The sequence below is a fragment of the Henckelia pumila genome, chromosome 4 (genome assembly GCF_033568475.1).
Source record: "Henckelia pumila isolate YLH828 chromosome 4, ASM3356847v2, whole genome shotgun sequence".
NCBI classification, from domain to species: domain Eukaryota; kingdom Viridiplantae; phylum Streptophyta; class Magnoliopsida; order Lamiales; family Gesneriaceae; genus Henckelia; species Henckelia pumila.
Window position 1 is genome coordinate 140,285,439 of NC_133123.1, and position 72,089 is coordinate 140,357,527.

Consider the following 72,089-nt stretch of genomic DNA (forward strand, 5'->3'; position numbering starts at 1 on the left):
GTTATTGATTTATGTTATAAAAAGCCCAAACCTGAATCCAAACAAACCAAAGAAAAGAATTTTACCCAAGAAATTTTCGCACACCAAGTGCTCACCAAATTGTCCATCAAAATCTTATCTACCACAACTTGTTTCCAATCCCGCTCCAAAGGAAACCCACCCAATAAACAAAAATCAGAACACAAGAACAAATATCCCATCACCTTAATTCCAGTAAACGGTTGACGGATCTCCTCTTCGGGGATAACGACCGGCCACTTCTCATTGGCTTCGCGAAACATCTGCTCAGTCTCGAGAAACTGGCCCTTCTCGAGAATCAAGTTGCGGATTTGTTGCGCTGGAGTGGAGGTAGCTTCGAAGGTCTCCTCGACGCCATTGACGAAAGTTACAGTAATCTTGGGCGGGAAATCGTCGGTGCGGCGCTTGACCTGTACCTGGCAACTGGGGTTGGATTCTTTGGCCTTGCGAGCGTTACATTGAGCCAAGAACTCCATGCACGAGGCTATGCGTGGGTCTAGCGCGTTAAACTCGATCCTCACCTTGGACAAAAATTTCAACATTTTCTTCTCTTTCTCTCCGAATGGTTCAGCGAGCCCAGAAGAAGCTGTAAGCATTTGAAACCTCGGTTTCTTATATTTATTATTATATCTTTTTTAATATTTTGATCGATAAACATAATTATTTCTTATGATTTAATTAATTTTTAAAAAAAATATTGATAAAAACGACGATGATAAATTATATAAAATAAATTAAAAATCAGTAGTGGTAAAGTGTTAAAAATTTCAAAATTAACCATAACAGTATATTTCTAACTGAAAGATTTTAAAAAAAAATTCAGAAAATTTGAAAATATTATAATTTTATTTTAAATATAAATATGTCAAAATTTTGTTTAGAAACCCAATTTATTCCTTATTCTATGGAATATATATTTTTATAAAAACAATCCAAATCATACGGAATAAATTGATTGACTTTTATATATATATATATAGATATATATATAATATCATACGGAATAAATTGATTGACTTATATGTTTTAAAAAAAAAAGAAAAAAATTTACTATTTTTGAATTAATCAAACCTATTTTTCTATAAGTAGAAACTTAAATATATAACTGAAATTATTAAAATCATTTACGAACGTTGTCTTATGGATTGTTTGTAATTATTAAAAAAAGTGATTGTTAAATTTTGACTTAAAAAAATAACTTGTGTATTTCTTATACCAAAATTATACGTTTAATTAAAATCCAAAAACTAATTACATAGTGATTATGATTTCCAAAAGTGATTCTAATAAAAAGATCAATGTTAAAATCAATCTAATCACTTATTTATCAAACACTACCCAACTTCAATTTTAAAATTTTACATTTATTTACAAACACTACCGACTTTTAATTTTCTTTACTTTCTTATAATTTATAAATTTAATCAATTCTATAAAAATATAATCTTTTGCAAACATTCCTTTAGACAAGGACTGAGATTTTAGAAAATTCCACGTCCAATCAAACCACAGTAAAAACGAATACAATGACAAAAAAAATATACAAAACCAATAAATTTTAGTACTTCACAAAGATAAAGAAGCCCAAAACAAAATGAGTCCGTAACCCCCAGCTTAAAATTATACAGAGGTGGTAGCTCAATGTTTCCGACTTGAACTAAACAAAAATAAATAAATTCATCCACATGAATTTTGATTCTATTGCAAAGATGAAAAAATGAGCAAGAAATTAAACATCACTCGATAGACTCATGAAGATGAATGCATGTTCACTGCTCAAGTACCAGTAATCTCTCTGTCAATTTTAACCCTCTTGGCACTTTGAACTTCCGGAACACCACCCATCCTTTGTTGGGACGACACATCGTGCTGATATTGGCAATTAGCTCCATTCCTGCAACCCCTTGCGCTGTTAAAAAAGATGCAAGGCTTCATTATCTTCTGTTTCGAGTCTTTCAATTTTGCCACATGCGTTGGCTCTTGACTTGTCCCCAGAGGCTGGTTGCTTTGATTTGCAAATTGAGGCACACTTTCCCGTCTTTCTTCTCCATGCTGCTGAATGAGGTTCTTGTAATAATTAGCGTCCTTCACCAAGGGAACACCCGGCGAAGGTGCTGGCATTATTACATCCGGTACAGAAGGCCGTAGATTCCTGATTGGTGGGTAAAAAGGTACACTTGCTGTCGCCGTTGAAGGGGGGATGATTTCTGGTCTTGAAAGGTGAGCAGAGAGTGGTTCTCTTCTATCAATGGCAAAGTTGACAGAATCAAATGAATTCTTGGGTGGAGACCTTAAATTGGGCGTGTACTGTGTACTGGTAGATGGTGCATTATGCACTCCAATGGATGGCAGATTCTGCAAGCTGTATGACGGCAGGTTAGATGTATGAGATGATGGCATAAGTTGTGTACTGGATGTTGTACCAGGTTGTCCTCCGATGACTGGCTGACACTGAAACTTGGAGGAGGGCATGTTAGGCATTCCAGATGATGGTGTATTCTGCGAACTGGAATATGTAGCATGGTTTGTCAAGAGTTGCTCGACGGTTTTTGGATTGCTGAGAATTTTCAGAAGCAACTCCCGGTCGATCAGATTATTTTGATCTCCATTTGACAAGATAGTTGTCAAGGCAGCCTGTGCAGCAGAGACGACATCGGGCTCAACATCGGTAGATAAAATTCCATTTGTGACACTGCCATGAGATGAAATTAACGAATGGGATGACTGCTGGGGATGTGAACTTGTGAGGTTGTTGTTGGTTGCCACAGAGGTAAATGTTGTGTTATCCAATGCAGCGTCCTCATCTTCAATTGGTATGAGAGGAATCACAGGAGTATTTTGATTATTGGCAATTGAGTCTTCAGCACACACTAATGAGGAAGGGCTGATGAAAGATAGAAGTTTAATGATTCATGCAAAAAACAAAGGAACATGGAAACATCAAAGATCAATCATCAACTAATTATCGTACTTTGGAGGAATAGCTGAGGGGCGTGGATACACGGCTTCTAGAACTCTCATTTCTCGTTGATTCTGGGCCTTAATTTCTGTGCTCTCTTCCCCGGCAACCACTGCCCATTCACTATTCACTTCAAACTGCGAAGAATAGAAATGTGAGATTCAGAAGAACACAATAATCCCACATCCCTGGCACAAACGAGCACTACTCACATGCAAACACTCCAGTGACCATCAACAATGCAAGAACACAACTACACGAGTGCGTGCGATCTACTTAATCTCTCCCTCCTCTATGTTACTCACTTGAGGAGAGGGTTGACGGTTCTATCGAGGAATCAAGGCTTAATAAGTCAACTGTCATAGGCTACGACAATGTAAACACAAAATATGCACTTTGAATCCAAATTCAACTCTGAGCTCACAACACATTGAAGATTTATGATTGAAATACGGATCAATAAGTACAACATATTCCACAAGCCAACACCATATCACTATACATAAGTTAGTGAAACTATACAGGAAATCACATGGAGGACTTAATAAAGATGATCCTAAGTTAGAGGATCCCAGCTTCAACCCTCCCAACTCAAATTTAAAACAGAACAAATAGTCCCGTGGAACATGAAAAAGAGTATATTCATCCTTAAAGATAATGGTTTAGCAAATATATGGAGAAAGTCAATGACAAAAATGGTAGACTTACTCTTGGAGGCAATCTCCATGGAACTAGGGGTACTTGAGACAGATTAACTCTCCAAAGATTTGCAGGCTGGACACCTTCAAAGCCTGGAGGTAAATTGTCATCAGTTCCTGTATCCCCGGACTGGTCGGGCCACTGTGTCTTGGCCTGAAGGTGATCTTGTGTTCCCAATCCCACTTGTGATGGAGATTCTTCCGACAAAAACAACCTTACCTACCAAAAGGACGGCACAAGTCTATTACATAGCAATTTAGGATGAGAATGAGTAAATCTGTAACTCAACTACTATTATAATGGACAATGTTAATAACAGGGCTTGATTGATAATTTTCACCTGTGAGTGCCTAGGGTATTTGTACATTTTTTTATTATTATTATTAGCGAATTCATTTTATTGGTGGGAAAAAAACAATGAAAAGCTCAATAATAATAAATAAACTGTATACAAAGTCTACAGGCTACTTTAACAATGAGAAGATAGAGTAGAAACTACTAGTTTCAACTTTTAACAGAGAAAATAACTGTAGACCTACAATAAGCAAGTAGCACCAGATACAAAGACCAAGGGCAGATATATATGCACGTTCCAACAAAGTGGACAAATAAACAAATCACATCACTAAAAGTCCAACAATTGAGTCCACACTCAAATCTGGTACATACTTTTCACACCTTCCCACACACATAGAGCCAACAACACAGAATTTCATACATAATTGATGAAAGACGGATGAAATATTACAAATGAATGTGTGAGAATAGCACATTCGCAAGGATATGCATGTGAAGTAAGGACTAAGGAGCCACGCAACTGTAAAGCACTTCACGTTACAGTAATATCACAAATGAAAGAAAGATTTCACACTCTCCTAGAGACGCACAATTATTGTCAATGTCATTACTCATTAGCCATGCAGGAGATGCTGGAGCCAGACATCAATTTGACTCCGATCAAATTTGAGCACGAGAAATCGATATGCTTCTTCCAGGATGAAATGATAGGATATTGCAAATCCAGCATAAATCCAGAATACAGCAACAAAAGAAACACCCAAAAGCAAAGAATTCTCAAAGGCAATCACGAATCAAGTGAATGTGAAGTACAGGAACATAGGGGGCTAACTGATTATATTTTTACTATACATCTCCCGTAGAGTAGTGTGTTACGTTGTCTCTTAAAATCTATAGTTGATTATTCCTTCTGGACCATATAGCAACAGATTTGGAAAGAAAAGGAAGTGAAAAAAATGAAGCTTCATTTACTTGGAAAACTTCCCGCAAAACTTCTGGACCATGTTTAATTCAACTTGCTTTTGTATTAACCATCAAAAGGATGGCAAAGGTCTATCACTAGTCCTGCCACATGCTGCTTAACATCCCCTCAGCTCATCTTTGTTCTTCATTAAAATTGCAGCGAAAAATGGAAGAGAAAAAAAACAAGTCACCTGGAGTGCTCCACAGAGCACCATTTTCGCGCCATTATGTCAATGACATGACTCAAATAAAATTTCATTTACTGTTTCCAAACAAAGTTCTATATTTGTCACCTATTCAACTTTATTCCCTGATGTCCTCTATTGATAGAAAGACTTGGAACTTCCCAACTACCCCAAACCAGACACTTGTCAGTCTTGTCCACAAACTAAATAGAATAATAGATTAAGACTTGCACCTGGTAAACTCTAGTCTAATCTTCATTATCCATAAAAAGTTCCACCAAAAATCATAATTATTACAATTTCCTTTCATTTGTATGCCAACACTCAAGTACAATGTTTCAACGAAAACAAGGCGCCAATTAGCCATCAATATACTAGGTGTGCCCCCAGGAACTGAACTAAATCAACATATGCACTAAGCAGCACTATTTATTAGTACATTTCTTTCATTTGTCAACCACATAAAATTCGATATAAAAAACTAAACAAGACATAACAATCTGGAGTCAGTAGATGAAACAGACAAACAGCCTTCCTAGATACTTGAAATTAGTTTGTTAATCTTGTATCCAAAACTGTCAGTAAAAAAAATGCCTCTTTTTAACACAACTACCTCAGAAGAGTTTTGTGCTGTCCCCACTATTTTCACCTCAAATTCCATATACTAAAATTTTAAGATGGAGGTTGCAATAATTAGCTACCTGAATCCTACATATAAACATCTCGTAATCATTAACAATCGCTTAAGGAAATATATTTACTTGTATCAACACTCGATAATGAATCAATGATGAACGGAACATATCCATTTCACTTTCAGGCCATTTCAGCAAGAATGTCCCTTTATTTCCAAAGTTTGGTTAAGTTCAGATGGAATTGAAATGAAATTTAATCCATTTAGTGGGCTTTAATAATGTCCCAATCAAATAATTAAGCAAATTGTTGAAATTAACATTTTATCCGATTGGCGTCTGTCGCGGATCAACAGAACATACAGATTGCATTATTCGAGAATCATTTTCGATCAACTTTTAATTATATATTTTTTAAGTTCAGAAACGTCAATACATTCCCTTTGTGGATAACTATACCATAAAATTAGTTAAAAGCAATCATTCAACAAGACGAAGTAACTGAAAAATCTTGACAAGATTTACCTGACAAAGATTAACATCTGAAGCCCAAGAGACCCTTTTCGATTTCTGCGATCCTCCCATTTTTTTCACGAATAAATTAATTGGATTCGAAAGATATATGGATATGTCTTTTAAAAATTCAATCGATATTTGCAATCAAAACCCAACTTCCGATTTAGCAATCACTTATACAACACAGATTTAGGATTAAATTAAATCGATTGCTTTTCAATTGTGTGCAACCATACATTGGAAACAGAGATACGAAGAAGAGAATCGGAGACGACGGGGGAGTACGGGGAGAGTAGAAATACAAAGAAAACCCTAGATCCTCTAAGCTACTTTTTCTCCCTTTTGCCCATTTGCTCTTTTCCCGTCAATTTATTACGCCATCGGATCCTTGCGTGCCATTTATATACTTATGACTTGTTTGTATGACATGCTCTAGTAGTGCGCGTGGTTGGTTAGCTACGGAAAAACTTCTTTTCGACTTTTTTTTTTCTTTTTATTCAACATAGCACATATATGTAAAAATAAAATAAAAATTAAAAACCCTTTCAAAAAAATATATAAAAATAAAAAAATAAAACGATGATGAAATAACTTGAAGGAAAAATTACATTTTTAGTCTTGTAAGTTGGCCTGATTTTGATTTTAGTCTTATAATTTTTCAAAGTTTGATTTTAGTCCAATAAGCTGGATTTTTGTTTGGGTTTTGGTCATTTTTCATCGAAAATCACTAAAGCAATCGAATGTTACTTGTTTGACTTCGATGTTCTCCTATAAGACTCGTGTGATTAGAATTAGGTTTATATTACACATTAAAATATACCTAATGAAAAATAAACAAAACGAGAAGTTTTTTTCTCCGATTTGTAAATATTGGGTGTCGTTTTTTTTCTTTTTTTCCCCTTTATTTTGGCGTAATAGATTTTAGTTTGTGTAACATATTGTTAATTCTTGTCAAATGAGTCATATATGAGAATATCGATGTCAAATAAGTAATATTCGATTGATTTAGTGATTTTCGATGAAAAAAGGACCAAATCCAAAAAAGATCCAAGTTACTTTACTAAAACCAAACTTTGAAAAGTTATAGGACTAAAACCAAAATCAGACCAACTTACAGGACTAAAATTATAATTTTTTCTAATTTAAATTTTGTGAGACATAATATTTTAAATTTAACTATATATCAACACTTAAAATTAGAATTGATTTTTCACCTGATTCGTCAAATTACTTCCCTTATTACTCTTAAATTCTCATTTAAATATTATTTTCATATGGCAATTACTATTTGATATTATTCCAGATGAAAAAACACTTTGTAATAATTTTTTTAAAAAAAATATCTTGACCATGTTATCTTACAACCAAACAGCATTTACGATTTAAAAATAATTGAGAGCTTTGAAGTTTGTATAAATTTTTTTTTTAAAAGTCAAATAAGGCTAACTAACATTAAACTAACATGTCCCTCAGAACATAAGTTTTCAGACATAAAAGAACAAAAGAAACAAATTCCAAATGAGTTTTAGAAGTAAAGCCCTGCTGAGCTAAAAAAATGCACGGTGTCATTGTCCTCATGATAACAATGAATAACAGAAGCACCAGGAACCTGCATTCACGTTTGACGTATATCTTCAACCAAAGGAGTTTCAACAAACGGTGCTGGATTATTTATAGCTTTAACAACCATAGAAGCATCAATTTGTACAATTGATGGGGCATCGATTGTAAAAAAAATTCTGATTAAACATCATGATAAAGTATATGATTTTTTTAATATATATATGTTATCCTGATAGGCCCGGACGGTGAGCCCGGGGTCGGCTTGCAAGACGGGAGCCCGGCGTCATCCCGATAAGTCCCGGGTGATGGGCCCGGGATCATCTCCTAAACCGGGAACCTAGGAGCTCCTTCAGGGGCTCAGGTATCAAAGATAAATATCCAGAAACCAGGGGCCCGTAATACTCGGTGGGCCCTGGGTCATTTCATATAAAAAGAAGCTCATACCTCCTTTACGTGTGGCAGACTCTTACTGCAAATCAAATCATTAGGCAGCATGGTGTAACAGTATGGGCTCGGTATGGGCTCTTCCTAGTATTACTGGGGGTCAATCCTACGTGACAACTATCCCATCACAAAAACAGTTGTCAGTTGGGCCATGCTGGGCAATCATGGAAGAGGCCGGGTCAATGCGTATAAAAGGGAGGCCCCTTACTACAAACAGGCATGAGAAAAAAATAGAAGGAAAAAACAACAACTCAAAAAAGAACCCACGCCTGGATATTCATTTTATGATGTTCGCATCATTGGCGCCGTCTGTGGGAAATTGAGATTTAAGACGTAGATATGACGATTATTGAGGATCCGGAAAGCTCCCAGCGAGCGATGGCAAATCTGCAGGAGCAAGTGAACGCCATGGTAGAGGCAGCATTACAAAGGATCCTATCTCTACAACAGGAGAAGAGGGAAGGTGATCCGGAGAAACAGCAGGAGAAGGAGCAGGAGAAAAACCAGGAGGAACCAGGGAAGGAGCAGGAGAATACAGTAGATAAGGTGCGGGAAGAAGGAAAAGAGAAGGAGAAGAGAAAAGGAGGACGAGAGGGCATACAGGCGGAATAGGAGGCAGAATCACACGCTGAGTCTGCCCATGTCACCATGGTGGGAGAATTGGAACTGCTGAAGCAGAAAAATTTTAAAGTTAGAAAACACTGACTCGCGGGAATCTTCGCGAGTCAAAAGCTCGGGATGCCCTTTCTCGCCGAAGATTATTAAAGAGCCCTTGCCAGTACAATTCAAATCAGCGAAGATCAAAGGATACGATGGTAGTGGTGATCCAGAAGAGCACATGGCCCGGTTCGAAAATGTAGCCATGTTACATTGTTATAATGATCAAATCAAATGTAAAGTTTTCTTAACCACATTAGAAGATTCTGCCCAAAGGTGGTTTGAAAACTTGGAGGACGGAAGCATTGATGTCTTTAAGAAGTTTCGGGAAATCTTTCTGCAGCATTTCAGCAGCAGTAAACGGTACCGAAAGACTACCCTCAGTCTTTTTGAGGTGAAGCAGGTCGGAGAGGAATCTCTAAGGGCATATATCAAGAAGTTCAACAAAATAACTTTAGAGATTCCAGCGTGCGCACCTGAAACCCGGATTACAGCCTTTACTCAAGGTCTCAGGGAGGGAGAATTCTTCCGGTCGCTGGTAAAGAAAACTCCTCGAAACTTTGAGGACCTTTTAGCCCGGGCTGAAAAGTACATTAACATGGAAGAAGCCCAGAAGCAAAAAAGGGATAAAGATAAGCGAGAGGGAAACAGAGAAAGAGGAAATAGGAATAACTCGGGAGGAGGGAGAAATGATTATCTGGGGAGGTTGATGGCTCATGCCCCGCCGAAAGTAACTAGAGATCGAGGGGTCCATGTGTGCGAGGAGGAAGTTCGGCAGACCTCTCAGAAAGGAGCGGGAAAATATTGCTCAATCCACGAGGTCAATACTCATGATACCAGCGAGTGCAGAAGACGCGCCCCGGAGGCAAAAAGGCCGATGTCAGGAGAGGAAAGGCGGATGGATAAAAGACAGCGAGGACCTTATCGGGCACCAGGATTTGCGGCACACAGGCCTAATAAGGCTGTCTCAGAAAAAGCCCGGGAAGTTCCACCTCAGCGACTGGATGATAGGGCACGAGACGGACCCTCCCGAGGAGTCATCAACATGATATCGGGGGGATCCACTGATGGGGATTCGAATAGGGCCCGGAAATCTTGGAGTAAGAGAGAAGTATTGGGGTTGGTGAAAGAGTGGGTGCCCGGTGAGCCAACTTGTGGCTAAGGGCTTTGATGACTCTTTGTATAAACAATCTTTTGTTTAATATAATTTACACTTTTATTAATGGCAATGACTTTATCTTTCTTCATATTGTTATATTGTGATATACTATTGTTATTTTGATAAAGACCTTGAATATACTATAGTGTATGTAAGATGTGGTAGAACATGGAGATGTCTATCATGAAACACATCTTATAATCACTGTATATTCTAAACTGTTCCTAGTCGATTGAGCCGTTCGATAATAAGGATAAGGATCGCTCGAGTTTGAGACTAGCATTTGCGATGCAGAGTACCACGTTTCATTGGTAAGGAACATAGAGATGTTCGAAGCATGCAAATGGATATTCATATGATGAATGATTGAACTACCCTATCCGGACTTTCCAAGTGGTTATCACTTATCGAGTGGATAAAGTCCGCGGTTTTGGTTGTACACCATTAGTCCTTACTACTTGAAACATCATTGAGACTCTATATGCTAGTACTGTGCTTTGACTCGTTTACCGACTCTATTGGGGTCATCAGGTGTCGGGATTGGGTACAGTTACAACACATATAGAAGTCGATGCTTTATTGTCAAGGATTCACCACATACTTGCGAGTGTGGATATCCTATGCGATCTGAGGAGATATTAGTGTGACGAATCTCTGGCCAGAGTACATGATGTGTTTTAAGAAATGGTTTCTTAGTAACACATGCGATGTCACTATTTGATCTTCAAGATGTATTGCATAGTTATCGAATCTCGAACGACTCTCGATATACCAATGGTTGTTGATTCGATCGGGATATATGGATGAAGGGACCGTACTGTACGCTAACCAAAATCTATTGGTTCTTGCAGGCACTATCAGTGATACCTAGGGAATCATGGGGCGATGTTGCTAGGCGCTCTTACCATGATTCGATGGGCAAGTCGGAAATTGTTGTTCCGAATCACAAGGAGTTGTGAGCCCACGGCTAGCTGTATCCCTGAACCATTGAGGGTCACACAGAGTAATTGATTTTTAATCCCCGTTGAGATATTTAAATTTAAAGAGTTAAATTTAATGAACAAAGAAGTTGGACTTCTTAATTATGAGTAGAGGAGTAAGATTTCCTAAAATGACATAGGGATGGACATTTTTGGAAACCACTGAATTCGGATTCAGAAAAATTTATCTTGACTTTAAAAGGTGCAGAAATGGTTTCTGTGCACATTGGTGAAATCGGTTTATCAATCGGAGTCACGATGAATTTTATATTAATTTCTGAACATGCGGGCTTTGCTTGTCGGGCTTGAACTTATGACTAATGGGCCCTAAGCTGTTAGTGGCCTACATTATAAATAAGTTATTGCAGTACAGAAATTAGACACACAGGTCACAAAATTTTCGAAAAACCCTAGTCTTTTTCTTCTGAAGTGGCCGCCCCCTTTCTCCCCTCTGCTCGGAAAATCCAGTCTGTGAATTTTGATTTACATTCTGGTTTAACGGATCAAATTCGTTAATCTCTTCGTAGAAACTTCTGATAGATTTTCTAGTGCAATCTATCAGAGGGATTAAATATCCGTTCGTGGACCTGATTGAAGAACAGTTCGTCCATCAGTTCCAGGGATATACAACAAGAGCAGAGCAATCTGTTGGTGTCCATAATCTCGCTTCGAGATTGGAGGTAAAAATTTATAATCGTTATTTAATTTTTACACACACACACAATTTAATCGTAAGGTTGATACCCATTATGGAATTGTTCCATATAAAATTTTTAAACTTCCGCTGCACCGGGTATCAATCTTGATTGATCTGATCGCCGCGTTCTCCAACAGTTGGAGGCCCGGAAAGTAACCTCTTGCCCGGTCATTTCCTTCGGGCCAGAGGATTTAAAGGACGTGATCACCCCTCATAATGATGCTTTGCTCATCCAAGCCAGGGTGGCCAACTATGACATAAGGCGGGTTTTTATTGATTCCGAAAGCTCGATAAATGTCATTTTTCAAGAAGCTTTTGAACAAATGGACCTGCTGGGATGTGAGGTCAATCTGGTGAAAACCTCTCTCTACGGGTTCGCAGGGCACACAATACAGCCTCGGGGAGAGGTATGGTTGCCCATTACCCTGGGAACCGGTGAATTGAGAAGAACTATCATGACTCTCTTTTCAATAGTAGAAGCTCCATCTTCCTATAATGTCATCTTAGGGAGACCAGCTTTGAACGCCTTAATGGCTGTGGCCTCTGCATATCATCAAAAGATTAAATTCCCGGTGGGAAACCAGATAGGAGAAGTAAAAGGAGACCAACCCTCTTCTCGAAGGTGTTATGCTGATATTGTACGAGTGGACAACAAGAAAGCCCGGGGTGAGCAAGGGAGAGGTGATCCTTGCAAAAAGGAAGTGTGCACAGTAGGAGAAGTTAAGGAGGAACATGAGGTAGTGCAGTTATTCCCAGAACAACCGGGAAAAATTGTCAAGATAGCTAGGGATTTGGAGGTCGGCCTTATGGATCAGGTGAAAGTGTGCCTGGCCAAGAATACAGATGTATTTGCCTGGTCTTCACAGGAGCTAACTGGAATCCCATCTCAAGTGGCCGAACACAAACTAAATATCCTCCCGGGAGCTCGGGTTATCAAACAAAAGAAGCGGCATTTTGGGGCGAAGAAGGACAAAGTCATCGCTGACCAGGTTCGGGAGTTAAAGGAGGCAGGACATATCCGGGAGGTACAGTTTCTGTTGGGATCGGTTCAGAGGGTAGAGGGGGGGTGAATACACTCTGAAACTTTTCTTCTTCTTCTTCAAAATGATCAAGTGAGGTTTAGTTCACTTAATCTGTTTTCTCAACTTCTAAAACGGTTTGAACAACTTAAATAGTGCGGAAATAGTTCAGAGGTTTTAGTGATGCAAAGTTTATAATGCAATGTATGAGCAGAATGTAAGATAAATAGCAGTAAAGACTAAGGCACGATTTATGGAAGTTCGAAGGCTTAATCCTTCTACGTCTCCCCTTCTTCCACTTAGGAAGGAATTCACTAGAAGACTTTGGTTATTACAACGTCTTGTAATACACCCACTTCAGACTTAGGACTTATCCAATGCCTAATCCGAAACTCCTAGATTTACACAGATAAGATTCTCAGTTCTTATCAGACTGGTGGAAGCTTTCAGAGTAGCTTCAATTCTCTTCAACAATGAGTATAGTTGAGTTGAGCTTCTCAAACTGCAGAGCGGTCGAGAGGCTTGAAAACCCTAGGATGATCCTTGACGATCAGATATGTGAACTGTAGGCGAGGGTTTATTTGAGCAGCAAATGAATGATCTTGTAAGTGTGCTCAAGTATATCAGATGAGGACTTCTGATATTATTCAAGTGATTGAGTTGATTGAGATTTTTCTGAATTGCTTGTCTCTCTTTGTTGTCTACCCTTTTTTTGTTGTTGTTCGTTGTATCACTTCTTGAGCAATCTTCCCTTTATATAGGTCAATCATCAACGTCTTTATTTTGAACGTTCTGATGCTGCATTGAATGCACATTTAATGCTCATAAATGCATTGATGATTCTGCATGAAGATCGTACACTGCAGACAACTTCCAGGGTCCAAAACTGGAATAAACGGTCGAATGCTTTATCTGTAGTCATTCTGTGTTTTTGCTATTTTGGTGCAATCTGTTGTCTCGATTGCAGGAGTCAACATATCTTCTGACACGCCGGTTCTGCTTTTAATAAAAGATCTTGCAAAGAACATCTTGTCACAGGTACTTGTCTTGAGATATCCTGAAAAGCAGTTGGCATTCTACCTGTAGAGATATTTGTCCTCTGCTGGTTTGAATAACCAGTCGATAAGCTTGTGACTTCAACCGGTCGAGAGACAAAGGCGGTTGACAAGCTTCCGGTAGATAGGTTTATCCTCTGCTGGTTTTTATAGCCAGTCGGCAGGCTTGTGACTTCAGCCGGTCGAGAGCAAAGGCGGTTGACAAGCTTCCGGTAGATAGATTTATCCTCTGCTGGTTTTGATAGCCAGTCGATAGGCTTGTGACTTCAGCCGGTCGAGAGCAAAGGCGGTTGACAAGCTTCCGGTAGATAGATTTATCCTCTGCTGGTTTTGATAGCCAGTCGATAGGCTTGTGACTTCAGCCGGTTGAGAGCAAAGGCGGTTGACAAGCTTCCGGTAGAAGTTGTAGTAGATTCCTGAAATACAATGGTTGGCAGCACATTCCTATACAATGAGTTGTTGTTTGTTATCACCAAAATATCGGATTCAACAATTTCCCCCTTTTTGGTGATGGCAAAACTTAAGTGCTCCAAGAACAATATGAAAGCATTAAAATGAACTTCATTGAGAGAATGAATTTCATTAAGTACAATAAGCATTTTTATTACACCTACAGAAAAAAATAAGATGCAGCTGCGATAAGTAAAGAAGAGATAAGTTGTTCATCTTTTGAACCAACTGGCTCCTCCTGACCTATCGCCTTCTCTTCTTCTTCTGTCGGTTTCTTCTTTTCTTCTGGACTCTTCTTCACGTCTTCTTGCCTCTGCTGCTCTACGTTGCTCTTCTTCCCCCTTTTTGGCATAACCTTGGTTGAGTCGAAGGATGACCTCAGTGAGTTGAGTGCCAAGGCAGGCTTGCATAGTGTCTATTTTTGCATCGATTTGAGCAAGTAGAGTGGCTTGCATAGTGTCCATCCGATCATTCAACTTCTTATGAAGGCGGTTTTCGGATCGGATAACTTGTTCGGAGACGGTAGAGAGCGTGTTGATTTGAGTGCGATGATGATTAGTGATCTCTGTGGACAGACGAGCAAGGTCTCGAGACACGGTCTCGAAATGCCGAATCATCGTCTGGCGTGAATTATCGACCGATAAGGATGAGTTTGTTATGTCTTGAGAGAAGGACCTAACCGTTTGCATGAGCTCATGAAGCCGATTTATCAAGGTATGATCTAGAGCTGCGGCCATGGCTTCAATTAAAGAATCATCAGTCTGAAGCATTTGCCCTTCTGGGTAATTTCTTGGTGAAACCGGGCTAGACTCACGATGATGTGGTGCGGGTGAACTGGCTGGAGAGCTACCCGATGGACCTTCCAATAATGGTACAGTTGGAGATGTAATAGTTTCGACTGCAGCCAATATGGTTGGTGGAGTACCAGGATCAGCACTTGGTTCATCCATAATGAGATCTTCCATAAACTTTTCAGTAGATGGAGACGGTTGAAGTGCTGGATCAGCATCAGTCACTTGCTGTTCTGGAGATGCAGGTGATACAATAGTGCTTGATATCTCCGTTGGGGGCACTGTTGCTTCACTACTGCAAGGAGCCTCTGTCACAGAGGTGACAGGTATCTCTTGTGCAACCACTTCTAAAACATCTTGTGAATGACCGGGAGAAGTGTGAGCGGTCGTCACTGGAGAGGAGTGAGCAATCACAACTGCTTCCGGTTGAGTAACTGCTTGGACTGCGGTTGAGGAGGGGTCGACCGATGAAGATGCTGCCACACTAGATCTTAGAGCAGATGATTGAAAGAGGTCAGCAGTGATGAGATCGGTCAGAATCCCATCTGAAGAAGGGAGAGCATAGACGTCTTCTTCACCCTGATCTTGAGTGAGAAAGGTTTTCATCATCACTTGTGCTTCCAGCACATAAGCTTGTAAACAGGCTGCTGAAGCTGGTGTTTTGACATTGTTGAGAGCTTGGAAGTGCTGAAGTAGTTTAGTGATTTGACGTAGACTATCCTGTAGTCCAGTCAAAATCACAAAGTCATCGGCAGCGGTAGGACTCTTGGATTTGAAATTCTTGACACGCTCATTAATTAGCAGAGATAGCAGGCTTCCTCGAAGCTTCAAGTCTATGAGATGTCTTCTTCCCAGAGCCTCCACGATGTCTTCAGTATCAGCAAATAGAAGCATCTTCTGCTCAATGACGTTTAGAGATTTCCATTTAGGAAATATTTGAGCGAGTGTCAAGTGAGTGCGGGAGTGATGCCATCTGTCAAAACGTTGTAGATGACGCTTGACAGTACGGAGCACGTGAGAGATGATCATATTGAGTTCTATCGTAGCTGCTGGTTGAGCCTTGGGTGTGTAGATCATCACACCTTTCCCTTTGTCTTTGGGATCAGCTAGAGTGACCTCAGGAGCTGATGAGGCACCTTCCCGGATTATCACACCCTTTGTAGGACGAGGAGCAGTAGAAGCAACAACGGTAGTAGTCTCGACCGTTGGCAGGGTAGGAGCAAGTCCAGAAAGAGACTTTAGCTTCTTGTGCTGCCTCTTCTTCTCGCCTGCAGGCGTGGATGACACAGCTGCTTTGGAGACCGAAGGGGATGATTTGCTGAAAGCTTGAATCAGTGGAACATTCTCACGTGATTCATCTTCAGAGTCAGATTCGATGATCAGTTGACGCTTGGCAGACTTTTTGGTATGGACTGGTTTGGCCACGACCGGAACCGTTGAAAGCGGTTGAGGGATAGCAATAACCTTTGCGGTTGAGGGCAAGGTGTCGACCGCAGTCTCTTTCTTGTTCAGGAATTTGAGAATCGTAGACTTGTTGAGTCATTTGGTGGGATGCAGAGGCTCAGTCTTGGAAAAGTCCACTCCAAGGACGCCCAAGATGTGGCAGATTTGCAAAGCAAATCCCTCGGATTGCCCTTTGCCCCTGATCATTTCACATAGAATATTGAACAGAATGTCTGACCAGTTTATGTTGATCTTGGAGGCAATACAAGCCATGTATTGAAATTCTCCAGCGTCACCTTGTCGTAAGATCCAGCCTTGGCCAGAAGATTCTTGGCCACGATATTAGTCAGTAGCCTGAATGGAGCTTTGAGAGATGTCTTCTGGGCCGGCAGTTTGATCGGAGCATCAGTAGTTGAGAACTCCTTCAACCAATAAGAGCAGTTACCATCTGGAAGATCCGTGCATTTTGTCAAACCCCTGGAGGGCAGATCAAATGTGCTGGCGAAGAACTTCTGATTGAAGGAGTAGACCTCTGTCTTGATCAAGCATTTGATAGTCCCATGCTCGATTTGAGCGGTTGCGAAGAACTCCTTCAAAACAGGCAAATCGCAGATGGAGCTGCATTCCAGAAATTTCTTCAGTCCAGAGGCTTCAAGCATGGTGAAGACCTCAGATATTCTTGCGTTGTTTGCCTTAACAACGGAATCAAAGTTGATTGCGAAGCAAGTCTTCTGGATCGACATGATAGCTGTAGATAAGAACTCGAGCAGAGAGTAAGCAAAATCTAGAGAGTAATTCGATGATGCGTTTAATACAATATGAAAGCTTTTAGCAAAGGTGAAAGATTGATATACGAGTGTAAAGAAGTATATATAGGAACCTATGGGCCATAGGGTGACGTCATGAAAAGTATTTTTGAAATTCAAAAAAGTTTTGAAGAGCATAATCACGGCGCCCAATTAATGTCATTTGGTTCAAAGCACCAAGCTGCTAGTACGAAGCCTGTCAGAGACTAGTTAAAGGCGGATGATATGCCAATATTTATGGCAACGTAACAGCTAATCTATTAATGTCATATTGACAATCATTCCCCCTAAACACATGCATACTAACTTAAATCTACTAAGCCAAGAATATTTCGAAAATATGAAAACTTAGCGTCTGGTAGAGGCTTGGTGAATATGTCTGCTGCTTGCTGATCGGTAGAGATGTATTCCAGCCTGATTTCCTTCTTTAAGACATGATCTCGGATAAAGTGATGCCTGACATCAATGTGCTTTGTCCTAGAGTGCATCACTGGATTGTGAGTGATGGCTATGACACTTGTATTGTCACAGTAGATTGGAGCTTCACTCGACCGAATCCCATAATCATTAAGCTGCTGTTGAATCCAGAGTATTTGAGCACAACAGCTGCCAGCAGCAAGGTATTCTGCTTCGGCGGTCGAGGTAGCAATTGATGTCTGCTTCTTACTTGACCACGAAATTAGTCTATCTCCAAGGAATTGACATGTGCCACTTGTACTTTTGCGATCAATTCTACAACCTGCATAATCTGCATCTGAATAGCCAATAAGATTGAGATTTGAATCTTTGGGATACCAAAGACCCACATTAGTAGTTCCTTTAATATATTTAAGTATTCGTTTGGTAGCAATGAAATGAGATTGCTTAGGTGCAGCTTGAAATCTAGCACATAAACAAACTGAATACATGATATCCGGTCGACTGGCAGTCAAATAGAGCAGTGAACCAATAAGGCCTCGATACATGGTTACCTCGACCGGAATTCCCCCTTCATCTTTATCAAGCTTAATTGATGTACTCATGGGGGTAGATACAGTTAAGCATTGTTCCATTCCAAACTTCTTTACCAATTCCTTGGCATACTTGGACTGATTGATGAATATTCCAGTTTCAAGTTGCTTTACTTGAAGTCCAAGAAAGAAGTTTAGCTCGCCCATCATGCTCATTTCAAACTTCTCCTGGTGGTTGTTCAACGTACACCTCTTCTTGAAGTAGACCATTGAGGAATGCAGACTTCACATCCATTTGATAAACTTTAAAATTCTTGAAGGTTGCATAAGCAAGAAAGATGCGGATTGCTTCTAGTCTTGCAACTGGCGCGAAGGATTCCTCAAAGTCTATGCCTTCTTCTTGTCTGAATCCTTGAGCAACAAGTCGAGCTTTGTTACGCACAACAGTGCCATGTTCATCGAGCTTGTTACGAAACACCCATCTAGTTCCAATCACATTTTGATTTTTCGGTCGAGGAACTAGATGCCAAACATTGTTGCGGGTGAATTGATTCAACTCTTCTTGCATAGCTTCAATCCAGCTGGCATCTGATAGAGCTTCATCTATTTTCTTGGGCTCTACCTGAGATATGAAAGCTGCATGCAAGAATTCATTAATCATTTGACCACGTGTTTTTCGAGGAGCAGAAGGGTCACCTATGACCAACCCAGGTGGATGATCTTTGTTCCACCTAAAATAATTTCCTAAAGGGTTGTCATCAATTGGTTGATGAACGTCCTCGTTTACTGGATCATCATTGGCTGGAGGATTGTTATCAACCGGTGGATCCACTTCTGGCCTTGTTTGATCACACCCGGTAGAGGGAACTGGATCATCCTTCTTTGGAGGATATAGATCACTGTCACTCTCTTCCTGTAGATTTGTGTTTTCCAGTCTATGACTCAGATCATTTATGCTCCCTTGAGTTTGTTCTGTACAAAGAGTAGATTCATCAAAAACAACATGAATGGTTTCCTCGACCGTTAGTGATCTTTGATTGAACACTCGATAAGCTCTGCTAACGGCTGAGTAACCAATAAAAGTTCCTTCGTCTGCTTTGGCATCGAAGGCTGTCAAATGGTTTTTGCCATTGTTGTGGATAAAACATTTGCACCCAAAAATTTTGAAGTATGAAATATCAGGTTTTGTGCCATTCCAGATCTCATATGGAGTTTTGTTAAATCGTTTATTAATCATAGATCTGTTTTGAGTATAGCAAGCTGTGTTAACTGCTTCTGCCCAAAGCCTTTGAGAAACATTTGAATCAGCAATCATAGTTCTGGCTGCTTCTTTTAAAGTACGGTTCCTTCTTTCAGCCACCCCATTTTGCTGTGGGGATCTAGCAGCTGACAACTCATGCTTGATTCCCTGATCATCTAGATAAGTCATAAGAGTGGTGTTTAAAAATTCAGTCCCTCTATCACTCCTGATTCTATCTATCACAGTAGATTGTTCATTTTGCAAGCGTTTAAAAAGCTTAATCAGGTGAGGTGCAGTTTGATCTTTTGAAGAGAGAAAGATGACCCAAGTAAATCGAGAAAAGTCATCTATAACAACAAGAGCATATCTCATTCCCCCTATGCTTCTTACTGGTATAGGACCAAATAGGTCCATGTGAAGTAAGTCTAAACATTTGGAAGAAGACATACACCCTTTATTTTTAAAGGTTGCTCTCACCTGCTTTCCTAGTTGACAAGCAGGACAAACTTTGTCTTTTATAAAATCTCCTTCGGGCAGACCAGAAACCAAATCATGCTTCCTCAAGTTAAAAATGGACTTAAAATTTAGATGATTTAACCGCTTATGCCACAACCAATGTTTATCATGATGAGCAGTAAGACAAGTAGGTGAAGAAATATGTGAGCAAGACCAGTTTACCTTGTAGGTGTTTAGGTCTCGTACACCGGTCATAAGAGTCTCACCTTTGTCATTTTTTATGAGGCAAGTGTGTTTGTGAAACTCGACCGAATGATCATTGTCACATAGTTGACTAATACTTATCAAATTATAGCATAGTTTGTCAACAAGTAACACATCTTTAATAATGATGTTACCATGGATAATCTTACCCTTACCCACGGTTTTACCTTTGGAGTTGTCTCCAAAGCTGATCTTTGGTCCTTTGCACAACACCACTTCTGTTAGAAGTTCTGGATTCCCTGTCATGTGTCGTGAGCAACCGCTATCTAAATACCAGGTAGTGTCCTTGATAGAAGTGGTTTTCTCGCCCGTTTGGACTTTTAGTACCTGCAAAGAGTGAAGAACTTTTGGTACCCATATCTAGTAGGGTCCAGGTCGGATTAGCCCTTTCGGGACCCACACCTGGAACACCCTTACAGGTTTGCCCGTGTGTGTGTCCAGAAATCTGTGCGGTCGATAGGCAGTAAATGTGTGTGCTTGTGAGGTTGCTGTGTGCTGCTTGCCTTTTTGATTTTCATCAGTTAGCCTGTACCTCTTTTGAACTGGCCTGCAATTAAAGTACTGGTAAGGCTTCTCCTTTGACCATCTTTTCTTAGAGTAGTTAGACTCATTCCATGGCCTTTTGAAATTAGATTGGTTTCCCTTTCTTCTTTCATTAGGTTTTGGTTTGATCCAAGTTCCTCTTTGATTAGAGGTCTGGGGATCCAGATATCCCAGCCCTCTATGCTTAGAGCTTCGTTCGTTAGATACTTTTTGATTTTTGTCAAAGCTGCACTTATCGTGTTCATATATCGTGCTGGACCTGACAAATCTTATTTTGTTAAGATTTCCTTTGTCCAGGCTTGACTGAATACAGGATTCCATAGACTGTTCATTTGTTCCAAACCCTAGACCGGTTTTATCATGTACCGGTCTTTGGATTTCTTGAATCTTGTCAATGGTTACAGAAGATTTATTCCAAGCCTTAATGGTTTCAAGTAGTTTTTTATTCTCAATCAAGGTAGCTTGGAATACTCTTTTCAAGGTGTCGTTCTCAGTAGCCAGCAGACTTAGCTTGACCTTAAGACCATCAAGCTCTTTTTGCTGCATGCAGCTTGATTTGCTTGACTTATCTTTTAGGTCAGCTCTTTCTGCCTTTACTTCCTCGAACTCCTTGGATAATGCTTTGTATTCATTAGCCATTTCGTGTAAAGCAGTAACTAAATCACTGTGAGTAAATTCAGGTGAGCCAAAGTCAAATACCTCCTCAGCTTCTTCTTCGATGTCGGCCATAAGGCATTCCACTTTTTCATCATCGCTGTCATCTGAAGAGCTTCCGGTATTGGAGTTGTCAGAGTCAGACTCAGCCCACTTGCTTTTGCTTTCGTCTGCTACTAGAACCCTTTGGTCTCTTCCTTTTCTAAACGTCCTTTTATCCTCCTTACCCCTTCTTCTTTCGGAGAATTGCTTCTGATCATTGTTCTTAGGCTTGGTGCAGTCTGCAATGAAGTGGCCTGACTTGCCACAGTTAAAACAAGTAGGACCATCCTTTGTATGGTCCGATTTATGATAATTTTTAAATTTAGAATTGTTTTTACGCATAAATCTACCAAATTTCTTGACAAAGAGTGTCATGGCTTCATTGCTGATTTGCTCAGCTGATCTCTTTGGAGCTTCCTCGACCGGTGGACATATCACGGTTGAGGTTAAGGCCTTGGTTGGTTGAGAAGTAGATGGTTCATCTTCTGTTCTCATGTTGAGCTCGAACTCGTAGGCTTTGAGATCTGCAAAGAGATCATGCAGTTCAACCTTGCTTAAGTCTTTTGACTCTCTCATGGCCACTGTCTTGATCTCCCATTCTTTGGGTAAAGCTCTCATAACCTTCACAGCAATTTCACGGTTAGTATAAGTTTTACCTAAAGCAATAAGATCACAGATGATACTACTGAACCGTTCATCAAATTCAGCCATGGTTTCCCCTGGCTTCATTTTGGCGTTGTCATATTTTTGAATGGCCAAAGTGAGCTTGTTTTCCTTTGTCTGGTCATTCCCTTCACATAGCTGAGTGAGCTTCTCCCAAATCTCCTTTGCTGTGGAACATGACTTGATTTTGCTGAACATATTCTTATCCAGTGTTTTGTATAGGATGTCCCGGGCCACATTGTCAAGATTGGCCTTCTTTTTGTCCTCAGTGGTCCACTCAGCTCTTGGTTTCTCAATCATTTGTCTTGCACCATCGGCTAGAGCTGGGTTGACCTTCATAATTTTGATAGGACCGTCTGTTATGACATATAGCATGTCATCATCCTGTGCTGCAAGATGTGCCTGCATGCGAATTTTCCAATCATCATACTCTTCTTTAGAAAACATAGGAATTCTGTTGAAAGAAGTCATGATTTTAAAACTTCAGATCAGCAGTTGAGAAAGGAACCCGCTCTGATACCACTTGTTGGGATCGGTTCAGAGGGTAGAGGGGGGGTGAATACACTCTGAAACTTTTCTTCTTCTTCTTCAAAATGATCAAGTGAGGTTTAGTTCACTTAATCTGTTTTCTCAACTTCTAAAACGGTTTGAACAACTTAAATAGTGCGGAAATAGTTCAGAGGTTTTAGTGATGCAAAGTTTATAATGCAATGTATGAGCAGAATGTAAGATAAATAGCAGTAAAGACTAAGGCACGATTTATGGAAGTTCAAAGGCTTAATCCTTCTACGTCTCCCCTTCTTCCACTTAGGAAGGAATTCACTAGAAGACTTTGGTTATTACAACGTCTTGTAATACACCCACTTCAGACTTAGGACTTATCCAATGCCTAATCCGAAACTCCTAGATTTACACAGATAAGATTCTCAGTTCTTATCAGACTGGTGGAAACTTTCAGAGTAGCTTCAATTCTCTTCAACAATGAGTATAGTTGAGTTGAGCTTCTCAAACTGCAGAGCGGTCGAGAGGCTTGAAAACCCTAGGATGATCCTTGACGATCAGATATGTGAACTGTAGGCGAGGGTTTATTTGAGCAGCAAATGAATGATCTTGTAAGTGTGCTCAAGTATATCAGATGAGGACTTCTGATATTATTCAAGTGATTGAGTTGATTGAGATTTTTCTGAATTGCTTGTCTCTCTTTGTTGTCTACCCTTTTTTTGTTGTTGTTCGTTGTATCACTTCTTGAGCAATCTTCCCTTTATATAGGTCAATCATCAACGTCTTTATTTTGAACGTTCTGATGCTGCATTGAATGCACATTTAATGCTCATAAATGCATTGATGATTCTGCATGAAGATCGTACACTGCAGACAACTTCCAGGGTCCAAAACTGGAATAAACGGTCGAATGCTTTATCTGTAGTCATTCTGTGTTTTTGCCATTTTGGTGCAACCTGTTGTCTCGATTGCAGGAGTCAACATATCTTCTGACACGCCGGTTCTGCTTTTAATAAAAGATCTTGCAAAGAACATCTTGTCACAGGTACTTGTCTTGAGATATCCTGAAAAGCAGTTGACATTCTACCTGTAGAGATATTTGTCCTCTGCTGGTTTGAATAACCAGTCGATAAGCTTGTGACTTCAACCGGTCGAGAGACAAAGGCGGTTGACAAGCTTCCGGTAGATAGGTTTATCCTGCTGGTTTTGATAGCCAGTCGACAGGCTTGTGACTTCAGCCGGTCGAGAGCAAAGGCGGTTGACAAGCTTCCGGTAGATAGATTTATCCTCTGCTGGTTTTGATAGCCAGTCGATAGGCTTGTGACTTCAGCCGGTCGAGAGCAAAGGCGGTTGACAAGCTTCCGGTAGATAGATTTATCCTCTGCTGGTTTTGATAGCCAGTCGATAGGCTTGTGACTTCAGCCGGTTGAGAGCAAAGGCGGTTGACAAGCTTCCGGTAGAAGTTGTAGTAGATTCCTGAAATACAATGGTTGGCAGCACATTCCTATACAATGAGTTGTTGTTTGTTATCACCAAAATATCGGATTCAACAGTTTCCTACTTGGCTGTCTAATGTGGTACTGGTACCCAAAGCCACCGGGAAGTGGAGGATGTGCATTGATTTCCGGAACCTGAATGAAGCTTGCCCTAAAGATTGTTACCCCCTCCCTCGGGTTGATCAGCTGGTGGACTCCACATCAGGCTTTGAGTTGCTCAGCTTTATGGACGCATACCAGGGATACCACCAAATCCCCCTGGCACAGGAGGATCAAGACAAGGTTAGTTTTATCACTTCCGGAGGGACTTTTTGTTATGTGGTTATGCCGTTCGGGTTAAAAAATGCAGGGGCTACTTATCAAAGGATGATGGACAAGGTCTTTCAGGGCCAGCTCGGCCGGAATGTGAAGGTATATGTAGATGACATCCTGGTAAAGTCCCGAACTGGGCGGAATTTCATTCCCGACTTAGAAGAAACCTTCAACACTCTTCAGAAGTACGGGGTAAAGCTTAACCCAGCCAAGTGTGTTTTCGGAGTCAAGAGTGGGAAGTTTTTGGGTTTTGTGGTAACGGAAAGAGGGATAGAGGTAAATCCCGAAAAGGTGAAAATATTGAAAGAAATGCCCTCACCAACCTCTATCAGGGAAGTGCAGCGATTGACAGGGAGAATCACCGCCCTGTCCCGATTCATCGCCCGCTCGGCTCATAGGAGTTATCCCTTCTTCCAGGTGTTGAGGAAGGCCCAAAAATTTGGATGGACTCAAGAATGCGAGAAAGCTTTTCAGGAGTTGAAGGAGCATCTGGCTAATCTGCCGGTTCTGGTCAAACCAAAGCCCGGAGAAAGGTTGTGGGTATATCTCTCTACAATCGAGCATGCTGTGAGTTCCATGCTGATAAGAGAGGAAGCCAGGGACTAGAAACCTGTCTATTATGTAAGTCATGCCTTGAAAGGACCAGAAACTAGGTATGGTGATATAGAAAAGATGGCTCTTGCACTCATCCTTACAGCCCGGAAGCTTAGACCGTACTTCCTGTCTCACCCAATCGCGGTCTTAACTAACAGTTTGCTAGGCCGGGTGATGACTCATCCAGATACTTCGGGTAGACTGGTCAAATGGGCGGTGGAGCTAGGGGAGTATGACATCGAATATCAACCCCGGGTTGCTATCAAGGCGCAGGCTCTGTCCGATTTCTTGACAGAGATTCTTACTTTCGGCCAGGAAGAAGTATGGAGGGTGTTTATGGACGGGGCTAGCAGCTCGGAAGGAAGTGGGGTAGGTGTGGTTCTGATCTCTCCCACGCAGGAGAAAACCCGGATAGCCATGAGGTTGCACACTTTCAAGTCCAACAATGAGGCAGAGTACGAGGCAGTCGCGACGGGTTTAAAGTTGGCTCGAGAAGCGGGAGCGGAGCATGTAATTATTTACTCCGATTCCCAGCTGGTAGTGCAGCAATTACAGGAGTGTTCAGTGTTAAGGAAGAAAGGTTGCGAGAGTACATGGAACTGGTCAAGAAGCAGGGAAGTGATTTCTCCAGTTGGAACATGTAGTAACCCGGAACCCATTTTAAGATAATAATATGTTAAACATGATTAAGGGTTGGTAATTGATCTATTTTGGAGTGTTATTGGACTTCGGAAGAGGAATTTGGGCTTTTGACTTTGGGCCAGATCGAAAGCTCCGATCCCAGTTCGGAAGCTCCGATCCTGACCACTTCGGAAGCAGATCGGATGCACGGAGATCGGACGTTCCGATCAGGAACGGAGGTTCCGATCTCATCCAGCCAGCAATGCTCGATGACTCAGCCGTGAGTTTTGACAGGTGTTGATCAGGGGTTCGATCGGAAGTTCCGATCCCGGAACGGTGGTTCCGATCCCGACATGTCGGACATGCACAGAATGAGCTGGAATCGGAAGCTCCGATCCCGAGATCGGTGGTTCCGATCGTTGCCGATATTTTGGCTATAAATAGGGCTCATTTGCTTCAGTTTTGAAATACGAATTCCCGCATTTCCTTCTTCAGTTATATAGTGTGAGATATACACTTGAGGGCCCTATCGGTTATAATAGAGGTTCTGGAATAGCCAAGGTGTGGTTATAGTCATCCGGGACTAGCGACTCCAAAGGGCTAACTACGGACGAAGGTATGGTCCGGGAATCTATTTAAGTTTTGGGAGTACTTATTAGCTTAGTTAAGGCTTATAGAATTTATGTAGTGATACGGTGAACTTTTGAATATAGGCTTGGAACCTAGGATCTATTATACTTGAACTAGCCTAGAGGTACGTACACATTGACTGAGATTGCCAGCGAGTATACATGTTTATATGTTGCATTTATTTGGCATTATTATATGGCATGATGTATGATTTACCGTTTTCTATACTCATATGTCATGTGCATATACACGTTGAACCTATACCTTGTTATACCTGATTATAGAGCCGCTCAGCTCTATACTCGATAGTCTGTCACTGAGAGTACCGCGACGGCGGGGGCATTTATGTCTGTCTACTCTGGTGTACTAGACGAGTGTGGTTGCACCCAGAGGTTGATCCGTGCGGTGGCAGCACTCATATGGCGCCGGTTCTGAGCATGACTTTTCAGATGACCCTGTACCAGTCATCATGTTGCATGCATTATATACATATGTTTACTCATGTCTATGTACTGGACGTAGCGCTCACGTCCTAGTTGTTATCTTGGACACCCTATTCCATGGGGCAGGTCGCAGGATGGACGGAGCTGGTAGTTCAAGGCAGGACTAGGGAGCAGGAGCTTTGAAAGTTTTTATACAGCACGATTTATTAGCTGTATAATGTTTACTTTTAAGAATTTCGATATGGTTGTATCACTACAGATTTAAGCCTGGATTATATTATTAAGCTGATATGTAAATTATGGATTATGTTTCCGCACGTTTTTACTCTGTTAAGTATTTTGCTGTATTAAGTTTAATGCATGCTATTAGTTGCCAGTTAGTAGGTGATTCCATGCAGGGTCACTACATTTTTGGTATCAGAGTATGCATAGATTTTGGGATTAGTACTTGGGATTTAGTTTAGTCTTGAGTAATTCTTGCGCATTTGGGATTTTAATGTGCAATTCTTTTCAGGATATGGCTGACGAGAGTCATGGTAGTGTTGGCCAGGGAGGTGGTCATCATCATCGTCGCCATCATCATCAGGATGATCAACATCGTTCTCATGAGGGTAGATGTCGCTACTCTATTAATAAGTTTATGCAGGTAGGACCGAAACCCTTAGTGGGAGGCGAGAATCCTGAACAAGCTAGAAGCTGGATGTCTAAACTTGAGAGCACGTTCCGAGCTTTCGAGTGTACTGAGGAGCAGAAATTGGAAGTTCTAGAATTCGTTCTAGAGGATAGAGCACGTTTTTGGTGGGATGCCAAGGTTGCTCAGGCACGTACTGAGAGAGGACAGGTGACTTGGGGGGATTTCTGTCGGGAGTTTCAGAAATTATATTTTCCTCCGGCTGTTCGCCAAGCACGATCTATGGAGTTGCTTACTTTGAGGCAAGGATCAATGACTATTGATCAGTATCAACAGCGATTTTTTGATCTGCTACCTTTCAGTCCTCATATCAATGAGAGTGATGCGTCGAAATATGATATCTTTCTACAAGGCCTGAACCAAGATATCTACTCTCAGGTTGTCGTCTGTGATGACCCGGTGTCTTATGAGACTTTGGTGAATCGTTGCCGTCTTGTGGAGACCAGCAACAGGCGTGGACAGTTGATGATGCCAGCACAGCCTAGTGGATTTGTTGAGCCTCGAGCTCAATCTGTTGTGCCATCTGTACCTACGTCTTCTTCTACTCCTACTACTTCATCTGGATCTCGTGGTTCACGAGGTATGTTCCGCTTTGGGAAGAAGAAGAAGAAGAAGGAGGAGTTTTGTAGCCAAAGCTGATCAGGCACGTACTGAGAGAGGACAGGTGACTTGAGGAGATTTCTGTGAGCAGTTCCAGAAACTGTATTTTTCTCCACCTGTTCGCCAAGCACGATCGATAAAGTTGCTTACTCTGAGGCAAGGATAAATGACTATTGATCAATATCAGCAACGATTTTTTGATATGCTACCTTTCAGTCCTCATATTAATGAGAGTGATGCATCGAAGTATGATCTTTTTCTACAAGGTCTGAACCAAGATATCTACTCACAGGTTGTTGTCTGTGATGACCCAGTATCTTATGAGACTTTGGTGAACCGTTTCCGTCTTGTGAAGACCAGCAACAGGCGGGCACAGTTGATGATGACAGCACAGTGTAGTGGATCTTTTGAGCCTCGAGCTCAATCTGTTGTGCAATCTGGACCTACGTCTTCTTCTACTCCTACTACTTCATCTGGATCTCGTGGTTCACAAGGTATATTCCATTTTGGGAAGAAGAAGAAGAAGAAGGAGGAGTTTTGTAGTCACTGTGGAGGGAAGCATCCTGCAGCTTCATGTCGGAGAGCTACTGGGGCGTGTTATATTTGTGGTCAGCAGGGACATCTGCGGAGAGATTGTCCTCAGCGTATGGGTTCTGCTAGTGGATCGGGATCCCAGGTTGGATCTCAAGCTTCTATTTTTCCACGTCAGCAGCCAGCACCACAGAGTTCTTCTGGTTATCGTCCCCAGACTCAAGGGCAGGTGTTTGCTCTGTCTCAGGAGCAGGCTACTGAGGGAAGCGATCGTATGTTAGCAGGTAACTTCTTGTTATGTGGTATTCCTGCACTTGTATTAATTGATACTGGAGCATCGCATTCCTTTATTTCTAGTCGCTTCGTTAAGAGACATAGATTACCTTATGTATCATTAGATATGGATTTAGTTGTATCTACTCCGTTGGAGCAAGAGATAGTAACTAAGTGTCTAGTGATGGGTTGCCTTCTGGAGTTTGAGGGTAATGTGTTATCGGCTAATTTGATGATATTAGCGATGACGGATTTTGACTGTATCTTGGGAATAGATATGCTGACTTTGTATCACGCTACTGTGGATTGTTATCAGCGTCTGGTACAGTTTCATCCCGTTGAGGGTGATAGTTGGTACTTTTATGGTGAGGGTGCGCGACCTCCGATGCCACTTGTTTCGGCTCTGAAGGCATGTCATGTCTTGGAGTCAGGTGGGGAGGGCTACCTCATCTATGCAGTTGATATGTCCATGAGTAGTACGGGTATTGATCAGCTACCGGTTGTCAGCGAGTTTCCTGACGTATTCCCTGATGAGATTCCTGGTTTTCCTCCGGTTCGAGAGGTTGAATTTGGTATTGATCTAGTACCAGGAACTACGCCTATATCCCGAGCACCTTATCGTCTGGCACCGTCAGAGATGAGGGAATTGAAACAGCAGTTACAGGATCTGCTTGATAAGGGATATATTCATCCGAGTGTTTCTCCGTGGGGAGCACCTGTTTTGTTTGTCAAAAAGAAGGATGGATCGATGCGATTATGTATTGATTACAGGCAGTTGAATCGTGTCACCATCAAGAATAAGTATCCTTTGCCGCGGATTGATGATCTGTTCGATCAACTACAGGGTACTTCTGTTTATTCTAAGATAGATCTGAGATATGGATACCATCAGATGCGGGTACGAGACTCAGATATATCTACGACTGCTTTCAGGACCAGATACGGGCATTATGAGTTTCTGGTGATGCCATTCGGTTTGACGAATGCACCGGCAGTCTTTATGAATCTGATGAATCAGATATTTCGAGATTATCTGGATAGATTTGTCATCGTCTTTATAGATGATATTCTTGTTTATTCTCATGACAAGGATGAGCATGCACAGCATTTGAGGATTGTTCTACAGACGTTACGAGATAAGCAGCTATATGCGAAATTAAGCAAGTGTGAATTCTGGCTTGATCGGGTAGTATTTCTCGGTCATGTGATTTCAAGTGAAGGGATATCTGTTGATCCTAGTAAGATAGAGGCAGTGCTGAACTGGTCTCGTCCGACGACGGTTGCTGAGATTCGTAGTTTCTTGGGTCTAGCGGGATATTACCGTCGGTTCATCGAGAATTTTTCACAGTTGGCCAGGCCTTTGACTCAGCTTACACGGAAAGATGTTGCCTTCATTTGGTCCTCGGATTGTGAGGAGTCATTTCACGAGCTGCGTAGACGTCTTACTATTGCACCTGTGCTAGCTCTACCTTCTGGATCAGGAGGTTATGTTGTCTATACTGATGCCTCTGGTCAGGGGTTAGGATGTGTTTTGACACAGCATGGACATGTTATTGCCTATGCTTCTCGACAGTTGAAGTTGCATGAGAGTAATTATCCAGTGCATGATCTCGAGTTAGCCGCCATTGTATTTGCGCTCAAGATTTGGAGACATTATCTTTATGGCGAGAAATTTGAGATATTTACGGATCACAAGAGTTTGAAGTATTTATTCACTCAGGCAGAGTTGAATATGCGACAGAGACGCTGGATGGATCTCCTGAAGGATTATGATTGTGAAATCAAATATCATCCAGGTTCTGCTAATCTTACTGCTGATGCCTTGAGTCGGCAGGTGAGACTGTCTGCACTTCAGACTAATAAAATATCTCATATGATTCAAGAGTGTTGTTCATTAAGTTTTACGCTCAAGCACAAGAAAGGAAGGAATGAGATTCGTTTGTATACTATTCTATCTGAGCCAGCATTGTATTCTCGGATTAGAGATGCTCAGATATCTGATGTTAAGACTCAGCGATTAGCACGTCTAGCCAATGGAGTTAATACATCTGGATTCCATTTTCAGGCAGATGGTTTATTGTGCCTATCCAATAGAGTGGTTGTACCTAATGTTGCGGAGCTCAGGAATGATATTCTATCTCAAGCTCACAGGATTCGATTATCAGTTCATCCTGGAAGTATGAAAATGTATAAGGACTTGCGAACTAGATTCTGGTGGAAGGGGATGAAGCGAAGTGTGTATCAATTTGTTTCGAGATGTTTGGTTTGTCAACAGGTCAAGGCTGAACATCGACGACCAGGTGGATTACTGCAGAATCTTGAGATTCCCGAATGAAAGTGGGAGCACGTAACTATGGATTTTGTCACCCACTTACCTATGACATCACGTCAGTGTGATGCTATCTGGGTCGTTGTTGACCGTTTGACGAAATCAGCACATTTCATTCCTTATAACCGAGAGTATTCTTATGATCGCATGGCACGCTTATATATCCAGGAGATTGTGTGATTACATGGGATTTCAGTGAGTATTGTCAGTGATAGAGATCCGCGATTTACTTCACGTTTTTGGGGTAGTTTTCAGCAGGCGTTGGGTACCACTCTGAGTTTGAGCACGGCGTATCATCTGGAGACTGACGGGCAGTCAGAACGCACTATTCGTATGCTGGAGGATATGCTACGTTCTTCTGTCATGGACTTTGGCTTATCTTGGCAGGATCAGTTACCTTTGATTGAATTTGCCTACAATAACAGTTATCATCGTAGTATTGATATGTCACCTTTCGAGGCATTGTATGGTCGACGGTGTCGTACTCCGTTATTCTGGGATGAAGTCGGGGAACGGCAAGTCGAGGGTCCTGAATTGGTGCAGCAAATTGTAGACAAGGTAGATTTGATCAAGCATAGGATCAAAGTTGCTCAAGATAGACAAGCCAGTTATGCGAATATTCGCCGCAGGCCACTTCAGTTTGAGCCTGGTGAATATGTATTTCTCCGGGTATCACCTTTCAGGAAGGTGATGAGATTTGGTGTGAAAGGCAAGTTGTCTCCTCGTTACATTGGGCCTTTCCAGATACTGGAGAAGATCGGAGATGTTTCTTATCGTTTGGATTTACCGCCATCTCTTTCCAGTATACACAATGTTTTTCATGTGTCGTTGCTTCGACAGTACATAGCTGATGAATCTCATGTGATTCAGTCTACTGATATTCAGCTAGAGCCAGATCTGTCTTTTGTTGAACGACCAATCTGTATCCTAGACAGGAAGGAGAAAGTTCTTCGGAACAAGACTATACCACTTGTGATGGTACAGTGGCAGCGCCGAGGCGTTGAAGAAGCAACTTGGGAAACTGAGAGTCGTATGCGAGCAGAATATCCTGAGTTGTTTGCTTTGTATTTTTGATTACCATATAAGATGTAATTACCGTTGTTGTAATAAGACATGGTTTGTTGTTTCATATTGTTATCTTGATTTATCTTTAGATGTTATTTCGCGGACGAAATATCTAAAGGTGGGGAGAATGTAGTAACCCGGAACCCATTTTAAGATAATAATATGTTAAACATGATTAAGGGTTGGTAATTGATCTATTTTGGAGTGTTATTGGACTTCGGAAGAGGAATTTGGGCTTTTGACTTTGGGCCAGATCGGAAGCTCCGATCCCAGTTCGGAAGCTCCGATCCTGACCACTTCGGAAGCAGATCGGATGCACGGAGATCGGACGTTCCGATCAGGAACGGAGGTTCCGATCTCAGCCAGCCAGCAATGCTCGATGACTCAGCCGTGAGTTTTGACAGGTGTTGATCAGGGGTTCGATCGGAAGTTCCGATCCCGGAACGGTGGTTCCGATCCCGACGTGTCGGACATGCACAGAATGAGCTGGAATCGGAAGCTTCGATCCCGAGATCGGTGGTTCCGATCGTTGCCGAGATTTTGGCTATAAATAGGGCTCATTTGCTTCAGTTTTTGAAATACGAATTTCCCGCATTTCCTTCTTCAGTTATTATATAGTGTGAGATATACACTTGAGGGCCCTATCGGTTATAATAGAGGTTCTGGAATAGCCAAGGTGTGGTTATAGTCATCCGGGACTAGCGACTCCAAAGGGCTAACTACGGACGAAGGTATGGTCCGGGAATCTATTTAAGTTTTGGGAGTACTTATTAGCTTAGTTAAGGCTTATAGAATTTATGTAGTGATACGGTGAACTTTTGAATATAGGCTTGGAACCTAGGATCTATTATACTTGAACTAGCCTAGAGGTACGTACACATTGACTGAGATTGCCAGCGAGTATACATGTTTATATGTTGCATTTATTTGGCATTATTATATGGCATGATGTATGATTTACCGTTTTCTATACTCATATGTCATGTGCATATACACGTTGAACCTATACCTTGTTATACCTGATTATAGAGCCGCTCAGCTCTATACTCGATAGTCTGTCACTGAGAGTACCGCGACGGCGGGGGCATTTATGTCTGTCTACTCTGGTGTACTAGACGAGTGTGGTTGCACCCAGAGGTTGATCCGTGCGGTGGCAGCACTCATATGGCGCCGGTTCTGAGCATGACTTTTCAGATGACCCTGTACCAGTCATCATGTTGCATGCATTATATACATATGTTTACTCATGTCTATGTACTGGGCGTAGCGCTCACGTCCTAGTTGTTATCTTGGACACCCTATTCCATGGGGCAGGTCGCAGGATGGACGGAGCTGGTAGTTCAAGGCAGGACTAGGGAGCAGGAGCTTTGAAAGTTTTTATACAGCACGATTTATTAGCTGTATAATGTTTACTTTTAAGAATTTCGATATGGTTGTATCACTACAGATTTAAGCCTGGATTATATTATTAAGCTGATATGTAAATTATGGATTATGTTTTCGCACGTTTTTACTCTGTTAAGTATTTTGCTGTATTAAGTTTAATGCATGCTATTAGTTGCCAGTTAGTAGGTGATTCCATGCAGGGTCACTACAGAACATAGAGCATATTCCCCGGGAACATAATACTGAGGCAGATGCTCTGGCCAAAATGGCTACTTCCTGGAGTAGTGGTAACAGCCGGGAAGTGATACAACAAGTGGGGTCGGTGTTGGCAATAGAGGAAGAAGAGCAGGAAGGAAAGGGGAAATCTTGGATGACCCCTCTCATTAACTATTTACAGACAGGGACTCTTCCCTCAGATGGGGCAGTAGCCCAAAAGGTCAGAAGACAGATACCCCATTTTACCCTTTTAAATGGGAGTCTGTATCGGAGATCCTTTCAGGGCCCACTACTAAGATGCCTGGAGGAGAAGGAGGTGAAATATGTGCTCCAAGAAATACATGAAGGATGTTGTGGGGATCACGGAGGAATGTGGAGCCTAGCCCGGCGTACTCAATTAGCCGGGTATTGGTGGCCTACTCTACAGCAGGATGCCCGTCAAGTAGTCAATGTTTGCGAAGGATGTCAAAGATTTGGAAATTTTTCTCATAAGCCGGCATCAGAGTTGCAAGCAGTATGGGCATCCTGCCCATTTGACCAGTGGGGCTTGGATATTGTGGGACCTTTTCCTCTAGGGTCCAAGTAGAAGAAGTTCCTTCTAGTTGCGGTAGATTACTTCTCTAAGTGGGTAGAGGCGGAGCCCCTTGCAAGAATTACAGAAGATTTGTGTTAAACATCATATGGAAAAATATTGTTTGTCGGTTTGGTGTTCCTCGTAAATTTAGTTTCTGATAATGGCATGCATGTTTCAGGGACGGAAGATGAAGGATTGGTGTGCTGAGATGAAGATACAGCAGGCCTTTACCTCGGTGGCTTATCCTCAGAGTAATGGACAGACGGAAGTAACTAATCGAACGATATTACGGTCTTTGCAGGCCAGACTCTATGGCATGGATAAAAATTGGGTGGAGGAAATTGCAGGGGTGTTGTGGGCTTATCGTACTACGCCGAAAACAGCTACAGGAGAAACACCTTTCGGCTTGGTGTATGGGTCCGAAGCAGTGTTACCAGTGGAGATTGGGCAATCTTCTCCCCGAATACAAGCTTATCAAGGGGAAGGAACCAGTAGCCGAGCACAGGAGTTTGACTTGATAGAGGAGAAGCGAGAAAGGGCGGCTGTAAGGATGGAGGCTTATAGGGGAAGGGTGATGAAAGCTTTAAACAGGGGAGTCAAGCCTCGAGAATTCCAGATAGGAGATCTTGTATTAAAAAAGGTTAACCCTGCAGGGATGTGAAGAAGTTAGAAGAAAAGTGGGAAGTTCCTTACAAGATTACTCGGAAGGTGGGGAGAGGGCTTAGTACTTGGAAGACAGTCAAGGTAAGACCCTGAAGCGGCCTTGGAACACGTTGCATCTCAAGTTGTATTACTCTTAAACAAGCAAACTTGTTGTAATATGTATTACATGCTGTTATGTGAATAAATGTGTGTTTTGTTTAAATGTACTTAAAGCCCATGGCAAACCCATGGCACCTTAAAGCCCAGGCGATCCACTACCCTGACACCATAAACCCAGGCGTTCCACTACCCTGGTACTTAAAGCCCATGGCAAACCCATGGCACCTTAAAGCCCAGGTGATCCACTACCCTGGCACCATAAGCCCAGGCGATCCACTACCCTGGCACCATAAACCCAGGCGTTCCACTACCCTGGTACTTAAAGCCCATGGCAAACCCATGGCAAGCCTTAAAGCCCAGGTGATCCACTACCCTGGCACCATAAGCCCAGGCGATCCACTTCCCTGGCACCACAAACCCAGGCATTCCACTACCCTGAGACTTCAACCCCAGGGCACCTTAAAGCCCAGGCGATCCACTACCCTGGCACCATAAACCCAGGCGTTCCACTACCCTGGTACTTAAAGCCCATGGCAAACCCATGACACCTTAAAGCCCAGGTGATCCACTACCCTGGCACCATAAGCCCAGGCGATCCACTACCCTGGCACCATAAACCCAGGCGTTCCACTACCCTGGTACTTAAAGCCCATGGCAAACCCATGGCACCTTAAAGCCCAGGTGATCCACTACCCTGGCACCATAAGCCCAGGCGATCCACTACCCTGGCACCATAAACCCAGGCATTCCACTACCCTGATACTTAAAGCCCATGGCACCTTAAAGCCCAGGCGATCCACTACCCTGGCACCATAAATCCAGGCGTTCCACTACCCTGGTACTTAAAGACCATGGCAAACCCATGGCACCTTAAAGCCCAGGTGATCCACTACCCTGACACCATAAGCCCAGGCGATCCACTACCCTGGCACCATAAACCCAGGCGTTCCACTACCCTGGTACTTAAAGAAAAGCCTGTAGTAACACATGGGCCATGTATGGAACAAGCAGCTCATCATCGGTGGCTCAGGATTATCTTATAGTGCTATGCCTCTCGGGACAGCGAAACAGGTTCTAGCCCGACTATTCGCCGGAGGTGTGGTGTTATCCTGATAGGCCCGGACGATGAGCCCGGGGTCATTTCAGGGGCCCAGGTATGCAAAGGCCCGTGGTAATTCACGAGCCATATGAATCTAGGTGATCTACCCGGTATGCAAAGATGACCTACCACCCTGACACCTAAACACCCGGGTAATTCAACATCCCGATACTCAACAGGGAATTCAAATATGCAAGGTGACAAAAAGCCAAAGAAAATCAAATAAACAACGAAAAAGGGGAAAGAATATTCATTACTCAATGTTTTTTTTACAAAGAAAGCAAAATATCCCTAGAAACGTATTAAAACAAGAGATAAGGACACGCCTCGGGCAATCATTTTTACTTTTCTTCAGGAGATGTCTCCTCCCCGGTCATGGAAGAAGAGGGCAGGGATGCAATAGCTCGATGGATGTCCGGGACCCCTTCTTGACTTAACCCGGCCTCTTCGTATTGCACAGAACATAGGTCGAAGCCCTGAGCAAAGAAATCAAAGGATTGGTCTATCACCATCTTCTTGAAATCTTTTGAGGCCAGAAAAGCTTCCTTCCACTGAGACTCGGTCATCAGCTGCTTCTCCAAAGATGATTCGGCATCCTCGGCTAGTAGGCGAGACAGGCCCGCCTCTATCCACGTGGCAATTAACCCTGCCTGCATCTTCTCCATCACAGCCTGACGCATCTCCGTCTCTCGTCGGGCAGCATCCGATAAGGTCAAAGCCTTGTTAGTCTCCTCTCGGGCTTCCCTCAGTTGGTTTTGAAGAGCCTGAGACGCCTTTAGATGGATCTCTTGGGCGGCAGCCAGCTTTCTTTGCCATTCCTCTTGGGCCTGGGTAGCTTCCACCCAGGAACTCTCCAGTGTCGAGCGCAGAGCACCAAACTAGGCATCATGCATCCCCTGCAGCCGGGCGGCGTTAAGGCAAAGCTGGGCCATGTGCTCCTCGAAAGAATGAGTTTTTTCTCTTTCCCGGTGGAGGACGAAGGTCGTTTCCTCTAGAGCACTGGCTAGCATGCATAGGCCCTACAGGACAAAAGTGGGATGAGACAAAGGAAGCAAGGAAAGAAATAGGACACTGGACCCGTACTCACCGTATAGGCATGAGATAAGCCTTCGGAGAACTTGGAGGTAGCACCCCGCACCGACAGAGATGTTCTCTCCTCGGGTGAAAGCAAACTTTGGACCACTGCAGCCTTCGAAGAGGTGGTCCCTGTCAGGAATAAGGGAAATCGAGAGTTCCAGGTAGAGGAATCTACTCGGTTCCCCCAGGCGCACCCCATGTGCTCCATGCTGGCCGAGGGGATGTCCCAGTTCGAGGCTAGAGACCTGTTAGGCTTAGCCGGGAGAGTTGGAGAAGGAGGGACAGGGGCAGTAACGTCCTCCGAGTCGCTCAGAATGATCATGTCAGGGTCCCGGAGAGCCTTCCTCTTTTGCTGGGAAAGCAGAACTTCATCCTCCAAATCCTCAGCCGATAGAGGTGGGTTGGGCTGAGAGGAGATATGGGAGGAGGCTGGTACCATATCCGCCAAAGCCCCATCATGGAGGAGTGAGAGAGAAGCAGGGGGGAGAGAAGTCTGGATCGGAGGCAGGGATACAGCGGTAGGCAAGCGTGGAGGGCCGGAGAAGGCATCACGGCTCTTTTCCTCCTCCCTGGCTTTCTTCCGCCTTTCCGCTAAGGCCCTGGTTTTCTCCTTGGCAGCCTGCCTTTCTATAGCTCGCTGGGCAAACTCCTCCCTCATCACGTCCGACGGATCTGCCACAAGAAAACAATATATTAGGGATAGGATGCAACAAACAAATCAAAACAAACGACAGGAAGAGAACCATAACTTACCAGGTTGAGCTCCCGGAGCATCGTAAGCGTCGATCACCTGGTTAAGGGGATCTTCCACCCGGGTACTCAACCCGTAAGCTATCATATTCTCATGCGTTAAAAGGACAGGGGAAGAGAAGTTTTGGTTGCCCACTAAAGCCAGGCTGCGAACGTAGGGCTCCTCAACCTTATAGTTTTCAGGGAGTTCAGGTTGAGGGGGAAGGCTGGACAAAAACCCGGTCCTAAAAGAGAAGGGGGCCGGGGGGCGGATAAAGAAGTACCTTTCTTTCAATCCCTTCAGGGAAGAAGGGATATCGGAAAGGAAGCGAGCATTCTGCTGAGCGGCCAAAGAAAAGGCCCCCTCGTTAAAACGGCAGGAGAAAAAGTAGTGAAAGATGAGGGGGGTGATGGCTAAGTTATGCATTTTGAAAAGAATGTAGGTGGATGCCATAATTCGGAAGGAGTTCGGATGAAATTGGTTAACCGGAACTCGGAAAAAGTCGGCAACTGTCAGGTAGAAATGAGGAATGGGAAAGCGAAGATCGCTACGGATTTGATCCCGAAAAAAGGTATGACAACCCGACGGAGGGGTATCGGGTGTGCTCCCTGATAAGGGGCGAAACAAAGTATAAGATAAGGGGATTTCTCCCGAGCCACGCAATTCCTCCGCCGCCCCCTGCGATAAGGTGCTGGGAAGATGGGTGAACCATCCTAGGGTTGGCGGAACGGAGGCAAGGGGGGTGGGGTTCTGCACTTTCTCTTTTCCTCTTCCCCTCGCATTGGAGGACGAGGCTACGGAGTGTTTTGCGCGGGAAGTTTTTCTAGAAAGGCGAGGTCGGGAAGGAAGAGCCGAAGCGGAACGAGCATCGCTCGAGTCACCGCTAGGCTCTTCGTCTCTAGGCGAGCCTTTGGCATTCGCCCTAGAGGTAGAGGACGTACCAGTAGATATGAAGGAAAAAAGAATACTTACGTAATTACGAGGCGAGTGAAAGTGTGCAGGAGACGAATGACGGAAGTGGAAGCGAAGGACGGATAATCAGAGACAATCGTGCAGGGGGTGGGGGAGGCAATGAGGAGGTGAAGAGAAAGCACAAGTGCTGGAGTATTAATAAAATGTCTGGGCAATCTAAGCCGTCTATTTTGAATTGAACGGAAGAGATGCGCAAAGCGTGCTTGGGAAGCTAAAGCGACCTCTGACAAGATCTCTGACAACGCGTACTACGAAGCATTTAGGGCTGACGTGGAGCTCAGTGTACCATACAGGACCACCGGGGAAGGGCCATATTAATCTCTCGGGACAGCAAAACAGGTTCTAGCCCGACTATTTGCCGGAGGTGTGGTGTTATCCTGATAGGCCCGGACGATGAGCCCGGGGTCGGCTTGCAAGACTGGAGCCCGGCGTCATCCCGATAAGTCCCGGGTGATGGGCCCGGGGTCATCTCATAAACCGGGAACCTAGGAGCTCCTTCAGGGGCCTAGGTATCAAGGATAAATACCCGGAAACGAGGGGCCCGTAATACTCGGTGGGCCCAGGGTCATTTCATATAAAAGGAAGCCCATACCTCCTTTACGTGTGGCAGACTCTTACTGCAAATCAAATCATTAGGCAGCATGGTGTAACAGTATGGGCTCGGTATGGGCTCTTCCTAGTATTACGGGGGGTCAATCCTACGTGACAACTATCCCATCACAAAAACAGTTGTCAGTTGGGCCATGCTGGGCAATCATGGAAGAGGCCGGGTCAATGCGTATATAAGGGAGGCCCCTTACTACAAACAGGCATGAGAAAAAATAGAAAGGAAAAACAACAACTCGAAAAAAAACCTACGCCTGGATATTCATTTTATGATGTTCGCATCACCATTAATTCCTCTGCTCTAGCAAAATCTTCAGCAGTGATCAGCTTCCCTCTATACATATCATCGTGTTCGATCCATTAATTGCTCCAAGTTATTGCGAAACAAAGTCCGTTTGTGTTGCTATGGCGAAACATCCAAATCGTCGCGCGATGATGGATGAAAGATTCCAGAACATAATCCTCGCAGAAGCGGATCCAAGTTGTGCCTTTAATTTTTCAACATCATTTCATAACCTCTCCCGCCTGGCCCGTATACTGTCACCTGTATCCCGTCTTTGATTGATTCGACATTCGTATGGAGCATAGGTTTCAAATGAGCTTCAAAGAATGGACCATTATTAAGCAAGCATATATCTGGAGAGATGTTTCTGCACATCGCTCTTGGTTATCAGTTTTTGGAAAGGCCTGCCGCACGAGCCTATCAAGTCTTGCAGCTCGGGGAACGGCGGCCGTGCGGGTAAGACGACTAGGCCAGCAGGCTCGGTCGATGACCGGTTTGATTTCCTGGATTTGGATCTTTTCTGTTTTGAAACAACACCCAGCTTGTTCTTTCTGGTTTGGGATTTCGATCTTTTGTGTTTGTTGATGATCATTCTGGATTGGTTCCCTCGGGATTCTTTTGGATTAACATTGATGATTCTGCAGGTTGGCACTCGGGATTCATCCTTGACTTTTTGAGACACAATTCTTTTCATCTCTTGCAACTTTTCCGCTGTTTCTTTATCCAACTTTGAGTGTTTTATCGACACCAGTGTCCAAGCTGCGGCCTCATCCGACTCGGTACCTCGGTAATCCATTTCTGTACGTGCAAGAAATTAAACAAGAGATAAATTAAAACAAATCAAACTAGAATTCGAGATTCTGTGTTATATATATAATGTACTAATAATGAAAACATAAAAGAGATTCATCATCAAAAGATTATAAAAAAAGTACATTTCAAAATCATAAACAGAAATTAAACCACAAAAAAAGAGAGAAAATAACACAAAACCCTTTTGTCAAAAGCCCTCAGCCCTCACATGTAGTATATATTTTCCGAAAACAAATCAAAGATAAAAACACATTTCCAAATCATAAACCGAAACTACAAAAAAGGAGATAAAAAAAACACACAAACCCTTAATCCAAAAACCTTAATCCGAATCATGTGTAACAATGAAAACATGAAAGAGATTCATCAAAAGAAGATAAGAAAAAGTACATTTCAAAATCATAATTAAACAGAAATTAAACGACAAAAAAGGGAGAGAAATTAAAAAAAGCACAAAACCATTGTGTGAAAAACCCTCACATGTATCTTCACACACACATGGTATATATTTTTCGAAAACAAATCAAAGATAGATTCATAAAAAGATAAAAACACATTTCCAAATCATAAACAGAAACTACAAAGAAAAAAAGGAGATAAAAAAAAACACAAAACCCTTAATCCAAAACCCTTATCCGAATCATCATATACTGACCTTTAATTTCTTTGATGGAGAAGTTTTCTTCGTGGGATATGTCATTTTGAAGAAAAACGATCAAAAGAAGAGAGACTGAAGAAGCCGTGAATAGAAAGGAAAGAGGGTTGGGGTTTATGTAAGAATTTTTAAGTTCGGAATGTTTTTCCATTTATTACGCCGCGGTATTTAATTACTTTTCATATCTGAGGGTTTTTTTTTTAACTAAATAAATAATATAGTTTGTATATGGAAAGTCTTTAATTAGACTCTGCTTGAAGATTCCGCGGTGGATATCTTAGATGAAATATAATTGAAACTAGAACATTTTTGCACGTAATCAATGCAAAAAAATTTAAATTTTTGCGTAAAATATAATGAGGTTTAGGTAATTTTTTAATTTAATATTTGATGTTTTCTTTAATTGAATTGTTTTTGTTCAAAATAATAATAAAATTATAGGAAATGGGTATTTTCAGAAAATAAAAAATTAGTATGCAATAACATGCATTTATTTAATAAATAGCATTGACATATTGATAGGACAAAAAATGGAGTACTAGGGACATAAAAGAAGAGAAACCAAAGGGACATAGATGCACGTTACTCAAATATTGGTTCAATGGCACAAGTTATTATTGGCAGAAACTTCTTGGGATGAGCATGTGACTTTTGGAGCACATACTCAGACTTTCACCTTTAGAACAAGGTGTTTCTGAGGGGAAAATAATGATACGAGATTGATAAATATATAGATAGTTTGTTAGAGTAGTAATTGTTATACTTTGTTTATAGTAAAAGCTACCTCTAGATACATGCTTGTGTTTATGATCATTCACTACAAGAAAAGTGATTTTTCGCGGCACGACATTAACGGCGTGCATTAAAAGCATGCCGTTGATGATATTATTAATGACGTGCACATATTCTTCTTCTCTTCTCCCAATCTTTGTTCTGGAGGATATTAGCAATCTCAAATTCACTCCCTAACACATATTGTTCTAAGAAAAATGAAAATATAAAAAAACTTATAGACACAAATAATATTTTTCAAACCACAAACTACTTTCTATCAAGCGAGAATCCACGCATATACATATTTACTTAATTACCTTGTTCAATAAAATAATATATTAAAATTATGTTTTTGGTCTCGTAACATGCATAATTTTCTAGTTTTGTCTTTTTATTAGTCAATTCGTGCACCATATTTCATTTTTTTGGGTTTTGTCTTTTCTTTTTTCTTTTCTTTTTTTTTTTGTCAGAAGACTCAGAACCCTACTCGATGACTGGAAAATGGTTATTACTATATTAATTTAAATTGCATTTTATGAAAGTCATGTATTATATTTATCGATATACAATTGGTTTGTCGGTAGAATAAAATATTTTATGCTTGTTTACGTGGTATCTAATTTCTATGCATGTCAAATCCTAATTTGACAGTTTTATACAAAATTTAAATGGTGTTAAAATTAATAACATGTTGTAAAACGGTAATTTTAAAGTTTTCGGCTAATTTAATTTTCCAAAAATATCATGCCAAGAAAATATATGGAAAAATTTCCATAAATATATACTAGAGTTACATTATATTTGGCATATTTTTAATTTTATTAAAAGACTGTATATTATTTTGTTATTTTGTATTACATTAAAATTAAAACTATTTATCTTGAAATTTTTTTAATGTATATAATGGGTTGCGCATAGGATAATTGATAACCCAAACCTACATTCGAGTCATTAATATTAATCTAACTGGATTATTACAGTGTCCATTTTATTTTAATGTTGTAATGATCATCCGATGAAAATACTGATTGCTTTATTAATTTGAATAACTTACAAGTTACATTCCTTCCTTCTCAATTATTCTTTTTCGTTTGTCTCAAATATATATAAAGTAGTTTCTACTTTATTTAGTAGCATTTTTATGTTTTTTTACTACTGATATATATATCTTTTATAACTAAATGTTAGATAACGTACAACATTTTTTTAATAAATTAAATAAGGACAAAAACAGGTTTATTTTTAAATTTTGTTTTTTTAATGTTTTTCTTTAAGCTCTATGAAGAAACACGAACAAGTCTATATATTTATCTCAGTGATTTTATTTACAATCTGCAAAAAATTAAAAAAAGGCGGCCAGCGACGAGACACATCCACATGATTTCTCACAATTTTTGTCGTAGTACTTGTGGGCGAAGAATAAAAATGTGTGTATTAATAATTTGATTATTATTACTCTTGTTTTTCGCTATAGATTTTGTGTATTTTAATTAGTGTGGGGTATTAATAAATAGTGTAGGGTATTTTTCTAATTATGAAAAAAGGAGAGAAAAAAACACAAAACCCTTTTGTCAAAAACCCTCAAATGTATCTTCACACACACACACATGGTATATATTTTCCGAAAACATAAATCATGAACAAAAACTACAAAAAAGAAGAGAAAAAAAAAACACACAAAACCCTTAATCCAAAAAACCCTAATCCGAATCATGTGTAACAATGAAAACATGAAAGAGATTCATCAAAAGAAGATAAGAAAAAAGTACATATTTTAAAATCATAATTAAACAGAAATTAAACCACAAAAAGGGAGAGAAATTAAAAAAAAAGCACAAAACCCTTGTGTGAATACCCAAAATTAGGAGAGAAAAATTTCCCAAAACCCTATCGATCAAACTCTATACATTTTTCTATCCAAATTAATCCATAAACTAAGGGTTGCTGTTAATGAGATCTTACACTAAGGGTAATACCCAAAATTAGGAGAGAAAAATTTCCCAAAACCCTATCGATCAAACTCTATACATTTTTCTATCCAAATTAATCCATAAAAACACTAGCTAGGTAATTCGATTAACTTCTCAAATTATTATAAATTAAAACAAATCAAAATAGAATTCGAGAATCTCAATACAGTGGCAATCAACATTTTTTTTCCATACAGTGCCTCGTATGGTGTCATCCCAATACTGCTGTGATAACTGTTATTTTAAGAGAACTCAATTAAAGGTAAGTATTCGTTCCAATTACCGCTGAAGTCTAGAGCACATTATCACAAACTCTTGTCACGGACTTAGCCCTTTTAGGATCACGTGCGGCCTTTGCTCCTTGACTTTGCACCTCGCGAGTATTAGCAAATTAAAGCATCCTTTGTTGCGCAAGTGTGTGTACAAGTGTTTAAGTAAGAATACAAGAAATCTTGGAGAATGCTTTTGTATTACTTTCAAACTTGGTGAGTTACAAATGATGTATCCACCCTTTTATAGTGGTGGCTTCCTACAATGAATGGTCAAGATCATTTTGATCCGACGGTGGAGATTAACTCTCCAGAATCTTTAGCTCCTACACAATTCTAGATGCTTCCTTCTACATGATTCTATATAAGTGTATATGTACAAGTGAATACTAGAGAGTTCTACACAAGTTTATGACATGAATAATTTAGAGACTTCTAGAATTTATACAACCTCTATCATGCACCATGCTTTAGAATATTCCGGAATGCGCGTGAAGGTGCCGGTTTGTGACAGCATGCCCTCAACATATCCTCAATAGTTTGAATTGTTCTCTCGGTTTGACCATCAGTTTGAGGATGATAGGCCGTATTGAGGGTGACCTTGGTACCCATAGCCTCTTGGAAACTTTTCCAAAAACGAGACACAAACCTCGGGTCTCTGTCTGACAAGATTCTTGCTTGGAATCCATGTAGTCTGACTATATTGTCCATGTATAACATAGTCATCTTATCCAGGTTTTAGTTCATGCGAACTGGTATAAAGTGTGCCGACTTTGTGAGTCTATCGACAATTACCCAAATTTCGTCATGAATTTTTCTTGATTTTGGAAAACCTACTACAAAGTCCATGGAAATGTGCTCTAATTTCCACTCGGGGATTTTTAGGGGTTGAAGTAGTCTTCCAGGTCGTTGGTGTTCTGCTTTGACCTTTTGCCATACTTGACACCTAGAGACGAGTTCCGCCACATCGATCTCTCTTCATCTCGTTCCACCAGAAGTTCTTATTTAAATCTCTATACATTTTTGTACTGCTGGGGTGGATTGAAAATTTTGATTTTTGTGCTTCAAAAATTATTTCTTGACGGATATTATCAATGTCTGGTATACACAATCGTCCTTTCATCCATAAGACTCCTTTCTCATCTGACTGTAAATCATGCTACTTCCCTTCCTTGACTTGTTCCTTGAGTTTTTTCAATAAGGGATCTCGATCTTGCTTTAGTTTGACTGTTTCTCGAAGACACGGTTGGATCGAAACTGAAGCCAAGATTACTTTACTCACATCCTTTTGACTTAAGGTGTCAGCCACCTTATTCGCCTTTCTTGGATGGTAGCTAATGGTCAAGTCATAATCCTTCAAAAAGTTAGATCCATATCCTCTACCTCATGTTTAACTCCTTTTGCATGAACAAATACTTGAGACTTTGATGGTCTGTGAGTATCTCGCACATGGAACCGTAGAGATAGTGTCTCCAAATTTTTAGGGCGAACACTACGGCTGCCAATTCGAGATCATGAGTTGGGTAGTTTTGCTCATATGATTTTAATTGCCTTGAAGCATACGCAATTACCCTTCCATATTTCATGATAACTCACCCTAAACCTCCTTTAGATGCATCACTATAAATGGTGAAGTCTTTTTCTTCCTCGGGTTGTACTAACACAGGTGTAGACACAAGCCTCTCCTTTAGAGTCTCAAATCTCTTCTCACACCCTTCGTTCCAGTTGAACTTAGATTATTTTGTGTGATCTTTGTGATAGGTATAGCTATCGAAGAGAATCCCTGAACAAACTTTTTATAATAGCTCGCTAACCCCAAAAAGCTTTGAATTTCAGTCATCGTCTTTGGTCTAGGCCAATCAGAGATTGCTTTCACTTTCTTGAGATCCATAGATATTCCAGCTTCTGAGATGATATGACACAAGAACGTGACTCTTTTTAGCCAGAATTCACATTTCTTGAATTTGGCATACAACTATTTTTCCCTAAGTGCCTGAAGGGTAAGACGGAAGTGTTTTTTGTGGTCTTCCTCACTCAGTGAATATACGAGAATGTCGTCGATAAACACTACCACAAATTTATCGAGAAATGGTTTGAACACTCTATTCTTGAGATCCATAAATGTTGCTGGAGCGTTTTTCAATCCGAAGGGCATTACCGTGAAATCATAGTGGCTATACCTTGTCCTGAAGGCTGTATTTGGGATGTCTTCAGCTTTGAACTTTAGTTGATGGTATCCCAACCTTAGGTCAAGCTTGGAGAATACTGTAGCTCTTGATCGAAGAGATCATCTATCCTCGGTAGGAGGTATTTATTCTTGATTGTGATCTTATTCAGTTCTCTATAATCGATACACAATCTCATAATCCCGTCTTTATTCTTTACAAACAAAACCGGAGCTCACCACGGAGATGCGCTTGGTCGGATTTGATTCTTATCCAACAAATCTTGGAGTTGGTCCTTTAAATCCTTAAGTTCAGTCGGTGCCATTCGATATGGTGCTTTCGAAATAGGTGTAGCGCCAGGTACCAAATTAATTTCAAACTCCACTTCGCGATCTGGAACGGTTCCAGATAGTTCCTCAGAAAAGATGTTTGGGAATTATTGTACTACCGGAATATCTTCCAGTCTGAGTTCGGCTTATTTTTTTACTTTGTTAAAAATTGCTAGGTAAATTACTTCACCGCTCTTCATGACTTTCAGGTCTGAGAAGCAGATAAAAGGGATTTACGTCCCTTTCCCTTGCCATGATAGACGACTTCTTCTTGGTACGGCACCAGAAGTTTCAAATTTTTCCTCCTACAATCGACCAATGCATGGTTCTTAGCTAACCAGTCCATACCCAAAATTGCATCGAACTCAACCATATTGAGTTGAATCAGAGTAGCTTCGAAAGTATGCCTTTTGATACATATATTGCAATTGCGGTGTACCTTATGCGTCTCAATAGTTTTGGTAGTAGGAATTTCTACTCTATAAGTTTCGACAAGTGTTACAGGTTCAAGTCCTAACTTCTTAGAAAACCTCTTAGATATAAATGAGTGTGTGACACCGCAATCAAACAACACATAAGCAGGTAATTTGTTGATCATAATGGTACCTGCCACGAAATCGTTTGCATCATCAGCCTCATCTTGAGTGATGGCAAACACCCAAGCATTGGGTTTGTTTTATTTTGGCTTGCTTGAGGTAGCACTAAAATTGATCCTGTCCCCACATTCTTAGGCTCGGGAAAATCAACAATGCGGTGTCCCATCTTTCCACAGTTGAAACATGCACTAGTTTTCTTACGACATTCACCAAGGTGGCGAAAGTTGCAGGTGGGGCATGGCTTAATATTTGTTTTGATCGGAGAGGGGCCTTTAGATAGGCCACTACATTGATTTGGCCTCTTAAATTTCTATTCACTTTGGTTGGACGGGCCAGAGAGGGGTCGCTTGTTTTTGGGCTTGTCCTCACGCCATTTGATATTAGTCTGATCATTTTTAATGGATGCTCCCATTAAATCAACAAAGCTCGTGTCTTGATAGACTGCCAAGGCTGACTAAATTCTATTTTTTAGTCGTTTCTTGAAACGATGCATATTCTGGGTATCGTCCATCATGATGGTTGGGAAATAGGCTCCAAGGGAATTGAACATGGATGTATACTTCATCACGGACATCTTTGGAGTTTGAAAAAAGATCTCAAACTCACTCAATTTCTGCAGCTTGATCTTCGCTGGGAAATACTATTTCAAGAAAGTTCCTCGAAATTGTTGCCACGTAATTGGCCCAGCCGCTATCATAGTTGGTGAGATTTCCTCCCATCATTTTATTGTTTTGTCCTCCAAGAATGTGTTACTACATCAACCTTAAATTCTTCCAGAATCTCAAGTAGTCGGAGTTGAGTCTCAATGTTCTTGTGCCAATTCTGACTGATTGCCGGATCAGAGTTTCCATTGAAGGTTGGCACTCTGTTCTTCCTAAGGGACCCATAGTGATACTTGGTCCCATGTTGAGCAAGTGGGGCGGAGGTGGCGGTTGATTCATGCCCAAACCATGGAGGGAGGTTGCCAATATCGTGGCTATGACCATAAAATATTCCGAATTAAGGTTGAATCCCGGTGGTAGAGGTGGAGGTGGATTTCCATCATTTCTGTTGTCATTGTTATCGCGGTTGCGGCCTCGCCTTGCTCCTCTTTCCATTTCTTACAGATACAAGAGTTTCTAAGAATTGGTCGATGGTTTCATAAAGATAATAATGATGAGGTAACTGTTAAAATAATTCAAGCCAAATTTGACGAGTAAACAAAACATTCTTTTATTGATAATAAAATTCTGAACATAGAAAATTCAAACAAACAACTGACTTGGAAATACAAAGAAAGCAGACACAGAACAAAATGATTATGACTTCCAAAAGGACAAGATGAAAAGTAATATAGTTGAATGGAAATTGAACAATGACTCAAAACACTTGGCTAGTCTAGCCTACTCTACTACTTCTCCTAATTCTTCTCCTCCTTCCACATGACCTTCTTCAAGTTCTATCTCCTCTTCCTCAGGATCTTCCTCGGGTTATTCCTCTTGTTGTAACCCTTGGATCAATTGGAGCAAGGAAGCATTTTCCTCGAACAGAGTATCAATGGTGCCTTGAAGTTGCTGTATTTGGGCACCAGTCATTGACAATATTGTCTATACTAGTCCATAAAAGATGTCTTTGGACCTTGTAATTCTTCACTTACTTTGTGAGGTTGTAACCAACTTCAAAGAGTTGTGCAATGGTAAGCTGAGCAGCTTCTACTTTCTCTTTATTTTTCTCATGTTGCTTGTCTGCCTCAGTATGGTAGGTAGTGTATGGCTTAATTTCGTCATGCAGATCCTTTTTCTTGATTTGTCTTGTGTCGATGTCGTCAAGCAACTCAGAGTAGCGTTCCTTAAGTTGTTCCATTTCATGGGCTTGAAGTTTCATCTAATTTTCCAAATACTCTCTTCCTCTCAAAATTGCATGTTTATCCAATCTTTCTTCAGCTAGTTTCATCCTTAGGTGCTGGATCACATATTTCTTGTGTTCCGAGGATAGTCGCGACATGAGAAGGGGAACATCAACACGAATACGGTGAGTTATTTCCTTGAATAAATTTAAGGAAGAAACTTTAGAACATGGTTTATAACCGAAAGATCAAATCGACAGTTACAGTATTATCTTAGTGCAGTAACGTGATTAATGGAATTTTCGAGAAAATTTTCCAAAAAAGGAAAGTGTCGAGATTTTTATATAGACAGAAATTACAGGTCGAGAATGTCATGGTATAGTTCACGAAATTGGATTTCTAATTTCCAAGGAAAAGTTATAAGTGTTTCAAAACTTTCCTAAAACGGCAAAAACGTGATTTTGGAGGCCTAAACGATGGAATTTGGCCGAAATAAGGCTTTTCTCATTGTAAAGTTCACTTCGCGATGACTATGGTTCGTGGGATCGTTTCAGAGGAAAGTACATTAGGTTTTTCCCTTGTTATGTGAAATCGCACATATTTTTCGGGAGAATCCCAACCAGATTGTGAACCTGGCGGCTCTGATACCACTTAAATATGACGCACCGAGATCGAGATGCGGCATCGACATTGTTAAACAATTTAATATTACAACAATAATCCATTTAGTTTATCAAAAGACCATAAAATCAGTCTATTACATAAAACAGAATTGACTTTTACAACTCAAAATAATAATGCGGAAGCGAGAACATAAGGAAAATCAACTAAAGACAAATCCAAAAATCTTTTTGTCTTGAAACTTGATCACCAACCCCAAAACATGTCTTGTTCATCTTCATCCACTTGGGCTTTACTCTTATCTGGGGAGGGAAGTAAGGGGTGAGTTTTTGGAAAAACACTCAACACGTGGGGTACGTTCGTACACCCAAATAATAGGACATATATACACAAAAATGGTTCTGGACATGACGTGTCTCAGAGCATTTCACGACATGGGTCAAGACAGGATAGATACAATACTCAAAAGAATCATTAAAACATACCAGGGGCGAGATATAAACGTATAAATATGATACTGGAATTCATATAGATGTACATAATATGAATATACATGTAAACATGATTCTAGATATGACTTGTCTCAGAACGTGTCACGACATGAGTCAAAACATGGCAAAAACAGAAATAAAAATGGAGTATAAAATCATATAAAAAGCATAATATAAATAGATAGATGGCACTGAAACTTCATTTCATTATTCATGGTTCATTTTCTGTCCCTTATATGTTACTCTAAGGGGCGAGGCCATTGTTCGGTTTTATACCCACCGAAAGAGGCCATAAATACGATTTTATACCCATCATACATGGGCATATGTACGACTTTATACCCATCGTACGGGGCCATAACATATCATATTTCTTTCCACTTCAAAATCAAATCATAACAGTGCCGTTTTGAAAACTCAAAGCATAACAAACGAATAACAAGAGTTGTTGAACATATACAAATCAGAGTACTCGAACACATGATGTATGATTGGACTGCAAAACTGAATGATTATTGTTCAAAGCGCAGACATAAAGAAACTGAGAGCATATGAAAGGTGCCATAAAAAATAAAATGAATTTATACATATCAAAACATGAACGAGATGGTGTACGATCAGATTTTAACAAAATACATAACATTTTAAAACATATGTAAGCTCACTTATTGTTAATATTCTCCAAAATAAACGAGACGAAGCCCTTGCTTTTGAGACTTGATCATGCGTTCCTTGTCGCCGGTGGATGGCTCGAACTTGCGCAGATTTTCAGTTTCAAAATGGACAGAGTGACGCCTTGAGAATTTCAAAAAAAATCAGCAGCCTTGGTTTCGAAATTTGGGAGGGTGAGTAGATGGATTTGGTGTGTTTACTTTGAAAAATTTAGACGTGAATAAGAGGCTGTTGGGGAGGCAAATCTACAGCCTAATTCGGGAATGAATCAGCCTTGATTTTGTTCAATAAGGGAGAAAAATCTGCAAGGTTTTGTCTTGATTTATATTATGAATATGTGCTGATTTTTTTTTCCATATTTTCGGCCATCACATGCCTTAACAATGGAAAGAATACAGTTTCCAAGTTTGAGAGATTGTGCCTCAAATTTGAATTTTCTTGAAAGGCAAGATTCGAATATTGGGGTCTCACAGGGTATCTCGGATAGTATGTTCGTACCTCTAAACAACAACCTATGCATATAATCAAATAATTATTGACATTTTTGGTAAATAAAGTAATGTCAATCTTTCCTCTAGAAAAACCATTTGAAAGAAGGAAAGTAGAAAATTTTTCATACCAAGCTTGAGGAGCTTGTTTCAAACCATAGAAAGCTTTGTTTAGTCTATACACATGATCAGGCAATAAAGAATCAACAAAGCCATTAGGTTTTTCAATGTAAACCTCTTCTTTTAGTTCACCATTCAGGAATTATCTCTTAACATCCATTTGAAATAACTTGAAATTTCTAGAGAAAGCAAAAGCAAGTAGCATGTGAATAAATTCAAGTCGGTGTATCACTCATTGCTTACTAAAAATCCTAACTAGACTAATAGCTACTCCCAAAAGCTATTAAGAGTCTAGACTTATACATGTGTCCGTAGTCAGCCTTTTGAAGTTGAAGGTCCTGCCTCTTGGACACAGCTCTAATGCTACTCCAGAATCTCTTTGCTAGTGCACGACCCTCACACCGATGACTAGAACACCCAAGAATGCTCACAAGAACACACTAAATGCTAGAGAGGAGTGGTAGAAATGAGAAAGGAATTCTGATATCGGATGTCATATTTATAGGAGACGATCGGAAGCTCCGATCTCGACTTTGGATCTTCCGATCCCATGCATGCATCGACGTGTCTAAAGCCTCTTGACACCTAAGTGGCTGCCTGGGTTCCGACCTTCCAAACACCTAGGTGTTTTGTATGTAGTTAAAACCTCAAATTGTGCATGACCTAACCAACTTCGGACGTTGCGATCCTAGTTCGGATCTTCAAAATTCTGCTGCTGCCTCCGATATTTCTTCTTATTAGTTTGGTGCTTTCGAACTCTCTTCGGATCTTTCGAACTCTTTGGAGGATCCCAAGCCTGGAATTTGTTTTTGAAATTTTTTAAGCCATAGATTTGTTATAATTAATTAATAACCCTTAAACTTGTTTAACTTTAATCATCTTAAAATGGGAATCGGGTTATTACAACCTATCTAGTAAAAGTACGTAAATACTGACTGAGATATCCAGAGAGTATGCATGTTTGTATGTTGCATTTTATGTGACATGATACATATTTTACTGCTTCATATATATTCTGTATGTGTATATTTCATATTGAGCATGTATCTTCTTCGAGATATCCATTCTAGTAGGGTTGCTCAGCCCTACACCCTTGTTGCATGATCTGAATTCTGATACGGGGAGTTATTGTGATGACGGTGATCGAGGCTACGATGATCTAGACGAGTGTTTGAGCTACCCAGCGGATTTGATCTCAGATGCTACCACACAGTACTCTTGGCTCCTAGTTCTGACCAGGTTTGTCATAGTTGACCAGTTACCCAGCCACATCACTTGCATGCATCATATCAGTTTTCATACTCATAATTTACATACTGGGCGTTAGTCGCTCACTTCATTTTTTTTTTTTATCATGGACATCCATTCGATAGGGCAGGTTTCAGGTTGGACGAAGCAGGTTTAGGTATGGAGTTGGTGACCGTTTGGATGTGTTCCGGTTTGTTTCTTTTTGGTTTATTTTAAATTTTGATTCGATATGGTTTTATAAGTTTATACATGTTTTTCTGTTGATGTTTACCGATTGTATTCTACCGGAGTTTCTTGAGCTGTTTGTTTTGGGGTTTTTAGTTTCCATTGAAATTTCTCTGATTTTATTGCTTTAAGTTCTTTCATGCCTAAGTATTAGCTAGTAGGTGATCTGGATTGAGTCATTACATGCAACATATGGATAAAGCAGTAAAATATATATCATGGCACATAAAATACAACATATAAGCACACATACTTGGCTAGATATCTAAGTCAGTACTTACGTGCCTCTACCAGACAGGTCGAGTAACAAGGTCCACAGTCCAAGCCTATATTTAATTTGAATACTATATCCACATTACTCGTTTAAAAGGCTTATCTTAGTCATTATACACTCCCAATAACTACTAGGGATCCAGGGTTATACCTGCATCCATCTCTAGCCCTTTGACGTCGAAGGCCCAGAACTCGAGCATAGCTTCACTACGACCCTAGAAGCCCTCTTCTATTGCATGGCCCTCGATTGCATGGATAAAAAAACTCAAAGTATAGACTGAATTCAAGATGGAAACATTCAAAATTTGCATTTGAAATAAATCTCGCATGTCTATTTATAGGCGGAGTTTGGATGGTCCGATCGCCAGTTCGGATCATTCGAATTGTGGATGCACGACATGTCACCAGTGTAAGGCCCGAGATTATTTAATTTAATCCGAATTTATTTAATTTTAATCCGAGTATATTTAATTTGAGAATATATAGAGTTTTGATTTAAATTCTAATATTCTTAAATTATTTAGGATTGAAATTGAATTAAAATAAGGGCCGATGACTGAATTACAAATATTGAAAAATTGAGGGGATAAATTGCAATATTGGCTGAAGTTATCTGATTTTTAATGTAATACTCAGCTTGCAACGTGTATGTCTTATAAAAATTCAGAAAATTGAACAGAGACAACGAGATATTCCCTTTTCATTTGAAAGTTTGATTTTCCAATCGTCGTATCTTTTGATCCGGTTATCCGATTTCGATTCCGAAAAGTGTTCTGGAATCCTTGCGACAAGGGCTTTGATCTTGTGTAAGTATTATGATGTTTCTAATAGATTTTGAAATCAGTTTATGAGCAGAGAACATATTTTATGCTTTTATCATGTTCTTGGAATTTTATCTCTTGTATGTTCGAAAATCGGATTGAAGATTGATGGTTGTATGAACTTGTAATGATTTCCAGCTTGTAGTCAATGTTTATAGCTTTTGGTATGAAGTTTATTATGATGATTTGCTGATATATCTCTTGTGTTGGAAGTGATATGAGATTATTATGGAATTCGATATTTCGTTACCGATTTTCAATCGCTATGCCGTCGATTCATGTTTTGAGACCGTTTTGATAGCTTATGACTGAGCTGAGATCTTTGTTTAGGTGTTATTGATGTTATAGTATTTTTATTCTTCAGTTTCAGTTGAGTTTTGAAGGCTAACGACTCTAGACTCCGAGTTGAATCGAAGAAGAAGAAGTTGAGGTTTGAAATGAGAATGATTGATGGTTTTGATTCGATTTTGATATGATAATCTTGAACGAAGTTTGATATGAATATTTTGATGTTATGATTCTGATTTGAATTTTTCGGAACCGATAAATACGAAGGTATAAGACGACATCGCGAGTCAGGGATTTTAAACTCAAGAATGAAGCTTCTTGAGTTGTCCCGCAAAAATCACATACTTGTTTGTTGCTTTTATTTTATTTGATGTTGTCGATCCATCCCAGGTAGTGGATCTTTGATTTGAGTCGATATGATTATAATATGAGATGATATTGAATTGATTCTATGCCGAGGTCGGAGGGTGATCTTATTTTTGAGTCAAGAATGACTACGATAGATGGATATCCATGTCAAGATCGTTTACGAATCTTGATGGAAACGAAGTTATATGAATCAATTCTTAATCGATATATGTGTTATTTACTCTATGGTTGAGTCGATTATGAATAAAGTCAATATGATTTATTTAACACTTTATATATGTCGATTATACTGGGAATGATTTCTCATCGGAGTTTATCCGGCTGTTGCTTTGTTTTGTATGTGTGCATGGCAACAGAGGGGGCAAGAATTAGTCAACGAATACATTGATAACTTGGCAGCGAGACTAAAATATGCTCATACCTGAGAAATGAGATTTCCAGCTTGCTCGATTGGTAGGATTTAACCGATCGAGCGAGGTGCAAGATTTAAACAAATTTTTTTTTTATTTGGTTTGAGTATTCTTTTACATACTTGATTAATTGTGTTATTAATCATTAATTTTCCTAAGATGAGATTAGCAACCTGAGGTCCCCATAACAGGTGGTATCAGAGCATTAAGTTTCTCGGACTGAGAATAGATGAGCGGGGTAGATCGAATCTTCTATTTTGATTTATTTATGTCTATATTCTTTAAGCATTTTTATTATCTGAATTGATTTACATCTTTAAGACTTGCATGTTATCTGTTATCTGATATCAGTGGAAGCATGTTAGACTACAATTAAATCAGAACTCGATCTCTTGAGAAAGCATTGTGTGCTTATCAGAGGAGGGACTAAAATAGAATTGTGTTATGATGTGATGATGAATTGTACCCTTATCTGTTTGATTATCAGATATGCCTCCCCGACTAGCACCGAATAATAGACAGACTTTGGAAATGAATCAGCCAGAGTAGACTAATGCTGCACAGATACCAGTGACAATACCTGAACATGGATAGAGTAGTACTTCTGCTGATGTGTTTGGTGATGCTAATCCGATGGAGAAACTTGTGAAACGATTCCAGTCATTCAAACCACCAACGTTGCAAGGAACTGAAAATTCTGTTGATTGTGAGAATTGGCTTGAGGATATCGAGTAGTTATTTGAATCCCTCGACTATACAGATGATCGCCGTGTGAGACTGGTGATTCATCAACTACATGGCCTTGAAAAGAGTTGGTGGATAGCGACAAAGAGAGCGTTTGAAAATCAAGGTACTGTTATTACCTGGTTAGTATTTCGAACTGCTTTCTATCAACGGTTCTTTCTTGTTTCTTATCGAAAGGACAAAGGAGCAGAGTTTTCAAGAAGGACAGTTAAATATCGAAGAATATGTTGCAAAGTTCACTAGCTTGTTGAAGTTTGCTCCACATATTGCTGTTATTGATGAAGCTCAAGCCGATCAATTTATCAATGGCCTGAATCCCGATATGTTCACTCTTGTCAATTTGGGAAGACCGAATACTTTTGTTGATGCTCTAAAACGTGCAAAGGGGGCTGAAGCAGGAATACTGAGGCAACGAGGAGCACAGTTTGTACCACAGCCGATGAGACAACCGCAAGAGCAGCCACAAATTCCACCACCACCTCGATTTGATGCTGGAGGTAGTAGTAGTGGTAAGAAAAATTTCTTTAAAGGCAAAAGCAAATAGTTTAAACGTCAAGGTGGTAGTTCTTCTAGTTCAAGTGGATCCCGACAGTTTAAAGCTGGACAAAAATCTGATGTGTACTGTTCCAAATGTGGGGGACGTCATACCAATGAGCAATGCAAGGAGTGTTTGGCAGTTGTCACATTTTCCAACAACTGGGTCATTTTGCGAGGGTATGCCCACAGCGAGGTTCTGGAGGTGCACAAGGTGCAAGTCGATCTCGAACAGTGACACAGCCTGAGAGGCAAGCATCTTCGGTGCATTCATTCAAACCTCAGCCATCAACACAGAGCCGTACTGGAGGAAATCAAGTTGGGAGTCAGCAACAGAGGCAACAAGCTTGAGTGTTTGCACTGACTGAAGAGCAAGCACAAGCTGCACCAGATGATGTGATTGCAGGTAACTGTTTCCTTTATGGTTATCCTGCTTATGTGTTAGTCGATACTGGTGCATCACATACATTTATTTTTGAGCAATTTGTTGCATTACACGAATTTCCTGTTGAACCCTTAGCTACTGTAGTGTCTATTTCATCTCCTTTGGGCAGAGGTATCATATCAGTGAATTCTGTACGAAATTGTACATTACAGTTTAAGGGTCATGAGACTGAGATTGATTGTGTTGTTCTTGGTTTATCTGATTTTGATTGTATTATCGGCATCGATATGCTAACCAAGTACAGAGCCATATTTGATTGCTTCCAGAAAATTGTGAGGTTCAGATCGGAGATGGCTGGCGAATGGAAATTTTATGGTAAGGGTTCACGAGAAAGAATTCCTTTGATATATGTTCTTGCTATGACTGATTTGTTGCAGAAAGGGGCAGAGGGATTTCTGATTTATGCAGTTGATGTACTGAAGACTAGCCCGAAATTGGCTGACTTGCCAGTGGTTAGTGAATTCGCTGATGTTTTTCCTGACGAGATTCCGGGATTGCCTCCATTTCGAGAGGTAGACTTCAGTATTTAATTGATGACAGGTACACAACCGATATCAAAAGCACCTTACCGTATGACACCAATTGAATTGAAATAATTGAAAGAACAACTTGAAGATCTGTTAGCCAAAGGTTATATCAGACCGAGTGTTTCTCCTTGGGGCGCTCCGGTTTTGTTTGTTAGAAAGAATGACGGAATGATGAGGCTATGTATTGACTATCGGCAATTGAATAAAACAACTATAAAGAATCACTATCCTTTAACTCGTATCGATGATTTATTTGATCAATTGCAGGGTTCGTCAGTATATTCGAAGATTTATTTACGATCTGGCTATCATCAATTGAGGGTAAGAGATGAAGATATCCCTAAGACTGCATTTAGAACCAGGTATGACCATTATGAATTTATAGTCATGACTTTAGGTCTAACAAATGCACCAGCGATATTTATGGGATTGATGAATAGAGTATTTCAAAAGTATCTAGATGATTTCGTGATCATATTTATCGATGATATTTTGATTTACTCAAAGAATTTGTATGATCATGTTGACCACTTGAGAACAGTTTTGAAGACGTTGAGAGAGGAGAAACTGTATGCGAAGCTATCCAAATGTGAGTTTTGGTTGAAACAGGTGATATTTCTAGGTCATATTATATTAGTGGATGGTATTTCAGTTGATCCAAGTAAAGTTGAAGCTGTGATCAGTTGGAAGAGACCGACATCTGTGCCAGAAATCAGAAGTTTTATGGGCTTGGCTGGATATTATCGTCGATTTATTCGAGACTTCTCGTCTATTGCAAAGCCTATTACACAGCTTACACAGAAAAATGCACCGTTTGTGTGGTCTGAAGCATGTGAATCTAGTTTTCTAGAGCTGAAGAAAAGATTGACTACAGAACCAGTTTTGACAATCCCTTCAGGTACTTGTGATTTTGTTGTTTATTGTGATGCTTCTCACCGATTTTTGGGATGTGTTTTGATGAAGAAAGGACATGTTGTCGCTTATGCTTCTCAACAACTAAAACGACATGAAGTCAGATATCCAATTCATGATCTTGAATTGACAGCCATTGTCTTTGCACTGAAGATCTGGCGATATTATCTGTATGGCGAAAATTTTGAAATCTTTTCTGATCAAAAAAGTCTGAAGTATCTGTTTTCACAATCTGAACTGAACATGAGCCAATGAATATGGCTCGATTTATTGAAATATTTCGACTGTGAAATCAAATATTATCCAGGGAAGTCGAATGCAGCAGCTGATGCCCTAAGTAGGAAGGTATGTGCCTTATCCCTGTCTACTATAGGTGTATCTAATTTGGTTGAAGATTGCTATACTTCCGGATATATATTTGAGACAGATAGAAGACCGATGAGAATTTGTGCAATCAGTATTGAACCTGAATTATTGATTCGAGTCAAAGAAGCACATAAATCTGATTTGAATGTTCAGAAATCGATTGAAATGGTCAGATCAGGACATCAGTCTGAATACAAGGTTAGTGATGATGATATTCTGTATGTGAATAACCGAATTGTTGTTCCCAATCTTTCAGATTTGAGACAGAATATTTTGACAGAAGCCCATTGTAGTCGATTTAGTATTCACCCTGGAGGCAGAAAAATGTACAATGATTTGAAGAATCAGTACTGGTGGAAACAAATGAAGTTTGATGTTGCTGAATTTGTATCAAAATGTCTGAATTGCCAACAGGTGAAGGCTGAGAGGAAGAAACCAGGTGGCTTATTATAGAGTCTCTCTATTTCTGAATGGAAATGGGACCATATTTCCATGGACTTTGTGACGAAATTGCCACGATCATCCCGAGGTTGCGATGCTATTTGGGTAATCATTGACATATTGACGAAATCTGCGTGCTTTATTCCTTATCGAATGACTTATCGTCATGATCAAATGGCAGATCTCCATATTCGAGAAGTGGTAAGACTGCACGGTGTGCCAAAGTCGATTGTTTCTGATCGAGATCCTAGATTTACTTCTCACTTTTGGCATAGCCTACAGGAAGCTCTAGGTACGCGCTTACATTTGAGTACTGCTTAACATCCTCAAACTGACGGTCAATCTAAACGAACTATACAGACTCTCGAGGATATGCTTAGAGCGGTTATACTTGATTTTGGTATTACATGGCAAGACTCTATTCCACTTTTGGAATTCTCTTACAATAACAGTTATCAGACGAGTATAGAGATGACTCCATTTGAAGCGTTGTATGGGAAGAAGTGTCGATCACCATTATATTGGGATGATGTGTCAAAGGTGCCTGAGTTGGGACCGGATATGATCAGACAGATGACTGAGAAGGTGAAGTTGATTCAGCAGAGAATGAAAACAGCGCAGCACAGACATACTAGATATGCGAATGTTCGACGTCGGCCATTATCTTTTGAACAGGGAGATAGAGTGTTCTTGAAGATCTCACCATTCAGGGGCATAGTACGATTTGGAAAGCGAGGAAAGTTATCTCCACGATTTATTGGGCCGTATGAGATTCTCGAGAAGATAGGCAATCTGGCTTGTCGACTCGCTCTTCCTCCATTCTTGTCTGGTATTCATGATGTTTTTCGTGTTTCGATGCTGAGAAAGTATCAGCCTGATTTATCGCATATTATCCACGTTGATGAAGCTGGACTCGATGAAACTTTGAGTTATTTCGAGAAACCGATTCAGATTCTTGATAGAAAAGAAAAGCAACTCCGAACGAAGACCATTCCATTGGTGAAGATTCAATGGAGTCGGCACGGAGTTGAAGAAGCGACATGGGAAGTTGAAGATGACATGAGACAGAGATTTCCTTACCTATTCCACTGATGTGAGTTTTATTCAGTTTTCTATTATTCTTTATTCTTATGAGTATTCAGACTGCATATCTATATTGTTTATGAATTCGAGGACGAACTCATGCCTTAGTGGTGGAGAAATGTAAGGCCCGGATTATTTAATTTAATACGAATTTATTAAATTTTAATCCGAGTATATTTAATTTGAGAATATATAGAGTTTTGATTTAAATTCTAATATTCTTAAATTATTTAGGATTGAAATTGAATTAAAATAAGGGACGATGACTGAATTGCAAATATTGAAGAATTGAGGGGCTAAATTGCATTATTGGCTGAAGTTATCTGATTTTTAATGTAATACTCAGCTTGCAACGTGTATGTCTTATAAAAATTCAGAAAATTGAACAGAGACAACAAGATCTTCCATTTTTATATGAAAGTTTGATTTTCCAATCGTCGTATCTTTTGATCTGGTTATCCGATTTTGATTCCGAAAAATGTTCTGGAATCCTTGCGACAAGGGCTTCAATCTTGTGTAAGTATTATGATGTTTCTAATAGATTTCAAAATCAGTGTATGAGCAGAGAACAGATTTTATGCTTTTATCATGTTCTTGGAATTTTATCTCTTTTATATTCGAAATCGGATTGAAGATTGATGGTTGTATGAACTCGTAATGATTTCCAGCTTGTAGTCAATGTTTATAGTTGTTGGTATGAAGTTTATTATGATGATTTTCTGATATATCTCTTGTGTTGGAAGTGAAATATGATTATTATGGAATTCGATATTTCGTCGGTTACCGATTTTCAATCGCTACGCCGTCGATTCGTGTTTTGAGACCGTTTTGATAGCTTATGACTGAGCTGATATCTTTGTTTAGGTGTTATTGATGTTATAGTATTTTTATTCTTCAGTTTCAGTTGAGTTTTGAAGGCTAAAGACTCCAGACTCCGAGTTGAATCGAAGAAGAAGAAGTTGAGGTTTGAAATGAGAATGATTGATGGTTTTGATTCGATTTTGATATGATAATCTTGAACGAAGTTTGATATGAATTTTTTGATGTTATGATTTAGATTTGAAGTATTCAGAACTGAGAAATACGAAGGTATAAGCAACATCGCGAGTCAGGGATTTTAAACTCAAGAATGAAGCTTCTTGAGTTGTCCCGCCAAAATCACATACTTGTTTATTGCTTTGATTTTATTTGATGTTGTCGATCCATCCCAGGTAGTGGATCTTTGATTTGAGTCGATATGATTATAATATGAGATGATATTGAATTGATTCTATGCCGAGGTCGGAGGGTGACCTTATTTTCGAGTCAAGAATGACTACGATAGATGGATATTCATGTCAAGATCGTTTACGAATCTTGATGGCAACGACGTTATATGAATTAATTCTTAATCGATATATGCATTATTTACTCTATGGTTGAGTCGATTATGAATAGAGTCAATATGATTTATTTAACGCTTTATATATGTCGATTATACTGGGAATGATTTCTCACCGGAGTTTATCCGGCTGTTGCTTTGTTTTGTATGTGTTCATGGCAACAGAGGGGGCAGGAGTTAGTCAACGAAGAAATTGATAGCTCGGGAGCGAGACTAAAATATGCTCAGACCCGAGAAATGAGATTTCCAGCTCGCTCGATCGGTAGGATTTAACCGATCGAGCGAGGTGCAAGATTTAAACAAATTTTTTTTTATTTGGTTTGAGTATTATTTTACATACTTGATTAATTGTGTTATTAATCATTAATTTCCCTAAGATGAGATTAGCAACCCGAGGTCCCCACAACAAGCATCTTAACACCACAGCGGACACTTAAGTTCAGATGGTCCGATGCTTAGTTCAAAACTTATTAGCCCGATACACTTTGGAAGATCCTATCTTGAGTTCGGATCGTCCGATCTAGTCCGGTGATTCCTAACTCACTTGAGTGGATCCGATCTCTACGAATGGTCCAAACCATCATTCCTTTATTCTGAACTGTTTAATGACTTAATTACCATAATATTCTTGATTAAATAAATCATGTTTTAACATTAAAATAGAACTCGGGTAACTACATTATCCAACTCTTAAGATATTTTGTCCTCAAAATCAAGACTAGGTTAAGCAAAATCAACAGAAACTGAGAACATTTTTTTATTACAACTGAAAGTTTACAAGGTACAAATTACGTGAAAAAATAAAATAAAACTTAAAACAACTCTGGATGCTCGGTACGCATATGACTTTCCAACATCCAAGTAGCTTCTTTTGTACCTCGGCGCTTCCATTGCACCATAACCAGTGGTATGCGATTATTACAAAGTACTTTCTCTTTTTATCCAATGATCCTGAGCGGCCTTTCCACATAGGACAAGTTTGTTTCTAGCTGAATATCTTTCGGATGTAAGACGTGATTCATCACCTTCGTATTGTCGTAACAACTATATGTGGAAAACATTGTGAAAGCTACTTCTCCAACCTTCTTAAGAATCTCAAATGGCTCAATAAATCCCGGTGTTCCCTTCTGACCGAATCACATCGCCTTTCGGAAATGTGAAAATTTCAAGAAAACAGCTCCCCTGGCTGAAACTATAGGGTTCTGCGCTTTGTGTTGGCATAATTGAATTGTTTATCTTGTGCAGCTCTGACTCTTTGTTGTAAGAGTGGGTGCCCAGTGAGCCAACTGTGTGGCTATGGGCTTTGTTGACTCTTTGTATAAACAATCTTTTGTTTAATATTATTTACACTTTTATGGCAATGACTTTATATTACTTCATATTGTTATATTGTGATATACTATTGTTGTTTTGATAAAGACCTTGAATATACTATAGTGTATGTAAGATGTGGTAGAACATGGAGATGTCTATCATGAAATACATCTTATAGTCACTGTATATTCTAAAACCGTTCCTAGTCGATTGAGCCGTCCGATAATAAGGATAAGGATCGCTCGAGTTTGAGACTAGCATTTGCGATGCGGAGTACCACGTTTCATTGGTAGGGAACATGGAGATGTTCGAAGCATGCAAATGGATATTCATAGGATGAATAGTCGAACTACCCTATCCGGACTTTCCAAGTGGTTATCACTTATCGAGTGGATAAAGTCCGCGGTTTTGGTTGTACACCATTAGTCCTTACGACTTGAAACATCATGGAGACTCTATATGCTAGTACTGTGCTTTGACTCGTTTACCGACTCTGAGGGGGTCATCAGGTGTCGAGATTGGGTACAGTTACGACACATATAGGAGTCAATGCATTGTTGTCAAGGATTCACCACATACTTGCGAGTGTGGATATCCTATGCGATCTGAGGAGATATTAGTGTGACAAATCTCTGGCCAGAGTACTTGATGTGATTTAAGAAATGGTTTCTTAGTAGCACATGCGATGTCACTAATTTGATCTTCAAGATGTATTGCATAGTTATCGAATCTTGAGCGACTCTCGATATACCAATGGTTGTTGATTCGATCGGGATATATGGATGAAGGGACCGTACTGTACGCTAACCAAAATCTACTGGTTCTTGTAGGCACTATCAGTGATACCTAGGGAATCATGGGGCGATGTTGCTAGGCGCTTTACCATGATTCGTTGGGCAAGTCGGAAAGTGTTGTTCCGAGTCACAAGGAGTTGTGAGCCCACGGCTAGCTGTATCCCTGAACCATTGAGGGTCACACAGTGTAATGGAGTTTTAATCCCCGTTGAGATAGTTAAATTTAAAGAGTTAAATTTAATGAACTAAGGAGTTGGACTTCTTAATTAAGAGTAAGGGAGTAGGGTTTCCTAAATGACATAGGGATGGACATTTTTGGAAACCACTGAATTCGGATTCAGGAAAATTTATTTTGACTTTAAAACGTGCAGAAATGGTTTCTGTGCACATTGGTGAAATCGTTTCATCAATCGGAGTCACGATGAATTTTATATTAATTTCTGAACGAGCGGGCTTTGCTTGTCGGGCCCCAGCTTATGACTAATGGGCCCTAAGGTGTTAGTGGCCTGCATTATAAATAAGTTATTTCAGTACAGAAATTACACACAACAGGTCATAAATTTTGAGAGAAAATTTCGAAAACCCTAGACCCTCTCAAAACCGATCGGCCGTCCCCTCCCTTTGCTCTGCCCGAGAAAATTCCGGTCTGTGATTTTGAATCGCGGTCAGGAATAACGAATCAGATTCGTGTAATCTCTTCGCAGAAAACTTCTGATAGATTTTCTAGTGCAATCTATCAGAGGGATTAAACCTCTGTTCGTGGACCTGATTGAAGGCGTTCATCGGTTCCAGGGAGAGACAACAAGAGCAGAATTGTTCTGTTGGTGTCCATTAATCTCGTTGCGAGATTTGAGGTAAAATTTATTTAATTGTTATTTAAATTTTACACACACGTAATTCAATCGTTGTATGGTTGATACCCACACCATGGAATCGTTCCATGAGAAAAATTTTAAACTTCCGCTGCACCGGGTATCAATCGTAATTGGTCTGGGAACTCGCCAGTTTTCCAACAGTGGTATCAGCCCAGGGTGCTCAGATCAATCGATTGAATTAATCAATTGTACAAAATTTTTGAGTCTCGGTTTTTGAAACAAAATAAATATTTTAAATAAAAAATTTTTTTTCGGGGCAAAACCCGGGCAGCGATTGGATCGCTGCCCGGTGGGGCAGCAATTGTTGCTGCCCCGGGCGGCGCACGGCGCCGCCCAAAGGGGGCGCACGGCGCCACCCAAGGCGGCGACCGTCGCCGCCCAGGGCGGCGCACGGCGCCGCCCAGGGCAGCGCTGTGCGCTGCCCAGCGCAGCGCTGGGCGCTGCGCAGGGCAGCGCTGGGCGCTGCGCAGGGCAGCGCGCGGCGCTGCCCAGGGGCGGCGCTCGGCGCCGCCCAGCGCAGCGCCAGGCGCTGCGCAGGGCGGCGCTCGGCGCCGCCCAGGGCAGCGCACGGCGCCGCCCAGGGGCGGCACCAGGCGCTGCCCTAAGGGGGCAGCCGGGCTGCCCCCGGCCCGCGCCCCGGGTGCGGGCCAACCCGGGAGTGTCCCGGGTGGCCCGCGGGAAAAAAAATTAATTTTTAATATTTTTATTAATTTTAATATTTAAAATTTTATTTTTGGTCCGGTCAAAAATTGTTTTTGATTGGTTCACGAGATTTCGGATCGAATTGTTCGAGTCCGTAAATTTTAAAATTGATTTTGGATAAATTTGAATTTTTGGAAAATTTTAATATTTTATCCGTAAATTGAATTTTGAAATCAATTATTTTGGTACAATTGATGATAAGATATGATCTTATGATATATTAGATAAAATATGATTTTATTTGTAAAATTGGATTTTATAGATAAAATATGATTTTATTTGATATGGAGATAAAATATGATTTTATATGTGAAATGTGATTTTATATATAAAATATGATTTTATCTTGTTTAAATTTGAATTGCCACAGCATGTTATCCAATAAATTAATTTTGAATTAAATGTTATTGGATAAGGATGATCGATTGCCATGACCAATTTTGTAGGTGTATGTTAGGAATTTACATTTTGTCTTTATTGTTGTTGGTTTTATTAATGGGCCTGGTTTATGGCCCGATATGAATGTCATATGTAATAAAAGTGGGCTTGGTTTATAGCCCGTTCCCACCCCCTAAAAATGTATCCCCTACTTGTCATTGTTATTTAATTGTAAATACATTAGATTTAGTGGGAGATCAAGATTTGAAGATGGTGGGCCCAGCAGACAATGAAGACTGAAGAAATGTAAATTGGAAGCATATGTAATAGGATTGCATTTGCATACTGCATATTACCTAGGATTGGACTAAGACCCGTGATTGGCAACCACGGGTCAATTAGAAATGGAATCGATCATCCTATATAATATGTGATATTATGATTGTATGCATGTTTAGACATAAATTGCGTGAATCCGGCAATGCATGCAATAAATTAAAATGATGAGACAAATATTTTTATAAATAAAATCCCTCATTTTAAATATGATTTAAAATTTATATCAAGATAAATAAAGGAAATTTAAATATTGTTTAAATGTTCCTACCTTCCATCAACGGTCAATGTATGTGATGCTACCCGCGGATACGGTCCGGCTCATATTATTGGGGGGCCCGTTCGTCGGAAAGCTGTACATTGGATCGACAAATGTTGTAAGTTGGGTGGAACTCCCATGGGATCGGCTCATATTATTGGGGGATCCACATGGCGACCGTCCATCACAACTTAATATTGATGGGTCATCTTGACATGTCACTTTAAACGGCGTCATATTATTGGGCCCTTATTGGACATGAGGTAAATACATGGGGGTTGCTTTGGAAGCAATTGGGCTCTACCTTTTGAGAATTATGGTTGGCTGATATTATTCGGGACCATAAGTTTGTCAATTGGACTCCATGTTCTCACTAAGAAAAAAAGTTTCCCGTTTTCACTAGAGGGTGGTGAAATCGTTAAAATAGTGGGAGTGAGATTCATAAAATTAAATTCGCCTATTTTATGTCTTAGTAAATTGTTAAACAATCATTGATATATGTCTGTTTTTCCTTTTCAGTATTTCATACAATGAATTCGCGAAATCCTTTATTCTCGATCCTCGAACAAAACAAGCTGACTGGCGCCAACTATACGGAATGGTTCCGGAAGTTGAAGATTGTCTTAACTTCGGAGAAAATGCTCTACGTGTTAGAGAAAGCACCTCCGAAGGAAGCACCAGCTGACATAAGTCCGGAGGAATTGGCCAAACTTGATGCATGGTGTGACCATGACATCAAGACCAAATGCTATATGCAAGCCTCGATGTCTGATGAACTCCAGAGGCGATTTGAGGACACGGTGAATGCTGCTGACATTCACACGCAACTCAAGGAACTTTTTGGGGCTCAGTCGAGGGCTGAAAGGTTCTCTACTGTTAAGGAGTTGATGACGTGCCGCATGCGTGAAGGGACTTCGTCCGTGATCATGGGGTACGAGTGATTTGGCTCATACAGAAGTTAGCGACCCTTGATTTGGTGTTGGAGCATGAACTCAATGTGGACTTGCTGCTTCTATCTCTTCCTTCTTCATTTGATGGATTCGTGATAAATTTTAATATGAACAAGATAGAGGCCACCCTTGAAGAGATGGTCAATATGCTCGTTACATATGAATCCACACTTAAGAAGGATAAGCCAGCTTTCTTGGTGGGCTCCTCATCTTCTGCTAAGAAGGGGCCAAGTATGAAGGGCAAGAAACGTTCTGCCCCACCCAAGAAAGTGGAACCCGAGAAGAAGCAAAAGACAAAGGCTTCAAACGATGGAAAATCCAAGGATGTTTGCCATTACTGCAAGAAGCCGGGTCATTGGAAGCGCAACTGCAAGGAGTATCTTGAGCAGTTGGGAACTGCAAAGGGTATGTTCTATATCGAAATAAACATGTCACTTAATACAACTTCTTGGGTATTGGATACCGGATGTGGATCTCACATTTGCAATGATTTGCAGGTGATGACAAGAAGTCACAGGCTTAGAATGGGTGAGACCCAGCTGAGGCTCGGGAATGGTTCCAGAGTTGAAGCTACGGCCATTGGAGATGTTTGTTTGATTTTGCAGAATGGTTTTAAATTATTGTTGAGAGATGTTTTATTTGTGCCAGATTTAATTAAAAACATTATTTCTATTTCTATGCTTGATAGAGATGGTTATTCTTGTAATTTTGTGAATGGGATTTGCAGTATTTACAAGAATGAATGTTTAATTGGAAATGGACAACTTGAAAACGATCTATATAATTTAAAACTAAAAGACGTTCCAGTGAATTGTATTGACAAACCGGCAACAACAAACAAAAGGAAAATCGATAGTCAAAACCCGGCAAACCTTTGGCACGCTAGACTAGGTCATATTTCCTCAAGGAGGATGAACAAGCTAGTGGGAGAGGGCATGTTTGATATGTCTGATATTAACTCTCTACCTACTTGTGAATCCTGCCTAAAAGGGAAAATGACTAAATCTCCTTTTAAGGGGAAGCCTGAACGTAGTCAAAATCTGTTGGATTTGATCCATACAGATGTTTGTGGTCCATTTAGAGTAGGGACTCAACATGGCCACATCTACTTCATTACCTTTACTGATGATTATTCAAGGTATGGGTATTTATATTTAATGAAATATAAGTCTGAAGCATTTGAAAAGTTCAAAGAATTCAGGGCTGAAGTAGAAAACAAGCTAGGTAAAAGTATTAAAGCACTTCGATCGGATCGAGGTGGAGAATACTTGAGTACCGAGTTTTTGGACTATCTGAAAGAGAATGGGATTCTCTCTCAGTGGACTCCTCCTATGACACCACAGCTTAATGGTGTATCGGAGCGTCGTAATCGAACTTTGTTGGACATGGTTCGATCCATGATGAGCTTCACTGAGCTTCCACCTTCGTTTTGGGGCTATGCGCTTGAAACGGCGGTATTGTTGTTGAACAACGTCCACACTAAAGCAGTGGACAAAACACCATACGAGTTATGGAATGGCAAAGCTCCTAAGTATTCGTACTTGAGGATTTGGGGATGTCCTGCTTACGTGAAGCGGACAGTGGGAGATAAGTTGGATAGTCGATCCAGCTTGTGTTATTTTGTGGGGTATCCGAAGAATTCAATCGGATATTATTTCTATTATCCTGCTGAAACAAAGGTGTTTGTTTCTAGGAATGCCACCTTCTTGGAGAAGGAATTCTTATTGGATAAGAAAGGCGAGATGATGGAACTCGAAGAAGTTCGAGAAGAACCCGAAATACAAAATAACGATCCCACACCTCAGGAACCATTGCTGGACACGCCTGCACCTAGAAGATCCGAGAGGACTTCTAGACCTCCAGTTCGATATGGTCTTCTTCTTGAAGAGGGTCAAGATGAACCCGACATTGGATGTGATCCAAGAAGCTTCAAGGAAGCAATTTCTGATGCGGATTCGAATTTATGGCTTGAAGCTATGCAATCAGAATTGGATTCGATGCATACTAACCAAGTCTGGACTTTAGTGGATCCTCCCGATGGAATTGTTCCAATAGGGTGTAAATGGATCTACAAAAGAAAGCTTGGGCCTGATGGTAAGGTATTGACCTACAAGGCGCGATTGGTGGCGAAAGGTTATACTCAAAGGCAAGGAGTTGACTATGATGAAACCTTTTCACCAGTTGCTATGTTCAAGTCCATAAGAATCCTTATTGCCATAGCTGCATGGTATGACTATGAGATATGGCAAATGGATGTGAAGACTGCTTTTCTTAATGGAGACATTAAGGAAAAAATCTATATGAAGCAGCCTGAGGGGTACACATCCATAGGAAGCGAGCATAAGGTATGCAAGCTTCAGAGATCAATTTATGGTCTAAAACAAGCATCAAGAAGTTGGAACCAGAAATTTGATGAAACAATTAAAGACTTTGGTTTCATCAAGAACCCGGAGGAACCTTGCGTGTACAAGAAAGTAGTTAAGGATGCTGTGACATTCTTAGTACTTTATGTTGATGACATCCTACTCATTGGGAATGATGTAGGGATGTTGCAGTCAACAAAGATATGGTTATCAGGTAGATTTTCGATGAAGGATTTGGGTGAGGCATCCTACATTCTTGGGATACAGATCTATAGGGATAGATCTAAGAGAATGATAGGACTCACTCAATCAACCTACATCGATACCATATTGAAACGGTTTTCAATGGATGGGTCCAAGAGAGGACATCTACCCATGTGTCATGGAGTTTCTCTATCCAAGTCTATGTGTCCCAAGACTGATGCAGAGATAGAGAATATGACACATGTACCATATGCGTCAGCTATAGGTAGTATCATGTATGGGATGATATCTACCAGACCAGATGTAGCATTTGCTCTGAGTGTCACGAGCAGATATCAGTCTAATCCTGGTCAGATGCATTGGAAAGCCGTGAAGGACATTCTTAAGTACTTGCGAAGGACTAAGAATATGTTCATGGTTTATGGAGGACGAGAACTCAAACTGGAAGGCTATACCGACTCTAGCTTCCAAAGTGATGTGGATGACTCGAAGTGAACCTCTGGATTTGTGTTCATGCTCAATGGCGGTGCTGTCTCTTGGAAGAGTTCCAAGCAGGACACCACAGCGGATTCCACCACTGAGGCTGAATACATTGCAGCATCAGCTGCTGCTAAAGAGGCCGTTTGGATGAGGAATTTCGTCCAAGAGTTGGGCGTCATTCCTGAATTTGTTGGTCCAGTCCCGGTGTACTGCGACAACACGGGTGCCGTTGCTCAAGCAAAGGAACCAAGGTCTCATCAAAGATCCAAACACGTACTGAGGAAATACCACATAATCCGGGAGATTGTGGAAAGAGGAGACATCAGTGTCGAACGAGTGGCCTCTGCAGACAATATCGCTGATCCACTTACTAAGCCTTTGCCAGGACCATTGTTTGACAAACATCGCGAAGCAATGGGTCTACGTAGTATGACTAGTTGGCTATAGGGCAAGTGGGAGATTGTAAGAGTGGGTGCCCAGTGAGCCAACTGTGTGGCTATGGGCTTTGTTGACTCTTTGTATAAACAATCTTTTGTTTAATATTATTTACACTTTTATGGCAATGACTTTATATTACTTCATATTGTTATATTGTGATATACTATTGTTGTTTTGATAAAGACCTTGAATATACTATAGTGTATGTAAGATGTGGTAGAACATGGAGATGTCTATCATGAAATACATCTTATAGTCACTGTATATTCTAAAACGTTCCTAGTCGATTGAGCCGTCCGATAATAAGGATAAGGATCGCTCGAGTTTGAGACTAGCATTTGCGATGCGGAGTACCACGTTTCATTGGTAGGGAACATGGAGATGTTCGAAGCATGCAAATGGATATTCATAGGAATAGTCGAACTACCCTATCCGGACTTTCCAAGTGGTTATCACTTATCGAGTGGATAAAGTCCGCGGTTTTGGTTGTACACCATTAGTCCTTACGACTTGAAACATCATGGAGACTCTATATGCTAGTACTGTGCTTTGACTCGTTTACCGACTCTGAGGGGGTCATCAGGTGTCGAGATTGGGTACAGTTACGACACATATAGGAGTCAATGCATTGTTGTCAAGGATTCACCACATACTTGCGAGTGTGGATATCCTATGCGATCTGAGGAGATATTAGTGTGACAAATCTCTGGCCAGAGTACTTGATGTGATTTAAGAAATGGTTTCTTAGTAGCACATGCGATGTCACTAATTTGATCTTCAAGATGTATTGCATAGTTATCGAATCTTGAGCGACTCTCGATATACCAATGGTTGTTGATTCGATCGGGATATATGGATGAAGGGACCGTACTGTACGCTAACCAAAATCTACTGGTTCTTGTAGGCACTATCAGTGATACCTAGGGAATCATGGGGCGATGTTGCTAGGCGCTTTACCATGATTCGTTGGGCAAGTCGGAAAGTGTTGTTCCGAGTCACAAGGAGTTGTGAGCCCACGGCTAGCTGTATCCCTGAACCATTGAGGGTCACACAGTGTAATGGAGTTTTAATCCCCGTTGAGATAGTTAAATTTAAAGAGTTAAATTTAATGAACTAAGGAGTTGGACTTCTTAATTAAGAGTAAGGGAGTAGGGTTTCCTAAAATGACATAGGGATGGACATTTTTGGAAACCACTGAATTCGGA

General features: G+C 40.6%; 4 protein-coding genes across 4 annotated transcripts in view; 2 read left to right on the forward strand and 2 right to left on the reverse strand.

Moving 5' to 3' along the window:
* The window catches only part of LOC140867233 (uncharacterized), a 1,080-nt gene extending 475 nt beyond the window's left edge, over positions 1-605 (reverse strand). Inside the window, exon 1 of the mRNA XM_073272308.1 lies at positions 204-605. Coding sequence (XP_073128409.1) covers positions 204-560 — 357 coding nt within the window. The 5' untranslated portion in view covers positions 561-605. The remainder of the gene's footprint in view (positions 1-203) is intronic.
* A 1,089-nt stretch (positions 606-1,694) lies between these two features.
* On the reverse strand, positions 1,695-6,624 carry LOC140863541 (zinc finger CCCH domain-containing protein 6-like). Its single transcript, XM_073267038.1, has 4 exons — positions 6,279-6,624; positions 3,686-3,895; positions 2,990-3,114; positions 1,695-2,902 (listed from the first exon to the last, which is right to left on the reverse strand). The coding sequence occupies exons 1-4, from the start codon at positions 6,336-6,338 to the stop codon at positions 1,795-1,797; spliced, it is 1,503 nt and encodes a 500-aa protein (XP_073123139.1). The 5' UTR covers positions 6,339-6,624; the 3' UTR covers positions 1,695-1,794.
* Positions 6,625-8,654: 2,030 nt separating this feature from the next.
* LOC140861898 (uncharacterized) lies at positions 8,655-25,060 on the forward strand. Its single transcript, XM_073264902.1, has 4 exons — positions 8,655-8,871; positions 9,071-10,068; positions 11,907-12,794; positions 24,200-25,060. The coding sequence occupies exons 1-4, from the start codon at positions 8,655-8,657 to the stop codon at positions 25,058-25,060; spliced, it is 2,964 nt and encodes a 987-aa protein (XP_073121003.1).
* A 66-nt stretch (positions 25,061-25,126) lies between these two features.
* Positions 25,127-34,419, forward strand: LOC140861899 (uncharacterized). The gene is made up of 2 exons (XM_073264903.1): positions 25,127-25,688; positions 33,818-34,419. Exons 1-2 carry the CDS (start codon positions 25,127-25,129, stop codon positions 34,417-34,419), a joined length of 1,164 nt encoding a protein of 387 aa, XP_073121004.1.
* The last annotated feature ends 37,670 nt before the right edge of the window (positions 34,420-72,089 follow it).

Excerpts from the sequence above, each read along its gene's own strand:
- LOC140863541 (XM_073267038.1), bottom strand. The coding sequence starts at position 6,338 with ATGGGAGGATCGCAGAAATCGAAAAGGGTCTCTTGGGCTTCAGATGTT. Across the intron at positions 3,896-6,278 it reads CAGATGTTAATCTTTGTCAG|GTAAGGTTGTTTTTGTCGGA; the intron begins GTAAATCTTGTC and ends TCCTTTTGGTAG. Across the intron at positions 2,903-2,989 it reads CCCTCAGCTATTCCTCCAAA|CCCTTCCTCATTAGTGTGTG; the intron begins GTACGATAATTA and ends ATCTTTCATCAG.
- LOC140861898 (XM_073264902.1), top strand. The coding sequence starts at position 8,655 with ATGGCAAATCTGCAGGAGCAAGTGAACGCCATGGTAGAGGCAGCATTA. Across the intron at positions 10,069-11,906 it reads TGGGGTTGGTGAAAGAGTGG|TTGGAGGCCCGGAAAGTAAC; the intron begins GTGCCCGGTGAG and ends GTTCTCCAACAG. Across the intron at positions 12,795-24,199 it reads AGGCAGGACATATCCGGGAG|TTTCCTACTTGGCTGTCTAA; the intron begins GTACAGTTTCTG and ends CGGATTCAACAG.
- LOC140861899 (XM_073264903.1), top strand. The coding sequence starts at position 25,127 with ATGGCTCTTGCACTCATCCTTACAGCCCGGAAGCTTAGACCGTACTTC. Across the intron at positions 25,689-33,817 it reads GATTTCTCCAGTTGGAACAT|GGTCACTACAGAACATAGAG; the intron begins GTAGTAACCCGG and ends GATTCCATGCAG.